At 41.6% G+C, this 72,089-nt stretch overlaps 1 protein-coding gene across 1 annotated transcript; it reads left to right on the top strand.

The window, feature by feature from the left end:
• The first annotated feature begins 21,613 nt into the window (after positions 1-21,613).
• Positions 21,614-68,349, top strand: LOC114568071 (hippocalcin-like protein 1). Its single transcript, XM_028597439.1, has 5 exons — positions 21,614-22,114; positions 56,897-57,048; positions 59,728-60,009; positions 66,252-66,357; positions 68,252-68,349. Exons 2-5 carry the CDS (start codon positions 56,953-56,955, stop codon positions 68,347-68,349), a joined length of 582 nt encoding a protein of 193 aa, XP_028453240.1. The 5' UTR covers positions 21,614-22,114; positions 56,897-56,952.
• The last annotated feature ends 3,740 nt before the right edge of the window (positions 68,350-72,089 follow it).

The following is a 72,089-nucleotide window of genomic DNA, read 5'->3' as shown; positions in this document are numbered from 1 at the left end:
CGTGCGGAGCTCAGCGCCTCCCAAGACGATTGTGATTGGTTTGAAGAAATGTCAATAAACCAGAGCACGTCTTTCTCCCATCCCAGAATGTTGTGTGGACTCGCCAGACCCTCCTTCGCAGCGCTGTGGAGGAAGGTCTGGCAATGCGAGACTGTATTTAATGTAATGGCAGCCGTTTAACACAAATACTTAGTTGGGGTTAGAATATCATCAGAGATTGACTTAAAATAAGTCATGTGAAATGAAGACACAACTGTGTCACAAACTAAGGTCCGTAAAAGTCGGTTAATTTCAAAAGTGACCGTTGACTGTTACTGGGTCTCCTGAGTGAAAGTCCAGTTGTTTGACCCATCCACCACTGCAACCCCCCTCCTGTACTTCATCTGATGAAGTAGCTCTGTTAAAGTATTTCCTCATTTCTATTGAGTCCTCCACATTTAAAATGAATAATGGAGAAATTGGAAAGTAAAGAACTGAGCCAAGTGTTGTCATGTACAGAATGAGGAAAGTGCTTTTAAAGCCAAAATGCCAGAAAGACATTCTCAGTGAAAGGCCTCATTATAGCTGGAAACTTTCATAATGGTCGGGGCGATGGTAGATGCGCTCGCAAATTAACACTCTTGAATCCTATTTGCAGCTTTATGCATGGGCACTCGCCTTCATCTATAAGATGACACTCTTCATCTCTGCACCAAAGACTCTGCTTCATTAGCGGAAAGGTCAACAGCATTTTTTCACCTTGGTCCAGAAGACCTTGGACCATCTGTCAAATTCATGATAAGGGTTATGATTAGGGATGGGCGTATCGATCCTGTGGTATCGATAGATCGATATACTCACACTACTCATTTGGCATTGATTTCCTTAAAAAAATATCGATATAAACTAAAAAATAATAAATGGGGGTGTATGCATCACTTTCAGCTGTTTTAGATTACTTACTTATATTACTATGTGCCGTGACACCCCTGTACCTGGCGGCGTATTGAGCTGGCCCATGACAGGAGACGAGCAAATGAGCGTCAATGTGCGACACAGCCAAGTTCATTTTCTCAGGGAACAACCGTCTTTCTTATGCAGGTTTATAGGATGAGGAAATCCTAGTTTATTCTGATCTTTATGACCTCTTGTTTTTGCTTCAGTGAAGTGTTAAATGTTTACTTCTACAAAGAGGTTCGAAACATAACATTGTTATGATGTATTAGTTTGTTTTTTTTCCTTTTAGCTTTTTCTGCCAAGATTGGTCTTTTTTCTTTTTTTGAGAAATAAGAAAAGTGAAAATGTGTATGTTTTTGTTCATATTTAATTTATTTCATTCATATTTGTTATTTATTTTAATTTTAATTTTATTATGTATTGACCATAATACATTTTGTATAAATGGTCTGTATTTGTCTTGTGATTTGTCTTAAATGTAATAATATTTTTACTGACAAAAATTGGCAATAAGAAATTAACGGTATCGATATCGATGAAAATGGAAGAAAAACTATCGGTATCGTATCAAATCCTAAAAATGTGGTATCGCCCATCCCTAGTTATGATGCACAGACTGCTGTGGGCGTGGAAAGCATGCTTGTATAGAGTGGCTTTGTCATGGTGGGGTTTGTTTTTGATGTTTTGGTTTTTGTGTTTAACGGGTTTCTCCCCCCCCACCTTTCCCTTACTGTTTCTCTCCTTGGCAGTGTACTGTAGGTGTAGTTGGGTATCTCTAACAAGGCACACCTGGAATTCATCTCATTATCACTCAAACCAATAAAAGTCTGCTCAAGACTCCACGCCTGTGCCAGATTGTCCCATACACCTTTTTTCACAGCAGACATGTTGACATGTCATAGTAGGAAAAGCACAGGTTTCTTCAAACCCATTAATGATGGCTGCATCCACTTAGGAGAGGCCCTGGTATTGTGCATGCTGACTCACTGAAATAGCTTCCTGGGACACTTGATGGAATTGAGCCATCGTTAAGGTTATCAATTTCAGCTGTGCTTTTCCTACTGTGACTAGTCAAAATGTCTGCTGTGAAAAAGGTCCATTGCAGTCGCTAGTGTTTAGCATCTCTTTGCTCATATGTTTGTCTAGTTACCTGAGTTTTTCTAGTTTTTTTTTTTTCCATGTGCACAGTTTCCCGTGTGCCACCAGTCTAGTGGTCGAAAATAACAAAGTTACTCAAGTAATGTACTTAAGTACAAATTTAAGGTACTTTTACTTGAGTCTTTTCTGTTAATGCCACTTTCTACTTCTACTCTGCTACATTTCAAAGAAAAATATTGTACTTTTTTCTCCACTACAGTTATCTGACACGTTTAGTTACTAGATACTTTACAAATTTGGATCTTTGCTCACAAAACGTGTAGTTTATAACATAAGAGATTTAATTTCAAATTAAACTACCCAGCAGTATATAGGCCAACACTGGCTGAATGATCAGACGATTAATCCCTTAGTTTATTGACAGATCTGTTTGGATCGTTTCCAGTTTCTAAAGTGTGAGGTATGTTTACTTTTAATACTTTTAAGTACATTTTCCTGATGATACTTACATATTTTTACTTAGGTAACATTTTCAATGCAAGACTTTTACTTGTAACTGAGTATTTTTGCAGTGTGGTATTAGTAATTTTACTTACGTAAAGGATCACAATACTTCTTCAGTCACTGCAGCAGTCAAAGCCAGCCCACAGTCTCCAGTGTACTAGTCTCTATTTCGACGGCGTTTTATTAACAGGCTTGTCCCGGTGCCGCCGGAAGTTCCGTCGGATGTCCCTCATTTTCGGCTGGATGTCCGTTACCTTCCACTTTCTTTGTGTTGGCATTTTAAACTCTGGTTGATTTCTGAGGACTATGGTTAACTGCTCCTCAGATCTCTGCAGGGTAAATCCAGAAAGCTAGCTAGACTGATCTGTCCAATCCTGTGAGTCTCCTCTTGCACGACAACTTTTGAATGAGAAAAAGTTCCTTCCCAAGGCTATTTTGCGGCTCCGTGCGGCGCTTAGCACAGCCCAAGACGATTGTGATTGGTTCAAAGAAATGCCAATAAAGTTACATTGTAATTTCCCCTTGCAGGATTAATAAAGTATGCATTAATTAAGTATACATTATTAAACCAGAGCACGTTTTTCTCCCATCCAAGAATGCTGTGTGGACTAGCCGGACTGGCAATGCGAGACTACCAATTTTCCAGCGTTCTGCAGCTCTCAGCTCAAGTGATTCTTCTGGTCAGCCTACCAACTTCACCTGCTACACAACCCAGCCATCAACTGCCTCCACCTGCCTCCAGCCAGTTCTTCAGAGACTTTTAGATTTTCTTTATAAACAACCTTCAAACCATCTATGTCGCTGGCTGCATCTTGGGTACAAACGCAAAAACTCAAACTTCACAGGCTTCTTATTATGTAACTCCCCTGAGGAGCGAAAGAGGCTTGAAGAACATGTACAGTTCTATTTAGCACACTGCATATTGAGTGTAAAACGTCACTTGGAGATCCACAATATGTTTTTTTCATCTGCAAGAATTCTACTTTCTTGAGGTCAAATATTTCAAGATGGTTTATTAGAAGCAGAGTTATCTCATCCACCTCAACTGTTTATGAACATTTTCTTTTATATCTGTGTAGCTGAGGAGCTTAGGAAGGTCATCATCAGTTCAGTCACAGCTCCATGGCATCTCTTACACATTTGTTAAGTCCTCCTGTGTTGATCTTACAGGTGGGAACATCCTCTCCTCACAGCCAAAGGAGATTAAGTGGAGGCATTACCGTGTGCAGTCAAAGCATTAGTGAGAGTTGCTAGGTGCATTAAAACTAGCCGTCGCAGTCTGGCCGGAGTGCTAAAGTCTGTGAAATCGAGCTCACGACAGATTGTGGCTTATTCCAGTGGCCATTATGCATTCACCGCTAATTGGTTTAAACGTTACGACTGGGATCTATGTTTTATAGCAGTATCGTGTTTCACGCTGTCACGACTCGCTGCAGGAAGTGCTTCCATATTTAGAACAAGTTGGTGAAACGGCCTCCAGGGATGATTTTCACTGGGATTACAAAAAAGAAAGTCCCTCATAATCCCTCTATCTGCACACAGGTGATATTATCTGCTGCAGGATTAACTGTCACACGGTGGGCAGGGGTTGAGGGAAACCTGGATTCCTCCTTGTCAGTGAATTTTCAAATCCACATTGTCATTACTAAATCACCCTTTGTTCAAAATTCCAAACACACGTTACTTAGACATTACGCGACATAATTCCACATTACTTTATCTTAGTTTCCACGTATTCAAATTATTGTAACTGCCTTAGAAATGTAGCATTTTATACCCTTACAAATGTATTGTGTATATATGGAGATCAAGTTATTATTAACATGCATTTTTGAATATATTTGCAAGTTATTGTGCAACAAATTGAAAGTATTGTAAGTGTGTTTATCTGCTCGAACGTAGACTGCAAACGTTAGCATGTCTGGCTAACAAGCTTACTACCTACTTCCAAGGCCTCAGTCTTTTATCATGATGTCATGTATATGTAGGCATCGGGTGTATTAATAGGCTTGTTCGAGACTATGGAGTATATATTTATTCATAATTCAAACTGAAAGTTCAAAGTGAGAACCAAAAGAGATTAAAAATATAATTTTTTGACTACACTACTAACAATAATCGTGCCATGGTTCAATTTGAGAAAGAACATATACTTGAGAAAGTATATGTAAGGAGATAACATAGGCGCAGGCTAATTATTGCCAACTAAAGTGCTAGTTTACATTAGTAATTAAACTAAAACAGCTAATGTAAGTCAAAACTGCCTGCGAGCTTCTCCTGTACTATATGGTAATTCATCTACTATGTGACACAATCGTTAGCCTATTTTTACAAAAATGCCTGCTACGGAGCCATAACGTTAGATACAAGGTAATGGAGCCTTTTATACATTGTTGTTTCTTTAGAAATAAACAATGGACAATTAGTCTTTAAATGCTTCAGATGTAAAGTTATTCGCTGTAAAAGTGGCGCCAAAATGAATGGCGGTCAATGGGAAGCTAACGGCGGGTGATGGCTTATTAGCATCAAAATGGCTCCGTAGTAGCTACGCTTTGTGGAGGCTCGCTAACCCCCTTGCAGCCAGCCAGTTGACCACCTGGCGTCACGTGACCAGCCGGCGGTCTCCTAATTTTGTAGCATATCTTACGTTTTGGTGTGCATACATTTTCGTACAATATCATACCGACCCGTTCATAAGAATGCATTGATTGCATTAATACGTTAGTTGAATGTGCGATTAGGAGATAATTTGTGACCCAAAAGAGATAAACATAAGGGCTGCACAATTAATCACAATTTTAACAAAATCGCAATATGGACTAGTGCAATATCCAAATCGCAAGGGGGTGGCGCCACATTTGTTAAAGGCAAAATATGTGTCAAACTCTGAAATTCTGAATTTTGTACGTCGTGGTGTTGCAGAGAAGTTCCGGCCTACAAATCATAGCCTACTGATTAATTGATTTTTTGGTACAGATCCTCGAATGAATCACACTATAATCTTTGGAATTTTTAAAATTGTATTATTTTTCAATGAAAATGCAAACAACGATTTATGCTGCATTCCCTACACTATCGTGAATTATATCGCAATCGCAATATCAGTCAAAATAATCGCAATTAGATATTTTGCAGCCCTAATAAACATGCAAGGATACATGTGCAAATGTGCCTGAGTTAGTTGTATTTTGTAACATAATTGTTCCAGTGTGTGTTAGGGTTGATGTTCAGGGCAGGTGGTACGGTGATACCACATTCAGAGACATAGTAATATGGCTATTTGTGAACAACAACTCTGTTTGAATGATATCTGGTCTTTATTGAAAGCTCAAGTCTCAAGTATCTTTGCTGGAGATGCAGGTGAGGTGCGGGCCAACGCTGCTGCCATTGTATTTTCTGAAAAGACAAATATCCAGTTACATGTCCAGCTCATTCATGGATTTTCCACATGTCATAGAGCTTGGGTCAAATGAAGCAGTGGAAAACGCTCTGACGGGTATCATTCATGATTTATTTTTTTTGTTAACTATCCCCACCTGGCATGAGAGAGTAGTTCATTCAGCTGAATAATTTGTACCATGAAATAAAATTAGATTGGTGTAAGCGGTTTCCGTGTTTATCAGGATCAATAGCTGGCAGGAATAAGCATGAACGTAAGCTGTATCCTGGCAACACAATTGCAGTGACGTAATCTATCTTTGAAAGCACCATAGATGTGTTTGTTTGGCGATTGATTTTGGCTTATTGCTGGCTGCCGGAGCGCACTGGGCTGCGGAAAGCAGACCGAGAGCACTTCAGCTCGGTATTAAAGTTTTTCTCTGGTAGTGATGCCTGCGGGAAGAAAATACTGAAGAACCGTGCGGTAATTCACAGGAGATAGCTCTCCTGTGAATTACCGTAAAGGTTCTTCAGTATAAAATATATCTCTCCGAGAGATATATTTTTTGATAATATGCAGAACTCATCTAGACACGCTTGAGGTGTTCTGATGTGCAGAGAGAGAGCAGGGAGTGGTAGAAAGCAGAATTTAGTTCTGTTGTCCGGTGGGGGAAAAAAACATCCTTTGGCAAGTTTTGAATTGGCACAGTGAGTGGAATGCAGCTCATATTGTTTTTAAAGGCGCAAGACATTAGTGTTGGCTAAAACTCACCTGAGGGGTCCAATAAAGAATTGGATTTATTTTGAATGTTGTTAACCAAAAATATCAAAAACGAAAAAATCCAACTGAAACTTGAAACACACTTTGCAATGTTAGTCATTTCTTGCTATTTTATTGCTCACTTTACCTATTTATAGGGACTCTGGGGCACAATGAGCAGCTCATTTGCAATGTATTTTTTTTTTTGTAGTCAAATTGTATTTCTTGTACTACATTCTCTAAGCATACACACGGGAATGGCACTAATTCTGTTCAAGCTATAATTCAAACTCCTGGCAGGGCAGTAACAGGCTCATTTCTCTGAAGTACACTTTCTTTTGTTAATAAAAAAGAAAAGGTATTTTGTCTTTCTTTTCTTTTACTTGAAAAGTAGGGACAACTTTGATTTATGGTAAAGAGAGCTATTTGTATTCCATGCGAGATAGCTATTTGCAATTCATGCAAGTGTCATACGAGTTCAATGTGTCGTATCTTAAAAGTATCCTACTTTTTAAATTGAAATATATATTATTTTTGAAATAGTTTTGAAATTTGAAATTTTTTCAAATGTACGTTGATGATTCTCTTCGATAGACATCGACATAGGCTATATGACGAAATATTAGACCTTATGAAGTTTGAGCCTTAGCTGGAAAGACATTTTAGTATCTTGAACTCTTTGAATTTGATTGAATACACCTGGTCTACAGAATAAGCATCTTGGGTACTCCGTCATTATGCTGGCATGAATGGTAAATTCAGGCTGTAATTCCTGTTATGAACTTTATATGTTTTCTTTCTTTCAGTAAGTATGTATAGAGAATAAGGTCTATCAAAGCCAGGTTTGTTCTTGTATAGGAGCAAGAAAAAAAAAGTCCACAAAGTGAATGTTGTTATGTTATGTATTATTGATAACTAAAAAGCATTTCATTGACATTCTTGTAGGCTATATTTGTCAGACAGGGCTGTTTTTATTGCCATCCTGTGAATTCCTGTATTTAAACACCTGTGTGTCCCTCAGTGGTGAATGACATTGAGAACGGCAGAAAGCCAAAACACCCCCATCAATAAATAATGAAATAAACTGATTGTGGCTCCTGTCGTTTAAGAGTGTGAGCCTTTCTCTGAAGCAGGTCCCGAAGCTTTATCCTACTTCAATAAAGGTCAAACAGGTCTGATGACGCTCTCCTTCGGGGCGTCAAGCTCCACATACAGTGCAGGATGTCTTTCTAGAATACTGAAATGAAGGTCAGTTTTCTGGGCCGCTGTTTCCCACAGTGACCATCCCGCCTGGGGAAGAGGAGATGGAGGATACGTCGAAACGCGACCGCTGCACGGTTACGCAAGACCAGGGAAAAGAGAGGGAACGAGAGGAGGAGGGGGTAATTCAATCACATCATCGTCCTCATTCACAGGACAGAGAGAGACAGAGTTATGAACAACTAATGAAATAAGCAAAAGCTGAGTCAGATATCTGTCCCCGTCTCACTCTCGGTGAAACAACAGAGAGGTGAGACAAGTAGAGGCCTGAAGGTGCAGGCAGAGAGAACACCAGGGACGTAGCAGGACAGGCTAACACAGAGCTAGCTTCTTTGCTACAGTAACTCCTCCCCTCCTGCAGGTTCTAATCTGCGCCATGAAATGACCAACTTCTTCTCTGGGCACTACCAACGCTAAACTTCACAACCGCACGCCTGCTCTCCCTCTGACAGATCAGAGAGGGCACGTGTCAAACTCAAGGCCCGGGGGCCAAATCCAGCCCCTCGCAGGTTTTGATCCGGCCCGCATTTCAATGTTCACAATAAATTTAGGCCCACCTAGTTTGTTTTGTTTTTTTACATTTTTGTTGCTTTTTCCGGCGGTTTATGCATTTTCTTTCAATGCTTTAGGCCAGTGGTTCCCAACCTTTTTTCCTTGGCGCACCCCCCTATTCATGTCTAAGAAAAGCTGAGCCCCCCCCCGAAACCAAAGTTGAGGTAACTCTCGAGATAGAGCCTTACTTTCTTTTTTGATACAGAGCAGTTTTCAGCACTGTTATGTTTCTCCGCCATGTTTCATTCATAAAATAGTGATGCCGTGACGGCATGAAAGACGAGGATACAACAAAATATATAGTTTTCATACAGACTTTTGTATACATTATATATTCTAGTGTATTATCATAATTTGTTTAACATGTGCAAATATTATTTTTTTACCTCAAACCAGGTAAAGACTTGCGCCCCCCCTGTGATCTTTGCCGCCCCCCTGGGGGTGCCCGGACCCCAGGTTGGGAACCAATGCTTTAGGCACTTTGTTTTAACGTTTTTGACGCTTTACTCAATGTTCTGCCACTTTGATGGAATTTTTTTGCGCTTTCTGGTGTTTTTGTCACTTTTTCAGACAACTTGGATGCTTTTTTCAACTTTTTTGGCGCTTTTTTCAACGTATTTGTCACTGGCTGAGGAACTTTTTTGCCAAACTTTTTTGGGGCTTTATTTAAGTGAGAAGATTACAGTATATGAGACATGAAATAATACAGTCAAAATATTTAGCAGTGCAGGGCGTAGCAGGACGAAGCTTAAATAAAAGCATGTCAAAAATCTACATGTCTGGCCCTGGATGTGATTCTCATTTTCCAGTGTGGCCCTCTGGGAAACGGAGTTTGACACCTCTGAGATAGGGACTCAGCCAAAGGCGGGAGTCTGGCACAACCTCCTCCGATTGGCCAAAACTACGTTTCTGTTAACCCTTTCCTTGACGGGGTTAGAGGTGCATAGCATCGGCGACAGACACACAGGACATTAAAAGGCAATCAAGCCCTTTGAACCTGTAATTTTTTTGTCCTTTGTTACTAACATACAAGTTTGGAAACTCTCAATTGAAGCACTAACTTTTTTTTTGGGGGGCTGAGATTAAATTTAAAATAAAAAAAAGGGTCTAAAATCGCACATGAGTATGAACAATATTTAAAAAAAACTCTCCAGTGCAACTTCCCATCCACCCTTATCCCTATGAGCTGAGAAGTTCATGCATGATCTCACTCTATCAGGCCTTGAACACACAACTCTCAAATCCTCAACTTCCAGGCGGTGCTATCATTCACACTTCCATGATCATTCCCCCCCAAGTTAGATGTGCCCCTTGGTTTTACTATGTGTATTCTAAGCAAGGTTATTATAGTTATATATATATTAGTTTTTATTTCTATTTCGTTTTGACTTTTTGTTTTCATAATCAGTTTAGTTTTAATTTCTTTTTTAAAGCGGGTTTGCTAGTTTAGTTTAGTTTTTATTTTTTGAAAATGCTTAGTTTTAGTTTAGTTTTTATTAGCTTTAGTCTGTTTTTTGTAATATGGGTTATTTGTCAGGGGCAAGATTCAAAAAGGTCAGAAAAAGTATTGTGTAATAATAACAAAAACATCATACGATTTTAGAAATATTTAGGCTCTTCACAATGTATTCAATAATAACACCCATAAGTATCATAAAATGTACATATGATGAGCACAAATATGTAAACAGTCTACACAAGACGCCGCAGTAAGTGTGCCAGGAAAAAACCTAAATAGCCAACGGACTAAAGAAGACAGACATGAACAGGTGTTTTGAACTTTGGTTTGAGTAAAGTGGCGTAAACTTTTTGAAGTCAGTCGACTCCCACAATTGTGTAGACGTCCCAGTATTAATACACAACGTTTTCTCCCGCTTGTGGTGTTGCTCCGTATTTACTAACCAGCAGCTATCGGGTCGCCGGTGAAAGCACGCCTGTATTGTTCTCTGTCCTACGGTTGTCTCTGTCATGCTGCCTGCTTCTGTTTCGGGGAAAGTGGGCTTTGCTTTCTCCTTTACCTTGTTAAGGTAAGCTAGGTAAGCCTCCTTGTGCACGCTTCTCAAATGTACTTTCAAATTCGTGAGATTTTTCCCTGTAAAAAATTGTCTACATATTTTACCAACTGCCACTGCAAGACACTTGACTTTATCTGACACATTCATAATCAAATAGGACTCTGCCCTTGCCGCCATGAAGCCAGGCAAGGGGCATGGACTATGTTGTGTTCAATTTGACATGGAATGTCGGAATTTCTGGGTTCCCAGTGGAAACTATGTATATCTATGGCATAGGCTGTATAAAACAGGTCTATGGTCGGAAATGTCAACTCTGAAAGATATAACGTTATATGCTCTGTGAAAGACATTGATGAAAGACGAAAACTAAGGACATTTACTCGATAATTTTAGTTAGTTTTGCAAACAGACATTACAGTTTTAATTAGTTATCGTTTTTTTTTTGTAATGCCTCATTTTTTATTTTTATTTCAGTTAACGACATTGGGCCTCATTCACCAACCGTTCTTATGAAGAAATGTGTTCTTAAACCCTTCTTACGAACTTTTTACAAAGATTCTGGCATTCACTAATGTTTTCTTAACTTGGATTTGTTCTTAGCTAAGAACAAAATCTACGAACACTGAAAATCAATCAACAATCAACATTTATTTATATAGCACTTTAGAGTCACCAACAGGTATCCAAAGTGCTTCACATCAGAAACCAAGACTAAAACACACATCATATAACATATCATATGAAAAAGAATGACATATAGAAACAATAAAATCAGAAAAGGTTACATAGAAAATAGGAGAGGGAAATAGTCACACCACTACTATGTATTAAAAGCCTTTCTAAACAGATAAGTTTTAAGTCTAGACCTAAAAAGTGCTACATCTGTAGTCGTCCGAATTTCAGGGGGTAACTTGTTCCAGAGTCTCGGGGCAGCAACTGCAAAAGCCTGATCACCCCACCGTTTATACTTTGACCTTGGGACTTCTAAAACCAGCTGATTTGAGGACCGCAAGGACCGGTTGTGCTCACACAGTGTTAAGATATCGGACAAATACTCCGGGGCCAGGCCGTTTAAGGCCTTAAAAACAATAAAATCTTGAAATCGATTCTAAAACGCACAGGGAGCCAATGTAGGGTATAGAGAACAGGAGTGATGTGTGCGCGTCTAGACGTATTTGTTAAAAAGTGAGCAGCAGCATTCTGTACAAGTTGGAGTCGTGAGATGGTGGTCTGATTCAGACCAACATAAAGAGCATTACAGTAATCCAACCTTGAACTAATAAAGGCATGAATCGCCTTTTCTAGATCATGCCTGTTAAGGAAGGGCATAACTTTAGCCAGGAGACGAAGCTGGAAAAAACTAATTCTAACATTGCTGATTTGATTATCAAATTTCATGTTGCAATCAAAAGTAACCCCCAAAGTTTTGACAGCAGGCTTAACGTATGAAGCCAGGGCTCCCAAACTCAAAGCTGGACCGTCTGGCATATCTGAAGTACTGAAGATGATACACTCAGTTTTAGCTTCATTCAAATGAAGAAAGTTTTGTGAAAGTCACAACTTAATATCATTAATACAGCTAAGCAGGGAGTCTAGTGCAACACTGTCATTCGGTTTCATAGGCAAATAAATTTGTAAATCATCTGCATAACAATGAAAAGACAGGTTGTGTTTTCTTATAATAGCCCCTAAAGGCAACATATATAAGGAAAACAGGATGGGGCTAAGAATAGAACCCTGGGGTACCCCACAGGAGAGAGGAGCAGTTGACGAGGATAAGTCAACAATCATGACAGAGAAGCTTCTATTTGCCAAATAGGATCTAAACCATGTAAGTACAGAGCCTCGGATGCCTACACCAGGCTCAAGGCGAGAGAGGAGGACTGCATGATCCACTGTATCAAATGCCGCCGTGAGGTCCAAAAGCACCAAAACAGCAGGATTTCCAGCATCTACAGATAAGGCGATATCATTGTGCACTTTAAGTAGTGCAGACTCAGTGCTATGACGTGATCTGAAACCAGATTGAAATTTTTCAAAAACAAAGTTCTGTTGCAAAAAGGCTTGTAACTGTATAAAAACAACTTTTTCCAAAACCTTTGACAGAAAAGACAGATGAGAGACTGGTCTGAAATTGGACCACACTGTAGGGTCAAGATTAGGCTTCTTAAGTAGGGGCCTGACCACAGCATGTTTAAAGGCAGCTGGGACAGAACCTAAAGTAAGACTGGAATTAAAAAAAGTAAGAAGACTTAACCCAATGGTGCTGTTAAAAACCTCCTTCACTATCCTGGCAGGAACAATGTCTAAAGGACAGTTGGTCGGTTTCATGTGTTGCACTACCTCGGTTAGCAATGTCAGAGAAACTGGCTTAAATTCCCCAAACACAGCAGAGTGCACAGGAGCAGCAGGCCTAGATACATTGAAGTTAGCACTGGCGTTTTGCCTGACAGATGCAACTTTGTCAGTAAAATAACAGAGACATTTCTCACACGTACTGTTTGAAACATCTGTCGGAGCAGAGGTGCATGGATTTACAACAGAGTTTATCACATTAAATAACACTCTGGGTTCATGGCAACTGTTAGCTATGACGGATGAGAGATGCTGCATCTTCGCCATCTTCACAGCCTTCTGGTATGCTGCTAGACTGTCCCTTAATGAACCCAGAGATACATGCAAATTGTCCTTCTTCCACCTACGTTCAGCTTTTCTGCAGTGTTGCCTAAGGGCCATTGTGGTGTCATTTAGCCAAGAGTCCGCCTTAGGTTTAATAGTTTTAGTCCGAGCAGGGGCAATAGAGTCTAAGATTTCAGTGCATGTGGAGTGAAACACAGAGAGAATGTTATCTGAGATACCAGACCATTCTCTGCATAAAACTCTGAGCCCACAAAAGCAGAAGCAAACTCTCCAGCTGAAGAGGAGGTGATGCAGCGGCGCCTAGAAGCTGAGGATATAGGCCTACTAGCAGGTGGTGGAACACTAATCTCAAACCTGATGGAGAAGTAATCTGAAATACCAGTTTCTGTTATTTCACTGAGTGAAACAGAAAGCCCATATGAGATGAGATCCAGGGTGTGGCCAAGATGATGTGTCGGCCCTTCCACACATTGATTAAGACCAAATGAGTTTAAAAGAGTTTTAAAATCATGAGCAAGTGGGTTTGAGGGACAACACACATGGATATTGAAGTCCCCACAAACCAGGAGCTTATCGTATTTAGGAACAACATGAGCTAAAAACTCAGAAAACTCACATATAAAATCCTTGTTGAGTTTTGGTGGGCGATAAATAACTGCACACAACACAGGAGAGTCCAGATCAGCCACAAACAGCTGAAGTTCGAAACTGTTATAACAGAATGCAGGTAATAATCTGCATCTGTACACCTCTTTGAAGAAAGTGGCCAGCCCACCACCTCGACCTGAGGTCGAAGAAAAGCACTCTTACGCACATTTGAGTGATGACAATTTGCTCCAAATGATTGCTTACTGCATTTTATTTAATTCTACAGTCGTTTACAATGATAGTATTGTACTGTAATGTATTTCTGATCATTTGTTGAAAAAAATATCATAGTATGCAAAAAAAAACACTAACACTGCAATTTACATCAGCAATTAAACTGATTAAATCCTGCGTTATTTGGTGATTGATCGCTATTTATAGGGCCAAAATGCAGAATGTAACAAAGTACAAATTCGTCCTAACTGTACTTAAGTAAATTTTTCACGTATCTGTACTTTACTTAAGTAGACTAAATAGTGCATAGCCTACTTTTGACTTTTACTTTGTTACATTTTGCAGCAATTATCTATACTTTCTACTCCACTACATTTCTACAATGTTCCGTTACATTTTCTGATCAGTTTCCCCCTGCCAAAACGTCTTCCTGACCGTCACATGTTTGTCTCACCAGTGAAGTTTGGTTGCCGTAGATACTGTATATATGGAGCACCGCTGATCCAAGCTGGCTCCGGTGCTGCAGAGCCCGGGCACAGCACCGCTGACCCTCGGTAATACAACCTCCGGTAAAAGTGAAAATGAAAACGTTTGTTTTTATTATTCCCGTTTTTAAATCAAAGTTGCTATATCTATTTCTCTCCATCGTTTACTCCTCTGCCAGGCTGCGTAAGACGCGTTCATATCTTATTTATTTGGCTGGACCTCTTCACATCTCCCCATGTCCGCTGCTTCACACACTTTATTTGCTTACTTGCATGGTTAATCAAAATAAACCCCATCCATGAATAAAACCAACCGCATTCCGATTCTAACAACACATTTCCGTTTTATGCTGGTTAGGATAGGAACTTTTTTTAAAAGCCAGGCATTGTTTTGTGGTAGTGAGAGGTAGGTAGAACACAGGGGCGAGCAAATCTGCTGTTTAAGAACACGTCATGAATCCGGCGTAGACTTTTCTTTTATTTAAGAGAAAACTTAGGAAGATATTGGTGAATGAGGCCCAATGTTTTTTACTATGTGCGGGACTATAGATCCCCCACATTCCTTAAATTGGTATTACATTGATCCTAAGCAAGAGCCAAATAAGACGATAAGATAAAGTAAAATACATTTGTTTAATCAGTCAGGCATCAGTTTCAATATCACAAAGCACGCAGAGACTAAGTTTCCCTAGCAACAGACAAAAAGTCAGAGCCGGTCCACGTATCTCTAGACTGTCAGACTTTGTGAGCCCCGTTCTATCCTTTCCCTAAACTTTTATACCCCCCTCGCTCTGGGGCGTTGTCTTCTTGTCCCGCACCGGTACTGTTATCTTCACACAACACAACACCTTTCCCTGTTGTTTTTCTACTAAACCCAATCTCCGCGTTTTGTTTCCCCATCTACGGCGTGTGTTTCCCGGCTTTTGAGGCGTCCTTTCCCTGTTGTTTTTCTACTAAACCCAATCGCCGTGTTTTGTTTCCCCATCTACGGCGTGTGTTTCCCGGCTTTTGAGGCGTCCTTTCCCCGTTGTTTTTCTCCTAAACCCAACCTCCTCGATTCCGTTATTGTCGCACTTCACCCGCGGCCGGTTCCCGGCTTTTGAGGCATCCTTTCCCCTTGCAATAGTGGCGACCAAGCACAGCACGTTTACATGAGACGCTAAAGGAGACTTTTAACGTCAATAAGAACGAAAAAGGCTCCTGACCGAACGTCCTTATTTTACGAGTTGGGTGTGAGAATGTGTTGATTCTGCACATCATACTTTCTTTTTTGTTGCTTTTCGACTGTTAAACTCTTTATAGATAACACCTATGGTTATGTTATAGGGCTATGTTATAGAGTCTTAGCAATTTGTGTTAGTACAAGTGTCAATGATATTTTGAAGGAAGGTTTTTGCCTTCTGGAACAGAACCTGGAAGCTCAGCTTTCACTTTGGCTCTCAATGTTGAACCTTTAAGATTTCTCTTAAGATTCAAATACTTACTATTCACATCAGTGATCAGCTAGAAGAGAGAGAGAGACTTTCGCTGTCTTTCATTCATACTTGCATCTGTGTCCCTTCACTGGACCTCCCTGGAACCATAAGTACAACATTCCCACCCAAAACATCTACTTTGACCTAGAGATGTTCCGATACCGACGCTGGTATCGTTATCAGGAAGTACTGGAGTTTATACACCGATCCGATACCACGTAATAAAGCCCTAAAGAAAATCTACATTAAAGTAGTTTATTTATGTTCTTTTTCCGTTATAACTGACTGTCAAACTGGAGAATAAAAGAAAGTTCTGGGGCATTCATTGTTTGTATTTGTTAATGTTTCACAAAGAGTTTAACCTGAGCCAGACCGACAACAAAGATAGAAATCATATCACATCCATACAGGGATAGTAGTATACAGCTGTTAAAACATAATAAAATATATGACACTGGTATCGGATTGGTACTCGGTATCGGCCGATACGCAAGTTCAGGTATCGGAATCGGTATCGGGAAGCAAAAAAGTGGTATCGGGCCATCTCTACTTTGAACACAGTAGACTACTATGCCTCCCCTTCCAGTATGATATGAAACCTGTTCTGTGAATGGAAATTGTAATTCCCCTGTTGCCATTCTCCCATTGCATCTCATTGTGCATTTAATTTGTCCAACCTCGCTGTGACTGCTTCTCCTCTCTTTCATTTATATGCCCCTGTATGATATCTTGGCAATAACATTTTTCTTTAAATAATTCCTTTTAATCAGGCACACAACTTTCAGCTTTGCATTTGCAGCAGCCTCCACCTTGTGTTCACTAATCATTTCTGCACTCTTTGGAAATCGACTGCGATGTTCTGATCACCTTGTGAAAAAGTAGGCATAACATATTAATCTGGAGCTTTAGCGTAAGGAGGATACAAATGTGGTGAGCAGAGAGCACACACTGGCCACGTCAATAGAATACGTGATGCCTAAATAACTAAGGGCTGATGAGACACGATCATCACATGCCACAGTGGCTGATTAAGAAGCTAACCATCCTTGAAACCTCTCTGTCTCACATTTCTCATCTAAAATCCATCATTGGATAGATTGTCTCAGGAAATTGTTTCCACTCCGAGTGCTTACATGCTCCCTTTAGGATTGTGTCATTTTTGATTTTCCTGTTCGGGGAGCGCTGGTTACGCAGGCCAGCTGTCCCTTCAATGAGCAACCAAACTTAGTCCAGTGAGACCACCGACTGTGAGTCATCCCCAACCTCTGGACTTAATCAAAAACATCCCACAGCTCTCTCGAGTTTGGTAAGGTGTGACGAAGTATGGCTGATGTCTGGCTGAGATGGGAGACCTCAGATTGTCAGATTGTGTGTGTGTGTGTGTGTGTGTGTGTGTGTGTGTGTGTGTGTGTGTGTGTGTGTGCGTGCGTGCGTGCGTGCGTGCGTGCGTGCGTGCGTGCGTGCGTGCGTGTGTGTGTGTGTGAGACAGAGGTCTGGTACTGGGCTCAGTCCATCAACTTTAATATGCACAGATTGTCCAATCGATGTCAGGTCAGAAGCCTCTTTTTTGAATGCATGTGTGTTTGTGTGTGCTTCCACATGAAATACAGAAAGGTTGCCCTGTAAAATTTAAGAGCATAACATGCATTTGCATTTACCTGTTCATGCCCATTCAAATTGTGCATGAAAAATCTGGAGTGAAAACGCCCAAAATTTTAAAAATAGTCGAAATATTGCAAAGAGGTTTTTATGCTTAGCTGAGGTGGAATAGTTGGCATATCGAGGAAAACAAAATATGACAAACTGCTGCGGAATAGAAGCAGATGAAAACATTAGATCTTTGTGGAGCAATGAGACTGTAACCTTCCTCAAATTAATACTGTACACGGAACCGACATAAATGCCATATTTCCATTGCTTTTTACCATTGCTGTATTAAGGAGAAGTGGGTACCATGTTTCCCAGTCATTCTTATGAAAGTTATTAAGTCTCCACGGGCCGCATTTTTACTAAGCTGGCTGACTTCATATAAGCTCCCAGCACACATTAAGTTTAAGTTTATTTCATTTATAAAGCACTAAAAATAATAATAATAATAATAAATTGAATTTATATAGCGCTTTTCATGGACTCAAAGTCGCTTTACAGGGCAGGGTAGATTATAAAAACATAACAAAACATAACAAAACAAAATGAACAAAACAAAACAAGTAGAACAAAACAAGATTCAGATGAAAAAGGGAGGGGGGGCTATGGGTAGGCAGAGTTGAAGAGATGGGTCTTGAGGCGGGACTGGAAGATGGTGAGGGACTCAGAGGTGCGGATCTCTTGGGGGAGGGAGTTCCAGAGCCTGGGAGCTGCTCTGGAGAAGGCTCTGTCCCCAAAACTGCGGAGTTTGGACTTTTGGATGGAGAAGAGACCGGCTGAGGTGGATCTGAGGGACCATGAGGGTTGGTAGGGGGAGAGGAGGTCAGTGAGGTATGAGGGGGCCAGATGGTGGAGGGCTTTGTAGGTGAGGACCAGGATTTTGTAGGTGATCCGGTGGGAGATAGGAAGCCAGTGGAGTTGTTTTAGGACTGGAGTGATGTGGTGCCAGGATTTGGAGCAGGTAATGAGGCGGGCAGCGGAGTTCTGGACCAGTTGGAGTCGGTTGATGTTGGTAGAGCTGATGCCAAGGAGAAGTGAGTTGCAGTAGTCCAGTTGGGATGAGATGAAGGCGTGAATGAGTCTTTCAGCAGCGGGGGGTGTGAGAGAGGGTCTGATTTTGGCGATGTTGCGGAGGTGAAAGAAGGAGGTTTTAATGACTTGACGGATTTGAGGCTCAAGGGAGAGGGTGGAATCAAAGATAACGCCAAGGTTGCGGGCCTGGGGAGATGGGGAGACAATGGTGCCGTCGATGGTGAGAGTGGGGTTATTGGTTTTGCTAAGTGTGGATTTGGAGCCGATCAGAAGGAATTCTGTTTTGTCGCTGTTGAGTTTGAGGAAGTTGTGTTGCATCCAGGTTTTAATAGCTGACAGACAGGAGTTGATGTGGGAGAGGGGAGGATTGTGGGGGGATTTGGTGCTGAGGTAGATCTGGGTGTCATCAGCATAGCAGTGGAAGTCCAGGTTGAAGTGGCGGAGTATCTGACCAAGAGGGAGGATGTAGATGATGAAGAGGAGGGGGCCAAGTACGGAGCCTTGGGGAACACCTTGAGTGACTGTGGCTGTGGCAGAGGTGTGGTTGTGGAGAGAGATGAAATGGGATCTGTTGGCTAGGTAGGAGTGGAGCCAGCTGAGTGCAGTACCTTCGATACCGAGGTCTTTGAGTCTGGTGAGCAGGATGTTATGGCTCACAGTATCAAAGGCTGCACTCAGGTCGAGGTGGATGAGGATGTTGAGGGAACCGGCGTCAGCAGAGGTGAGGAGGTCGTTGAGGACTTTGAGGAGAGCGGTTTCTGTGCTGTGGAGGGGGCGAAAACCAGATTGGAGAGGTTCGAATAGGTTATTGGCATGAAGATGGGTTTGTAGATGTGAGGCGACTATGTTTTCCAGGGTTTTAGACAGAAAGGGGAGGTTGGATATTGGGCGGTAGTTGTTGAGAGAGGAGGGATGCAGACCAGGTTTTTTAAGGATTGGGGTGACAGCAGCAGTTTTGAAAGCAGAGGGGACAGTTCCAAGGGACAGTGAGGAGTTGAAGAGGTTAGTGAGGTAGGGGCATAGGACTGGGAGGCAGGACTTCAGGAGTGGAGTAGGGAGGGGGTCAAGGGAGCAGGTAGTGGGTTTGGAAGAGCTGATGAGTTTGGAGATTTCAGGAGGAGTGACTGGGTCAAACTGGGAGAGGAGGCAGTGTGGAGGAGGGGTCGGGAGATCTGGAGGGATGGGGAGAGGAGGGTCCAAGGTAGGTGCTGGAGTAGATCCTGGGAGGTCAGATACAGGGGATAGAGATTTGTAAATGAGATTAATTTTGTCAGTGAAAAAGTGGAGGAATGAGTTGCAGAGATCCGGAGTAGAGGTAGGGAAGCTGTTGGTCCGATGTTAAAAACATTAATGGGACAAACATTTTTATAATTGTGCGGCTCTTCTATACTTTCAAAATATTTGGATCAAATTAATCAAATTCTGGTAATACAAAGAGTAATTTCAGGCATTTGTGTTGCTGGAAGTAAAAACATTATTCACTGTTTTACAGCTGCTGTGAGAAATTGCAACACTAAGTGTAGCCACTATGCCAACATCGTGCCTGTAAAAAGGAAGTATTTCCACGCCAAATGCTTTCTCTTGGGGAATTGTTGGGTCTTTGTAAATTATAGAGTGTGGTCTAGACCTACTCTATCTGTAAAGTGTAATCTGTAAACTCCTGTTGTGATTTGACACTATAAATAAAATTGAATTGAAAATTGAATTGAATCGTTTGGAAGCAGCGTTATTCACATTGATGTCCATCATTTGAGACTTGACTTAGGCTACATTACGTCTGTGCACTCTCTTCTTCTGCCATTGTTTAATAGCACACAACTGGAGAATTGGCTCGTCAAACTCATAGTATTTGCATACTAGTAGTGTATGGATTAATTTGCATTTTTTTCCGCCTAATTTCTGGAAATGTTAAAATTTGTGCTACAGTAGGATGGAAACTTGGCCAGAAACTATTTTTGTTTACATTACATGTCAACAAAACACAGACTGATATGTCTTACCAAACATAACCCTATATTATTCCGCTTATGTGCCATTCTATAGGAGCAGAACATGATGAAGATAATACAAATCATTTTCACACTATCTTTCATAAAGACCACCAGTCTTATAAATTAGGATGCTTTATCACAGCATAACCAAAATGATAGGCTATTATAAAGATATAAGAGGCAATACTGTACAGAAAGCACAGCAATTTCTCCACTGGGTCAATAGTCCCATAGGAACATTAACAGGGATATTTGATATGCTATTGTTTGTCTATGTGCTAATGTATGACCTCTCTTCATCAGTGGTGATTTTTGACTCTTTTTAGGGGGGCTCAAGCCTAACCCTAATCCTAAATTAATCTCAGCCCCCCTACAAATTATAATAATGTTTTTTTTTTTTATTAATCAATTTTAGTGCTTCAAGTTAGAGTTTGTGAGCTTGTCTGTTAGTGACAGAGGCCAAACAATTACAGGTTCAAAGAAACAGGTTTAATATCCTGTGTCGCTGTCGCAAATGCTATGCACCTGTAACCCAGTCATGGAAAGTTTTTATTTATTTATTTGTTAATTGTTTACACCTCATTATCATTTCATTAGATTCTTGTAGTCCACAAAGGGACTTTCGTAGTTCTTTAAGATGTTCAATACTTTGCATGTATCCTCTGTTATAATAATAAATACATATATTCATTGTTATCCAGTGAAATTACTGATTTAGCGGGGGTTTAACACTTTCGCAAGGCACTGTCACATTCTCATTAGGGGCTGAGCCCCCCCTGAAGGTATGATCCTAGAATCGCCCCTGCTCATCATCTTGCTCAAGAACCAAAATGTGGCGCAGTAAATTATACACACAGCATGGTGCGCCATAATTCTACAGTAGCCTATGTTGTGTGACACACACACACACACACACACACACACACACACACACGTCCTGGCTATCCGTTTTACTGAGAGAGAGAGAGAGGGGGGAAGAGAAGAGTGGGAGAGAGGAGAGTATAGGAGGAAGGCTTTGTGAAACGTCGCTGCCAATAGGCGCAGCGCTTTCTAAACAAACCCTTAGCACGTAATCCCATCGAAACCATCCCCCCCGTTTATATCCACTCCTCTCGCGCTCGCCTCTTAAAACACACCGTCCTCCCGCTGCAAGCCCGTCCCGTCCCGTCCCGGCCCCTGGAGGAGAGGAAGCGTCAGCAGCACCAGCTCCGCACCGCGGCGCCCATCACCGCTGCCTAGATCTCGCCTGCACGGTAACATGGTCTGCAGGGCTCGGCTGCTGTAGCCAAGGGCCACATAGTCACACAGCCAGCAGTGAGCAGCAGAAGCAGCAGCAGCAGTAGTAAGCAGACGGAGATCAACACTAGGCTAAATACATCAGAGGCACCGGAGGAGGAAGGCGTCCAGAGCAAAGCCGAGCATCCCTGCATCTCTACGCAGCTGTCCTGCACACCGGCCCCGCTGAACCGGAGCAGGGACGCACTCCTCCCCACCACAGACACTACCTCGGCTTTATCGGGTAAGGAGGAGGGTCGACATTCGTAGTCCTACACATCGCAGATTATTAGCCTAGTTTAATCTTTTTTTTTTTTTTTTTTTTTTCTGTAACGCTATTGCTGGTAGGCTATGATGAATTCGGCGTCTGGAAAAGCGACGCAGATCACTTTTGTTTACCCGCGTGACACGGCGGATATTTCGGCTGTGCTGTGACAGTAAAGCGACCTAAAATAGCATAAGGCTACCGGTATGTGACCTGAAAACATTCCCGTACACCCCTGCAGTTTGTTTGATTACGTTGGCCTAAAACAGATGTGTTTTTTTGTGTGCATTCAACTCAAGTTGATCTTCGGAGTGCTTCCATCGAGTTAATCATTAAAATAAAAAGGACGAAAAAACTCGTTTGTACAGCCAATAGGATGAGAGAGGTATCGGCTTGCCATTTTTTTTTTTTTTTTTTTGAATGATCTTGACAATAGGCAAGGATATATGCGCATGGTGGTGCTCTGGATCTTCCAGCTCTCCTCCTCTGTTTTACAGCCCTGAGGTGCATATTCCTCTCCCTGAAAGAGAGAATTAGAAAGAGATTGAATTGCATCCTCTGCCTTGCATTTGCTGCCTTATTTCTACTATACTGATCATTGAATAGCTGTAATATTCCTGTTGAGACTGCAGAGTAGGCTATGTGTGTAATGAAATACACAGACTATACTGTATATCACAGGACAAAACTGTTTCCTCATAAAGCAAGGTTTTATATTAAGGTATTATATAATGTCTTATATAGCCGTATTCCCAATAGGCTGTTGAATTGTGAATTTTGTATTTCAGTAGGACATAAAGATTTCAAGTAAATATCTTCCTTTTATTTTATAGTGCGCCGCATATGCCACCCTGGCTGTTTCCTAACCTATAGAATAGGATAAATATCAGTTATATATATATAGTTATTGTCTCTGCTGTGATTCTCAGGTTGGGGACCTTAAATCTCACTGCTGTGTAATAGATTGATAACAGCAGTACTTACCAACAAGTGGAGTTATAACGCAGATTGTGGTCGGCTCAGTCAGCCCACGTCCTCGTATGGCTGCAATCTCATGTACAGTATCATGTAAAACACATGATTTAGCATTTCATCCATATTGGAAATCTCTGGCTGATTGACAGTAGTGTTGTGTGGACTAAATCAATCAAGAAAGAGGCAGGGGCCCAGTTGCCCGCGGTGCATATAACATGCCATCTTTAATAATCGTCTGTCACTTAGGTGTTTAGGACCTCTGCTCTCCCTTTCCTTGAGATAGCGAGCGAGTTCGTGGCTGGTTCAGGCCCTGCTATGCTACACTTTGATATGATACATTTTCCTCTACGTGCACACCCAGTTGCTGAATAACCCCTTCAGATTGGACTGGTTCCTTAAAACTTGTGCCACCTGACCCATCCGCTCAGGGAATATTCAGATGAGTCACAAGAGTGGCAGTTGTTGGGTCGAGAGGCACTGTGGTCACTCGGTAATTTTCATTTAGGGCGGCTAATAACCAAAAGAATGATGAGAGGTCCGATAATGCGGCCGTCATCAAGCCTTTAACCCCGGGGGTTAATGAGAAGGTGGTGCGCAGTGGAGGAGCAGCCCTAACTAAATTAATTGTGTATTTGGGGATCGCGTTTTTAAGGGAAACACGCTCAACTCAATTTTGCTCGGGATGTGAGAAGGGCCGGAAAACCTGCTGCTGATGTTTTGGGTTGGGTAGGGGCAGCGTTGAGCCTGCATGTGTTAATGCTAGTCTAGTTGTTACATAAGAAGATAAATGTGTGCTGGAGCACTACTCTCTCGCGCCTGCGCGCACACACACACACACACACGCACACAACTTCTGAGCAATTTTGACCCTGAGGTGTTAGGCACTGAGCAAATGATAGATGTTGTAGTTAAGGTGTGTTTCAATGAGGCAGGTGGTTTGCAGTGCAGAAGGAAAGGGAAATGGTTTCATTATCATCTATTTAAAAAAAAAAATCTTTATTAAACATTGTGAACCGACAGACATTCTGCAGGTCATGGACATTCTTATCCTACAATTACAGTATTTTCCCTAGGTTTGTGGAGGACGTAGGTGCACGTATTTGGTGGGGGTTTTAAAGGGGTCCTCCCTCAGGAAATGGTACGTTTTTCAGTAAAAATGCAATTTCACGTAGTTTGTCTAAAATGTTGGAAAAGCTATACAAAACGTAAAGACAAAACTTGCTGAAGAAGTCCACTGGGAACCAACTACAATCATCACAACTGAGTCATTTAATCAAGTCATTTACTTTTAGGTCTTATTTGTAGTAGGTCTTAGTCGACTAAGATTTCTTTAGTCATTTAGTCATTTTTTTTCAGTTAGCTTTGATGCTCACATTGATTTTACATTCATTCTGCTTAAGTGCTGCTCAAAACACTGGACTGGTTTTCAGGGAAACCCCTGAAACAAAGAGTCCAGTGTGTTTTAAAAATTTAAAATAAATAAAAGTAAATGAATGCATTTGTTTCTACTGTGTACACTGTACAGTACCTCTTTCTGTATTGCTGCAGGCTTTCACAAGTACATGCTAGTGTTGCTCATATAGGTGACCTTGCTCTCATGCTACGCTGCTAGAAATTCTTGCCCCAGACCACATGTATGCATGGAATTCATAAGTACACGGCCTGAAAGTCACTTTGAATTAAGGGTTCTGTCTTGCCTCGTGAACCCAGGTCAGTGGTGGATCATGGGATAAAGAAACACACAGGCTCAGCCTCTTGGAGCTCTTTCTTTCTTCCAGAGAGACAAGTAAAACCTTTGAAAGCTATGAGACCTCGGTGGAGCCGGAGCATCCTCCGGGCATTGAGTCGGGTTAACTTCCCCCCCGCCGCAGAGGCCTGCTGTGTATACTTCTTGTGGCACCATGATGGATGTGGAATTTTCTCGGAGGACAACTCTTAAGGCCTTTATGGAAAAAAAGAGATCATAATCATTAAGAGAATAGCTAAGAGATGGACATAAAGGCTCAGTGCAAAATGGCTTTGCGGTAATGGGGAGGAAATGGTTTTTTTTAGCCTTTATGAGAGTCATGTAACATGTTGCATTTAGTAATCTGTTCAATTCAATTTCAATTCAATTCAATTTTATTTATATAGCACGTTTAAAAACAACCTCAGTTGACCAAAGTGCTTAACATGCTCCAAAAGCAACGAAAAAATAAACACAAACAAGGCACAATATACTATAACTGACAGTAGAAAAAGAATAAGGTCAATAATGTCAAGATATCAAAGTTCAACTTGAATTGAAAGCCTATGAATAATAGTGGGTCTTAAGCATGGACTTGAACGTTTCAGTGGTCCGAGCTGTTCTTACATGACTAGGTAAACTATTCCAGAGGTTTGGAGCAGCCACTGAAAAGGCTCGGTCACCTTTGGTTTTTAACCTGGATCTGGGCACATCGAGGAGCATCTGATTGGACAACCTCAGTGCTCTGACAGGCGTGTGGACATGTAAGAGCTCTGATAAGTAAGAAGGCGAGAACCCATTTAAGATCTTAAAAACAATGAATACAATTTTAAATTCAATCCTGAAACAAACAGGAAGCCAGTGGAGCGTGGCCAAAACCGGTGTAATATGGTCACGCTTTTTAGTCCCGGTTAAAAGTCGAGCTGCTGCGTTCTGGACTAACTGTAACCGACGAAGGGATGAATGATCCAATCCAACATACAGTGAGTTACAGTAGTCTAAATGGGACATAATAAATGCATGCATGACTCTTTCAAAGTCTTTACGTAGCAGGTAAGGCTTTACCTTAGCCAAAAGTCTCAGCTGGAAGAAGCTAGTTTTAACAACAGAACTAATCTGTTCGTCAAATTTGTTTGTTTGTTTGTTGTTATTAGCAATTATCAAATACCACTTTCCCATTATCACCATGATGATATGCTATGAGGTAGTGAACACAAGACACTGGCTTTACCAGTTAGAATGTATAGAACAACAATGCTTGCTATTTTTACTGACATGCAACTTCTTTTAGTCATGCCAAACATGGAAGAAGCACGACGTTGTTATACTGCTGCAGGTGTGACTTTGACAGAAGAGACTGTGGTTTGTATGCCATGTTCTACCAAATTTGACATATTTAACAGAAGAATTAGCACCAAAACAAGTTTGTAAAAACCAAAAAACAATCTCAGTTATTTATTGAAAGTTTAAGACCTAAAAACTCAGTCTTTATGTTAGGACCGTGCGGGTATGGCTGGATCAGATGTTTAATTGTGACTTCACATTATTCCAGATGAGCCTTGGCTACATCAAACCAGTGAGAAAAGCATCTTCAAAAAAAATAAAAACATCTCCAAAACTCATGGCAGGAAGGAATCTGATTGAGAAAAATAGGTTTTAAGAGTCTTTAACCATGTTCACGATATTTCCCTAACCTTAACCAGGTTGTTTTAGTTGCTTAAACGTATTAACCAATATAGGTGGCAGATCAAAAAAATTACCAACAATGTTGTTCAGGTGTGAAGACTTTTTGTAGTGCAAGCAGGAATAGGGCCTGTGCCTTCTTGATTTACAATAATGTATGTGCAGAATGCACTCATTTCACTGTTTTCTATATAATTACTTTACCATGAAATTCCACCAGGCGCGGATGTGCCGCATTCCAGTTCTGTTCCGTCATCCGTCACGCAGCATACCACACCAGGAGCATCTTTCCTACCAGACTCGCAGATTTTGTTGTCTTGGAGGCCGTCCAAAATAGACCTGGCGTGTATTTTTAGCGGAGCTGAGAGATGCGTCTGGCACAGACTGCGTCGCGGAATCTAGGGGTTAGTCCCTAGTAGGGATCGGCTGATACTGTTTTTTCAAGGCTGATGCTGATTGATAGTAGTTAATGAAACCGATAACCGGTATTTGGAACCGATATGCGTTTACAGTGAAAATGAAAATCTTTAAGTCAAAATTAAAATGTTATGTTACATAAACCAACACAAAACTTTGTTTAAATGCTTTAAGCAATTATTTAATAAAATTCGTGAGCTTAGAATTATAAGGTTCTATGTCCACTTTTGGCCGAAATTAAGTTTTTGACATAATCTGATCCCTTAGGTGTTTATTAATGCCTGTGTGGTGTTATTATTGTAAAAAAAATATTTTCTTAGTTAGTTATTAATAAAATAAAAAGGTTCCATCTCACAAAATAGCTGGGATGTAAAAACTTTGATGCTCAATATCTCAGAACTACCCTAAACGGAGATAGAACCTTATAATTCTAAGCTCATGTTTCGAAACTTTCCACATAATACCCAGTAACAGAGAGTCAGATAGTGTTATGGGGGGGAACGTTAAGTCAGACTCAGTGGTGAGTGAAACCGAAGCAGAGGGAGAGACACAGAGCTGTAGCGGACCCAAAGTAGTGCACCTTTTTAATTAATTCACTTTATTGGTTATCAGGCAAATAAAACGAAATGAAAGTAGGGAGAATCAGAGACTGAAAGAGCCACTCTGAAAGGAAGAGCCATATGTCCATGCATCGTAAGCCTTCTCTCCAATGTGGCTTTGTGTTTTCATATGTCACGAGGCCTGTGTTTCCCTTGCACGCTGCCGGCCCCATAACCTGCCCTGATCCTGCTGGAAGAGGGGCGTCTCCTGCCCATCACATCCAATCTGATAAAGTCTGTGATAAGGCTGAGAGAGCAGCTGCTCTGCTGGAGGTGGACAGGGCCTGGACCAAAGATGCTACCAATCAATCTCAATGTGACGCTCCATGTCGCTTAGAGCACAGCCGGTGATGAGTTGATTCATCCTTATCCTTGTATCAATCAACCTGGAGGATGACGGTTGTTGCTGCTCCCCCCTTTTTGTTAATGGACTGCAGTTGCTTGCTTTTAAACGAGTATGAAGAAATCAGATATGGAGCTTTAGCAACATGATTGTTTTTAAATCCCTTGTTGGAGGGAGGTCTAGCTTCACTGTCTCCAGTGAATCCAATCAAAAGACACTGGTCTGGAATAATGTGACAGAACGGGTATGTGATTCCTCCTTATGTCTTCCAACAAAAACAACTAATTAAATAGGAACGGGAAAGCACCGGAAAAAGAGCAGCGGGTTAAAACAATTAACGAACAAAGGATAAAAGAAATTGCATGGAAGCAAATAAAAATACGTTTTGAGTGGAGATTTCGAATAGATGACAGTAATTCTGCAAGTTCACCTCTTGTTCCCGCCTCTCCTCTTGCCATTAAGAGGGTGAAAGGGCAGCCAATTACTCCCAGAGCCCGGCATGTGGTTAAGCTAATGAAGTCAGGGGGGAGAAAATTGCGTGTGAATGTGTGTACCTTGGCAGAAAAGGGTCAACAGCTCTCAACTGATAAGGCGTGGTGGAGAGCACGCGCTCGCCGCACACTCCACCGATACCTCTGTTGAGATCATATCGCTTCTTAACATCAGTTTTCTCAGCATCTCTCCCACCCCATTATAATCTCCTGCTGCCCTCTTCAATTTGCCTTTAATCTTCTTTCATTACATTGTTTAGTTAATCTTGTCTCTCTCTGTCCATTTCAAAAGACTAAAGTCTAAATAGTTTAATTAGTCCCTTATGAAGAATAGATTCTGTTCTCCTGGCTCTTCTCAATGGTTTCTCTCTTGATTTAGATGGCTCCCTTACGCCTTAGGGCGACCCGCGGCAGCAGTCCCCTTTGTTTGTTATGTTTTGTTAGTCATGGTACTATCATGTGGTTAACAAGTTTCTTTTTTGTGATATTGGTCTTTTTTATAGCCCTGTTTGGCCTGCAGCAGGATGACCAGATACCCCTGCTCTGCCAAATAAAAACAAATGGTCATAACCATTGGGCATGGATAGTCTATATCCACCACGATTCATTCAGGGGATTGCTCCGGTGCTCTGGGTTGGCATTCTAACCTCCGGTTGATTTCTGAGGACTATGGTTAACTGCTCCTCAGATCTCTGTGGGGTAAAGAGTGTTTTGTTGCATGATTAAGACAACTTTGAACGAGCACATGTTCCACCAAAACAAGTTCCTTCCCGAGGCTATTTTGCAGAGGCGCCGTTGTTTTGCGTCCGGCGCTTAGCGTCGCCCGAGACGATTGTGATTGGTTTAAAGAAATGCCAATAAACCAGAGCACGTTTTTCTCCTTTACGGGAATGTTGTGTGGACTAGCCAGACCCTCCTCCGCAGCGCTGTGGAGGAAGGTCTGGCAATGCGAGACTAGGGAACGTGATCATTAGGACATCATGTTTCGATACCGTGACTTCGATACCGGTTTCCGAACAAAACTTTTTTTATACCAATTTTCTAAAGTCTATTTTAACAAAAAGGAATTACAACATTAAAATTTACAGTACTAATCCTTTTTGTCAGCTATGTGACTCACAATGTAGTCAAGTCTTTCAAAATACAACACACACATGAGCCCTGTCTCTGTACGCAACGTAGAGTTTTTCCTGCATGCCTCTACGACGTGTAGACAGCCAATCCCCAGCATTATCAGATCCTGGTTAGAGCTATACAGTTTCTGTCGCCCCCATGAGGAATTCTAAGTAATGACAACACCACTGTTGTTCCATCCACATGACCCCCACCCCTCCTCCGCGCAGTTATTTGTAGCCAAGGAGGACACGGAGGATTAAAAAAACATGATGGACTCTTCAGAAGATGTCATTATCTTCCCTCGAGTTTCTGCGTCGAAAGGATGACACCATGTTCTGAACACAGCCATACTGAGAGATACAGAGAGAGTTGTCTGAAGCTGATAGTCTTAATTAGCTTTTCATCCACTCATTTGGCAATGGCTTGAATGAAACAGACTTTCATTAATATCTAAAGTTACGGACTTATGCTTTGAAGCATGCTGCATGCTTATTAGCTTTGAAATTTGGCATTGAATGACAAGGTTTTTTTTTTTTTAATACCCCTGAAGGCAATTCGATCGGTGCCTGAATGTATCGAAGTTCCGTACCCAGCCCTTATAAACATACACATTAATCAGAGAAAGTACACACTGTTTCTAACGCACTGTTGATTACATGCTAATAATTCATAAAGTGAATTGTAGAAGGGGCTCTGATGCTTTCCACTTCCTCTTTGAATTAAGTCCCTTCAGATAATTGGGCGAGTGATTTATCATTGGCTGCCATACATTTGTGTAGCTGCTGTCATTTCCTTTTATTTTTTAATCTTTCCATGGGAATTACTGTGGTTTGTTCATACCATTGCGTTACCGATGGGAGTTTTTCTTGGATCCAATTAAATATATTTAGCAACTTAGATCTTTGAGAATCAAAGGGTTTAGGACCCCTGCTTTGGATGGCAGTCCCAATATACAGTACAGGCCAAAAGTTTGGACACACCTTCTCATTCAATGTGTTTCTTTATTTTCATGACTATTTACATTGTAGATTCTCACTGAAGGCCTCAAAACTATGAATGAACACATATGGAATTATGTACTTAACAAAAAAGTGTGAAATAACTGAAAACATGTCTTATATTTTAGATTCTTCAAAGTAACCACCCTTTGCTTTTTTTAATAACTCAATGAGCTTCATGAGGTAGTCCCCTGAAATGGTTTTCACTTCACAGGTGTGCTTTGTTAGGGTTAATTAGTGGAATTTTTTCCCTTATTAATAAAAAAAAGCAAAGGGTGGCTACTTTGAAGAATCTAAAATATAAGACATGTTTTCAGTTATGTCACACTTTTTTGTTAAGTACATGATTCCATATGTGTTCCTTCATAGTTTTGATGCCTTCAGTGAGAATCTACAATGTAAATAGTCATAAAAATAAATAAAAAAAAGCATTGAATGAGAAGGTGTGTCCAAACTTTTGGCCTGTACTGTATATGGCCCAGGATCATTACAGACATTACATTTTAAAATTGTACTTCATACATCTTTGCTATACATGACCAGATCTTAGCGATTTTAGACCAGAAACTGGCACATTTTCAAAGAAGCCTGCGCAGGTGTAGATAATAAACTCACTGCATCATGCTACATTTACCTTTGTGAAAATATGATAAATCCTCATAAAACATGTACAATCTTTTCAAATAATAAGCCTTTGATTAGTAAATCCTTTAAATAACTATTGAATCGGAAGAAAACATTACCAGGGGGACAGCGCTCGAAAAAGACAAGTGTGTGAAGATGATCTAAAGTATAATGACAACATTGCGGGTGAACTGAGAAATGGTAGGCTATACAGGTGGAGCCTGGAGTGGCAGGAAATCAATGGGTGGAATGCAGACTTAAAAGAGGAGGTTGATATGTTCTGATATGTTTGACACTGACTTGGCAGAGGAGTTTTATTTAAGGTTCGATGTGCATGATTTTATTTATGAACTCTCTGACAACCGAGACAGAGTACTGGGCTGATTGATGAAGGTGGGTACATCTTTCATTCTTCTTCATCAAGAAGAGGAAAACGCCTAGGGGGGGAAGAGGGGGTAAACTACTGACAAGCTAGTCCCGCGTTGCCAGGCCTTCCTCCACAGCGCTGCAAAGGAGGGTCTGGCGAGTCCACACAGCATTCTGGGATGGGAGAAAAACGTGCTCTGGTTTATTGGCATTTCAATCGTCTTGGGCACAGGGAGCAACGGTACCGCTGCAAAATAGCCTCTGGAAGGAACTTGTTTTGGTGGAACGTGTGTACGTTCAAAGGTTGTTTTAGTTGTGCAACAGAAAACTCGGATGGGACAGATCTGAGAGAGATCTGAGGAACAGTTAACCATAGTCCTCATAAATCCACGGAGTTTAAAATGCCAACACGAAGAAAACGGAAGGAAACGGACATTCAACAAAATGAAAGACATTTCTGGTGGCACCTGAACAATCCCGGAAGCGGAACATCGTGGATATAGACTACTGACAAGCTAATAACTGTCATTTCATATATCATTGCAACAGGTCCCTAGACTTTGAAAGGAGCTTACAGTATTTCCAGTAGCTAAAGTCACATCACCAAAGTAATTAAATGATAACCTCGCTTTGAAATGCCATTTTTTTTAAACAAATTGTTAAAAACAAGATTTAAGACACAGGACAGACTGAACCGCCTCCAGTTTGCTTATGAGGCAGTGAGGAAGGATAAAGTTGCATAGCAATAGAAACCCTGTTAAATCTTCTTTTGAGGCATCTGGAAGGAAGCAAAAAACACGATGGCTCTTCATTGAATGATTGTGAATTTTATTTTCGTTCGACAGGGACGATGCAATTCATGTTCAGTTCCAGTATTTCAATATTTCACTTCCAATACGGAGCGAGAACCCTGTTGTACTGCACAGAGAGTTTATTAACTTATTTTAACTCTTGTTCCTAGTTGGGCTTTTACACGTACAGTGTAGGCTACTTAAAATATAAAAAAAATGGATTCATCATAAAACCACAATTACAACACGCTTCAAATATGGAGATACAATAAAATACACATCCCACAATATGCAATATGAACTGTATTCAGCCACATAGTCGTTTTTTGACAGAGTTTGAATAAATGGCTCTCTATCTAGTACACTCTCATCTTCCTCTTCAGGGCTGCGTCCTTTCCCCACTCGTATTTATCTTGTAAACATCTTGCTTCCATCAGGGCGGAGGTTTTGCCTCCCTAGAGGTGACATTATTAGATACATGAGGTTTTTTATTCCATCAGCATTTCTTTTTTTTTTTTTTTTCAACAAAATATGATTTGGCCTGTTAGCTGTGGATGTGATGCGGTGCCTCCTGGTTTCTGGCTGTCTTCCTTTTGCTGCTTTTTCTGATGGTTTTGCTGACAAGAATTCAACGGTATTTCATTTCCAGGATAATTGGCGGATGTCCCTCACCTTCGGTTCTCTGCGTGTTGCCGTTCTCAAACTCTTTCCCTTCGGGAAACGACAGCAAACTTCGAGCAAGCAAGCTACACATTGAAATTGTCAAGTTTTGAAGAAGATTTAGATCGTGTGACAAGGTCTGCTTGGTTGTTTCGAGGAACGATTGTAAAGATTTACAAAGAATACGTTTGTGGCATTTACTCTCTAACTGGGACGTTTTGGGACTGATTGGCGGGGATTGCTGTGGACGAAATACACACGGAGATACGCCAGCTAATGTAAATAGCTCAAGTTACTGTATTGTGTGAGCAGTTACCTTCATTTAATTAATTCTCAATTAAATGTTATTCTTTTGGGTGCAAATGTTCCACCAAAACAAGTTCCTTCCTGAGTGTATTTTGCAGAGCTACTGTCTCTGCCTTTGGTGTTTAGCGCTGCCTAACCCCTATTTTCCACCGCTGCGTTTGGGGCGCGTCGCGACCAAGGTTATTATAGTTTTGCATTTCTCATTAGTTTTTATTTTTATTTCGTTTTGACTTTTTGTTTTCAAATTCTGTTTAGTTGTGAGACTAGGTGGCAAAGACAACAGGGACGTTGGCGTACTTGTATATACTGTATGTTTATGTGCATGGATTGTATTGATCGGCGTTTTTATTTACTAGTGTATTCTTTTTGTATTTATTATTATTATTTCTTATTATTGACTGCTGTCTGCAAGCCAAATTGCCCCTGTGGGACATAAAAGCTTTACTCTAGCAGAGTGTGTGGAATTTTATGGAAGACTGACCAGCAGCTGTGTCTCTACCTCGAATCACACAAATATAAACAGAGTAGTAGCTGTTTTGCCTGTGTTTTATTTTATTTTTTTATTATCATATGAGAGTAGAGAGGTATTGTCACAGTGAGGGGAGCGAGAGAAAATGTTCCAGGGGGGAAAATTATCGTTTCATACCATGACAGCATCAATTAAGCTCAGCGTTTTCTTCTGCCAGCCTCTCATAGGGCTCTCCGGGCAATAACAGAGGGCCATTCAAGAATAGAAAAATCGATGTGGCGCCGGCTGGCTTGGATGCATTTACAAGCAGCCGTAATGACTGGAGACTCATTTCTCCAGCTGCTGGTGCAATCACATTGCAACCTTTTTTTTCTGTGGAGCTGTGAGCAAAAGGAGCAGTGTTATTCTGTAGAGTCAATTAAACGTGCTGCGGTCTGCCTCTCTGGGCACAGAATGATTACTATATGATGTGAGCTGCCGCGATGCTGACACTTTTTGCTTTTTGCTTTTGACAACGACAGTTGTTTTACCTTTTATACTAGTCTTGCATTGCCAGAGCTTCCTCCACAGCGCTGCGGAGGAGGGTCTGGCTAGTCCACACAGCATTCCGGGATGGGAGAAAAACGTGTTCTCTGGTTTATTGGCATTTCTTTGAACCAATCACAATCGTCTTGGGTGGTGCTAAGCGCCGGACGGAGCCACGCGGCCTCTGCAAAATAGCCTCGGCAAGGAACTTGTTTTGGTGGAACAATACGTTCTAAGGTTGTTTTAGTCGTCCAACAGAAAACGCTGATTGGACAGATAGTCTAGCTAGCTGTCTGGATTTACCCTGCAGAGATCTGAAGAGCAGTTAACCAGAGTCCTCAGAAATCCACCGGAGTTTAAAATGCCGACACAAAGAAAGAGGAAGGTAAACAGACATCAGAAATCACAAACAGAAATCAGGGACATCCAGCAGAATTTCCAGTTGCACCGGAACAATCCTAGAAATGAAACATAGTCGATATAGACCACCTTCTTACTGATCAGGAACTTGCACCTGATCTCCAAACAAGCCTCGCTAGTGATTATTGTTAGTGTTGCTGCTTCTTACCTGTAACCCCACAACATGCCAGATATTATAGATGTGTACTGTTTTCAGGGCACCCTCTTTTTCGTTTTCAGCAGCTGACTCATTGTGCTCAACTGGACAATAAATTGACACATTTCATTCAAGCACATTTCCAATGCATTAGGGTTTCATCCTGGGAAAACACATAAACTATTTCCCATTTCCTGAGAAATATAACAACAGGAAACACTAGTTAGGTTCTAGGCGTAAACCAAATAGACTGATACGTAGGCTACAGAATATAGGTACGTAAGACCTTTACAGCCACCCGCATGGATGCAATTCTCAGAGTCAGCAGGAATGCAAAATTCAGCAGCACAAGGGTAACTTCCATTTGTTCACCAAATGCATCTGTTATAGGCTGTACAATCTAAATTAGGCTAGCACAACACAATGTCTGCCACCAGCTTTGCGTTGAAATTCTTTAAAAGATTGAACAATGGAGATGCAGATTGTGTGCTCTGAACGCGAACAGAGTATGGAAATCGATTTTAGTAGAATGACTTTGAAAATGCCAGTTTTAAAAGTTGTCAAATATCACTTCCGTGAGGCTGTTCTCGGCAGACAGATTGCAGGCTATGGACTTGGCATTTTGGGTTAAAGTTAAGTTCTTTCTAATGTTTATTCACATATTACGTTCTTGTGCTTTAATAATTATAAAAAAAAAAAACACCCAATAATACACCAAAGTGGTCAAGTTGGGAACCCATTGGTTCAAGCATATTTCTCCTCGTTGCATTTAGTGTTGCTTGAAATAGGACCAATACGTTTTGACTGTAGCTGCAGTTCTACCTTAGAAACAAGTCGTTTTCCCAGGTTACCAGGGATAGTGTGCTTCTGAAAATGTCTTATTTTCGGGGAAAGTAATGAATCCCCTCGCTGCATGTGACAGTTGACTGAAAATCATGCTGAATCTCTTCTGTCAGGACAGTTACACTCTGCAGAGCAGGATTCTGAGTGGGTGGTGCGACACAGCTAATTTATTATGTTGCCCTTAGCAAGCAAATCCACTTTTCACTGTGATTCCATTGACGTGCATTGATTTTGGTCCAAAGTTTTGCTGTTATAAATGCTGGTGTACTTGGTTAGATTTGCTGTGTTCCAGTTCAGCCCTAATAGTCTGTTTTATTTCAGTTTTTTTTTTTATTCTATTGACTAATATGTTAATTGAAAAGTATGTTACGCGTGGTCCTGGTATCTGTGTAACCACGATTAAATGAATAATAATACTCACTGTTATAGTGTAGCAGCTCCAGAAGTAAACTACTCACAAGTACTGACAGGCGCTGAATCACTTTTGCATTCGTGATGCTTTGCTCTGATCTTTACAGAACTGTCAAAAGAAAATATCTTCCAATTATTTTTTTTAATCATCCACATTGGTAGAAAAATACAGTATTTCATGATTAAACACAGTTCAGTTCTATTATCCTACCAGACGTGGGAGGACCTTGTTTACATGTGTCAGAATCCTGCCTTCGTCACGACAACACAAACACCTTTTTTTTCTCCATGTTTCTTACAGCCCAGGATAAACAGGTTGCTTGTCAGCCTCTGTCCTTTACATATGGCAGATCTGTAGCAGAACTGTCAGTATATCACAATAATGTAAATGTGCTCTCAATGGACGCCGTGACTGCATTGAAGCTTCCAAGGCAGTGTGCTGTGAAGCTGTTACTCTCCACGTTAAGGTTTTAGTTGTGTCAGTGTGTTGGCTTACACATAAATCGGGTAGAGGGGGTAGGGGGGGCTCGGCTGTGAGCCCCAAGGATACGATAAGGGAGGAGCATAGGAGAGTCTGCAAGCAAAGACGAGAAGTTGTCTAAACGTGTGATCTTTCCACCACGAGCCAAGAGCGAGCCCTTCCCCCCCATGCCAGGACAGTACTGTACGAGTCGCGCCACTGCATTGTGGGATATCTCTATCACGCAGCTCGTGGGCCTCTGACGGTGCGACATGATCGCTTGTGAAGGGGAAATTCTGGCTGAGTTGGCCGTTTCTCTTCCTGACAAAAAGGCGCGGCTTGCTGGTATTTTTAGACTCGTTCTCTCTTTTGTTCCATCACCAGCACAGTACATATGAAAGTGAGACAGATATAATGTGGCCAGGCGGTACGGCGTACTTGTCCCCCCTTCCATGCAGCCTGATATTTAAGTTGTTTCTCAAGCTTTCTCCACCTTGCATCTGCATATCATATGCTGCATGCCTCTGCCTTATTTGGGAATCGGGGGGCCCTCACATATGTATGTTCAAGACGTTGTGTTTCCTTTGAAACAATCTTCACGGGATAGAGAAAAGTTTGAGTTAGATTAGGGTTGTGTGAATCCGAAGTGGAGGCTAAATACTCTTTATGTAAGTATAATATAGAGCAAGCCTTTGTCTTTGAATACTGTGATGACTTTTAGGCTTATCTGCCTTTACTTGATAGGACAGCTGTAGACAGGAAACGAGGTGGGGGGGGGGACGACATGCAGCAAAGCACTGCGGGTTGGAATCGAACCCGGGCCACTGCGGCAAGGACTGTGCCCCGCTGCATGGCTGCAACCGGGCGAGCCACCAGGGCGCCCCCCCCCTCTTCCCATTTTCTTTTTAACCGCACACTACTTCTACTATAGTGAAGTCAGGTGTAACACCACGGGGTTTGTTGCGTTGCTTCCTGACAACTTTGCATTATAACAGGATTCAAAATAAGGACGGCGAAAGATCAACAAAAGGCATGCCGTGAAAAGGAAATATATTTATTCAACATTCATAATTCTGTGCCTGTGTGAGGATGAAGAAATTTGGCAAACGCACAGCCACAGTTCACCTACACATACACGAAAAACATGCCACACGCTGCCAAAAATGGAGTTATTTTTATCGATTCATTTAATACGATTGTTATATGAGTCACACATTTCGGAGGATGTGTGATCACCATGGGTTGGAAGAGAGGTAAAACGTCAGCCAAGGACTAAATGTGTGGGGGGGGGATCAACAACCGCCTGTGCTGTTGTTTCTCAGTTCACCAGATGTCTGCAGGAGTAAGGCGAAGGGAGGCAAAAGTGAAAGCCGAAATACGCAGTATGTGATAATGTTAGAAATGAATATCGCGATAACAATATTACTTGCGATAAATGAGCAGATATTAAAGTGTACTCAGTTCTACATTTCTGCTGCTTTCAGTATTCTGCTAAAAAACAACAACTTGTTTGTTGAAAGACAAATGAAAGGGAATCATTTGCACCATTCTTTTATTGAACAAACGGAACATTGAATTGAATATAAAAGTCTTTAAAAACTAATCTTTTTTTTTCCTAAACCTAAATTGTTAGTAACACGTAACTTTAACTCATTACATGCCACCAACACCACATAATGGGGGGGGGGTTAAGAGATTGTGGTCAATACACATATTTCTTTAAAGATTATTTTTCGGGCTTTTGCCTTTATGTGATAGTACAGCTATAGATTGCCAGGACAGAGGCGGTGGGGGGACATGCAGCATAGAACCATGGATTGTAAAGGTCTACATGTATCAGGGCGCACGCTCCACCAGGTCAACTACTGGGACGCCCCTATTTCACATATTTCTATGAGGTCAGGTTTCTATGGGTTGTGTGTGTGTGTTTATGTATGTGTGTGTGTGTGTGTGTGTGTGTGTGTGTGTGTGTGTGTGTGTGTGTGTGTAAAATAGCAGGGAGTAAAATAACGTAATCCCCCCCCTCCAGGGATTAATAAAGTAATAAAGTAATTCTCACATGCCACATCTTGCTAAAACCCTCGTGATGTAGCTGTCTGTTACCCCTCTTCTCTCATCACAGAATCATCCTTGACCTGAATAAGTGAATAATTGCCTCCGGCAACAAAGAAAGGAAGTTGATGCTCCATGGGAGAATAATTACCATCTTCATCCTGCAGTGTGTGTGTGTGTGTGTGTGTGTGTGTGTGTGTGGTTTTATGACTGCAGAAGAGTGAGTGCAATTCCCGCACGTGGCCGTTAGAGTGTCTTTGGGGCTCTTGCTGCTGTGCCGGTGCAACGTGCTGCTCTGGGACACAAGCTAAAATACACTTCGGTGCCTCGAAAGCCCTTCACCCTGGAGGCCTCTCTCAGTAAGGGATGTCCCCTTTTAGAGAGCCCTTGGAGAGCTTAAAAAGCAGTACAATAACCCTTTAAGCACTTCCATGCATGTGGGACAATTCACCTCTCAGGTAACGTGATACTGTTGGCAGGTTGAAAGGAAAGAGGTTTGATTAAGTGTCCTATTTAACTTGCCTTACAATATAATTTACACCGGAGCTACAACTAAACCTGAGTGCAAGCTTTTCAAACTGTCCAAAGCCGCTGAACGGACGTTGGAACAATACAAATTCCTTTCCTGATGCATGCAGGTTTGTACTTAATATCAACCTTTTGAATGATTGTGTCGTAGTTGAGTGATTCCCCACCAGGGGTACTTGTACCCCGTGGGGGTACTTCTGCTGTTGCCAGGGGGTACGTGGAAAGATTGTGGAGCAGCTCAACTAATTTGAAAAAAAATTGAAAGTATGATTTGATTAAAGGAATATATCGTCTGAAAGACCTGAACACTATATGTTGCAGTTATGTAAGAGTGCATTGAAAACTAGTTAGCGTTTAAATGGGTAGTTAGCTAAAAGAAATGGCTAAACAATTGAAATAGCCAGCTATAAAAAAACATTTGCATAAGCAGCTGAAAGGGTTAGCTCAAAGTAGGCCCAAAGTAGGAACAGTTCAAACAATTACAAATAATAATTATCCCATTAGGAATGGATAAATGGTTGAACCATTCAGCAATCTAAGTATGAAAACATGAACAGTATTCACTTTTATACAATGTATGGTGTTCTACATTTGGAACATACATCTGGAATTGATGAAGGGGTACGTGAGTTCATCTGTCACAGGTCTGTTGGGGGTACCTTAGACCAACAAGGTTGGGAACCACTGTCGTAGTTCATGGGTGTGCATGCTAGAACTTTATGTGCAACGGTTGGAGACTGACTGCTGTCCGGGCAACTAAACCAGGACACGGCGACAGCACTCATGAATCCCAGCGCAGCATGAAGCTTCTGAACCCACTTTTGGGTAGTTTAGTAACAAGGAGAAAAGGCCAGAGGGCCAGGTTCTAGCGGCCCTGTTGCCAGTTTGCGTTGGCAGGAGCAGGACAGAAAGATCTAGAGCAGCAACACCAAGGGAGCTCACGCAGCAGCAAAGCTAGGCCCTAGGCATTTAGCGAAGATCAAGGGCTGTTAGCAAACGACAAACTGAAATTGGAGACATTCTTGATGGGGAGGGGAAATGGATGGAGGAGGGAGGAAAAGAAAAGGGAGTGAATAGGGAAGACGGGTGTTGTATGTCAGCAGGTCGATTGCAGCTAAGGATAGAAGTATATCAGGATTCTCCTTCACATCAGCAGCAGGAATAGAACTTGTGAGGCCCTGAGGGGAATCTGTGGTTGCTATAGATTTGTGTAGGGGTCAGCTTGGCAGGCACAATGTCACTTAAATCATAATTTGGAATCTTGGAATCTCATTTTGGTCCAAGAATAGACTAAATGCTCATTTCTCAAACCAACCAGTGTACCCATTGACTTCTTGTCAAAGCAGAAAGCATTGTAGGGCTAATGTGGAGATTTACAAGTGTAAAAATGTGGGTTCAAATTGTAATCACAACTCAAACTCAAACAATGCTTAAACAGGCCTTGTTTTTTACTGAACCGAAGCAACAAGTAAACTGAAGTTACGGACAGGTACAAACACAATGTACAAAAGGTTGTTTATGGTGATGACACGATATGAGCAATATGGTCAGTGATTGTGAATCTTTGAACTGAATGGCCCTGTTCCAATATTGATTCATAATTTCCACCTCTACGTCATGTACAGTATGTGCTTGTGAATACCATGTTGTTGGTGAGAACTGCTCCAATTATCTGCTGATAATCCTTAGTTCATCCACAGGATTACCCTGATAACTGTATGGTTGCTATACTTAGCATGTACATCAGAACGAGAATACGTCATCCAGTGGAGGCTCTCATCACCACGTCTCTATCTGGTGGAATATAATCCAGCGTTCCTCATAGATGGCAACAGCAAAAACAGAAGAAAAGGAACATGTCTCCAAACTTACTTTAAACAAACCGTTTTGTATTAATAAGGCTATGCTGAAGATTTGCTGTGTAGTTGGTTGCATCAACAATACACCCAAACTTCCCTTGCGATATCCTAAAAAAGATCCTGATAGATGGGCTTTGGCTCCAAGCTATAGACCAGACCGGCATCACAGAAGCTCCCTTTTTGGGGAAAAAAATTCAGTTAAGAAACAGGAAAATGCTGAAAAGCTGTCTGGTAGTGGGTTTATCAAGATTCAACACTAATTTTGCGATTTTTGAGATTAGAGACTTATAAGATACTTAAATATTCACAATCGGTGTGGTAAATCGCTAAAGGATGCTAGTGACGGTTACTACTGATGGATAGGGTAGCTAACGTTGGCTTAAGTGGGAGGCTGTCGGAGGCTGTCGAACAAACAGTGGGCTAGTAATAACAGGTTGATTATTTACAGACAACACTTAGCCTAACAATAGTGACTCAATCAAATATGTGTGTCCAGATAAGCAATATCTGGCCTGATTGGGTCATCCATCCACTTAGACAGGGGAAGACTGAGGGGATATGACAACGATCAACATTAATTAATTAAGGTACGGTGAACGCTCAAATAAATATTAGACATGTCTATTAAGCAAATGTTTGTTTGACAAGAAATAAATGCATACACATTTGTCAAAATTATGATCCAAACACATGTCAAATTGAATTGACATCAACAGGATCTTCTGTCTGTTGACATTTTGCGAAGTGCTCATATATGCGTGTGTGTGATGGACATATGTTACAGTAGCACGGGACTAATAGGTTCCGATTATGGCTTGGGTTGAGTTAAGAACTGGTGTGTGCTAAGCCTGATGAGTAATTATTGGACATGTTTGGTTACCATACCATGGAAAAGTCATTACTTTGTTGAATGAAAGCCATTTTGTTAAAACAAATTAAAACATTTTATTTTTACGTGTTCTTTTAAAAAAAAAAAAAAAAAAAAAGACAGTACAGTCCATGATGAGGACAAGTCTAAGGTAAGGAAAGGTTTCAGCACTTGTTGGTTTCGGTTTTGGTCTTAAAAGGCCTCGTTATTTTTTGAATGCATGGATTTGAACGTTAGTTGCATCAGAACATGGCTATCTGTCATAGCTTCCTAACAATGGGCTGGATTATCTTAGAGGAGAGAACAGGGCTGGTGGCTTAAAGTGCGTTTAAAAATATAATTGTGCTCTTGAAGAGCTGGAACCTGCTGGCTTCTGAACTGTGGCTGGCTCGGCTACCGAGGTCAAGTTGTCTCCAGGAGGGAGACAGGCTGACGTGTGGCTGCATCTCGCCCATCGGAGGGAGGCTGCTGCTGCTGATATAATAATAGGCTGTCTGGGTGGAGGACCACGATTGGGGCAGTCAGCAGCCGAGCCTCCTGCCTTCGGTTTGCTCAGTGCGCGACAGACACTATGGATTTTCATATATTGTTATGCTCAGGCCCCCGTGCTAGAATTACGCACTCGCTAAAGGTCATAGCACTGCACGGAGCAGGTACTGACACCAAAACAGAGGGAGGGAGGGAGGAGGAAGAGAAAAAATTGGCATTAGTTATCCATTAGTGTTCCTCTTGTTTTCTTTAATCTTTTTTTTCTTTAATCTTGCTCTCTTCTCTTTCTTTTCCTTCTCTTGGTCCATTGAAATGCAGCCTAACCTAAACAAACATTTCCCTCCCCCTCTTAGACTCGCATATTGTGTGGTCAACAAATGTTTTAGCTTGACTCGCTTTGATGCATCGACCGTTCAGACACTCGGCTCGTCGTCTCCTCTAACCTGGCACCTCCCACGCAAACACATGGTGCGCTACAGTGGGGAAGCTAGCTCGAGCGCCCCCTCCCCTGCTGTGAAGGCAGGGACAGATGCCGTGCTGACCTGAGCCGTATGCTGCTGAAAGCAAGCTTTGAGCAACAGCTTTGAGTGCTCACAGCTCTGGACTAAAACAATTAATTTATTGCCTCCATCAAGGGCGGACCAAAATGTTGTAAACATTCAGGGCTCAGCCCAAACCTAGGGGGGGGGGCATGCTCCCTCAAGCTATTTGATAATAGAATGTCTAAAAATCTGGAAACCATTTGTGGACAACATGATAGTTGCCAAGGCAAAAGTACATGGGATTATCATCAAGTGAGCATGTCTGTAAAGGGCAGACTCGTGGGTACCCATAGAACCCATTTTCATTTAGACATCTGGAGGTGAGAAGTCAAGGGACCCCTTTGAAAAATGGCCATGGCAGTTTTTCCCTCGACAAAATATAGCCTAACTTTGGAGCGTTATTTAGTTTCACATGATACCAATATCTAGCTTTACTCTAGCTTTAAAACGGAACCCACTACAGCCTCTGAAAGAGCGTAAAGTCAGCCTCAAAGATTCAGGGCTTTTGAGAAAACATTTGGGGCTGGAGCCCCAGAAGCAACCTGTCCCCCCCTCCCCTCAACCGCTCCGTCCCTGGACTCATTCAAAAGTGTTGTAACCTATAAAGCCGTGGTGTCTTAGCCATTAGCCGAAACAAACAAAAAAAAACGAAGAGATAATAGCCACCTGCACTTTTCCCTTGGTGGTCGTCATCATGCTCTATTACTGTGCACTTTATTCATTTGCATTCTTTCAATTGCTGGTGTAAACAGAGGAAAGTGCACTTAAAGGATTGCTAAAGGACTGTTTTGTGGGCACAAAATTAAAATTGTGTAGTTACAGAACAGTCTGGAATGCATATTGCGTTTGTCTTTCACTCAGCAGGACAAATGGCATCCACATCCGAGTTTCACGGTACACTTTTACTACACTATTATTACATGTAAATGTCAAGAATAATTTAGCATTCATATGCAATGATGTCTCATCTGTGTAGAGAGGGAACAGCGAAGCAGCTGCCGGGCAGAACTGGTTAATAAATGTGCGCTGCCTACACCCTTAATTATGACTTACCTACCGTCTGTGAAGATGAGCTTCCCAGTGTAAATATTTCATAAGGACGCTTCCCACAAGTCTTGAAAAATATTATATAAATCAGCTGGCTTATATCTCTACCATGCAACCATGCAAGGAAACAGGAAATAATATGCGTATGCATTCCTGTATGCTGACATGTTTGTGCATTAAAAATTAAACAGCTAGAGAGGATTTTGTGGTCCAGGACATCATCAGACACCCGGAATACAATTGTATGCTTTGGATGATTGGAAAGCAGTGATACGGTGTTCCTGTATATTCACAAGCTACAGATTGAGTAAAAAAAAGAAACATGGCTTTTTATGAAACGGGAACACGAACGAGGGTGTCAATGACTATGTTAACATGCACATAATATTCTGGTTTTTGTCCTTATTCCGAATAAGACAATATTCCGACTAAACTGTTTACATGGCTAATGAAAGTGAATATTCCACTAATATTCCCGTTTATATGCAGCCGTGCCAAATAGGATTTTTTCAAAGTTCTCCAGCGGTGGTGGACTGAGGTAAAAACCCCGATTGAGACGCATATTCCGAGTGCGCTGTAGACATGTCCAAAGAATGCCTCTTAAACCCGATTAATACCGGAATATCCCACGTCTTAATCGGAAGATGCTATATTTGGAAAAAGGCCTTATTCGGAATATCCAACCAGAATATGCTGTTTACATGACCCGTATCAAATTCACAATATTGTCATATTCAGAATAATAGTGGAATATTGGTGTGCATGTAAACATTCTCAATGTTTGGGGAATATGAGATCCCTGTCCACTACCAAGAAAGCCATTATCACAAATCACCTTATTCTCTATTGTTGAGTTGTGGGAAGAGGTTTACCTGCATGCCATAAGGGCCCGTAAATAGTCCCAGATTTCATAGCAGAGGATTGATCTGTGTTTGCTTGCTTGGAACCCAAGTAATGGATACGTGGAGGCACTCAGGTTGCTCGAAGTTTTCAATCCAGTAAACCAGATTGTTACTTCTAAATGGAGGACATTATTTCTTCTTCGTGACCCAGATGGAAATAGCAATACCCTCCAATGGTCGTGTTATAAATGAGGTCAGCCTCCTCCCAGATAGAGGTCTGCTCCGGTTGTCCAGTGAAGTGTGTGTGTGTTAAAGCTCAATCAGACAGTCTGGCTTGCCGGAAAGTACCATTGAGTGGCACATTACACAATGTTACAAAAAGTCACTCTCTTAGTAATTTATATGGCGTTAAAAAGCCCCCTTCACATTTGTCATTGGAAGTGCACCCAGCAGATGGCGTAAGTTGACTCCCAGTGTCACCTGTCATATAAGGTGAGTTTGAGAAGCTAAATATCTGGCTGGTGGGTGGAAGTAGTGAAGACTTCCAGCCAATGTCAACGAGTCCAATGTTCTTGACACTGAGTGCTTGCTGCTGCATTGGTCCTTATTCTTTACTCCATAAGGTTTCTGCCATAAGATTAAGACATACTTTATTGATCCTGCAAGTGGAAATAACTGTTAGTTATTACACCCAAATACAGGCCCGAAAATACACACACATGCCCAGGCAGGTCCGATACACGTACTGATGGAGAGATGTCAGAGTGAGGAGGCTGCCCACGACAGGCGCCGAGAGAAGTTGGGTGCCTTGCTCAAGGAACTTGGCAGTGCCCAGGAGGTGAACTGGCACGTCTCCAGCTACCAGTCTACACTCCGTACTTGGTCTGCACGGGGACTTAAACCGGCGACCCTGTCTGGTTCCCAAGCCAAGTCCCTACGGACTGAGCTAGCACCAAACATCAGATCATTTTATTTAAACACATGAAATATCTATACAATCTTAGGCAGTGGGATTGGGATTCTCTTCCTATTTGTGGCCACATTTTGTTATTAAGCACCATTATATATTATATTTTTAATTTTATTTATTTAGAAGATGAAATAATTATTGCTAGCTTTGTATCACGAGGTCTTACATTTACAAAGTATGCAAATTGAGTGGGATAGTTCCACTAGATTCCAAATCAAATTAACTACATTATTAATCAAGTGCCATTTTTGTTTTATGATAGTAAGTTAATAGTGAAGCGATTTTAATTCATCTTACTCTGCACTTGTGGTTATATACTGGTCACTTATTTTGAGAAATATGTAAATAATGTACATTAGAGCTGCAAGGATTAGTCAATTAGTTGATCGAAAGAACTTGCAGCAATTTTGATAATTGAATAATTTTTCAAAGTCATTTTTTTAGGCAATTTATCAATATTATCAGATAGAACATGACATTTAATGACACCAATCTGGGCTCTATGATATTGTGATGGTTCACTGTTGAAACTGATGTTTTATAGATGTAAAAATGAATCGATTATTCGAAAAAATAACCAGCAGATTAACTATTTTCATCCAGTGTGCACTCAGAATAAATGGGTATCAGATATTCAACATGAGTGGAGAATGCAAATTCAAGCAAAAAGGGTTCTCTGAATTTGATTGTAATAATCTCTGGACTACATGATTTCTTTCCTGTAGTTATAACTGTAAGTAGTTATTTCACCATGGGTTCCATCAAAGAAAGTCATCCCTGATCTACCCCAACTGTCCGCTCTATCTGTCTGTCTGTCTGTCTGTCTGTATGTCTGTCATCCTCTCCCTCTGAAGACAGTACAACATAAGCCTTTAAAAGCCTTTGCCTTTTGCGCTTATGCAACCTTAAATGATACTTCATCACATTCTCATCTCCTCTTCTCGCTTTCAGTCCTTGACAAATCATCAGCGGCTGCACGGTTCTTACTTAGTCATTTTAAATGAAAGAAGGACAATCACGGAGTACTATGAGGTGTGTGCAAGTGTGTGAATACACGTGTGTGTGTGGGCTCCCTCTTTGACGGAGACTTATTATCGGGATTTAGACATGCTCTGAAAACTGAGTGCAGCAGGAGAGAGATGGCTCCACACTGAGGACCAGTCCTCATTCTTATTTTTAACCACTCCATTAATGTCTTTTCCCTCAATAACTCTCTGTATCTTCATCAATCCTTCCTCTCTTCTCCCTCTTCTTTTCTTTTTTTTCCCACTGTGTCTTATACGTAGTGTGTGGGATTAAGGGAGAGCTATATTGGCAGAAATGGAATATTATATTAATTACTATGTTTTTACTAGTGTATGATCACCTGAAAATAGGAATCGTGTTTCCGTTAATTTAGAATGAACTGTTTATATCTATGGAGTCTGCCATGTTTCTACAGTAGCCCAGCACTGGCTCTAAGATTGGATCATTCACGTTTTTCGCATCGGCCATCGTAGTTTTCCCACAGGCTTGCAACACATGAGACCTTTCAGTTAGTTGCAATCTGCAACCTCACCGCTAGATGCCACGAAATCTTACACATAGAATCTTTAAAATGGAAAGACATGAATTTTGAAGCTACACTTACATTGCTACGTTTTGGTTTAAAAACAATCTCAAAACTAATATGTTTTGCTACGTTTACATCTCGCTTTCACACTGCTCTGGCATTTCAGAGCCCCTGAACCGGAGTCATTTGAAAACACTTCTGACCCGTTTCGGTTTGGAATCTGCAGGGTTGTGTTGCAGTCTCAGCAGCCGCACACGGAGACCTTTGGCAACACCAACATGGACACCGGCGACATTGTTTCGCCGCCTGATTGGGTCATGGCGTCTCGTTCTTTGAGTTAAACTACAAACGTCTAGGGCTGTGTTGATATAGTTTTTTTCTTACCGGGTTGAAGAAGCAACGTATCGTGGTATGGCGGTTAACAGCAACCCCATTAAGAGAGTAGCGTAAGTTAGAGCGAGAATGGCAGGGTGCCTTCAGTGAGTGACGTCGGTGCCCGTGTGGTTGTGCAAGGAGAGCGAGCGGTAACGGAGAGAGGAGAAAGAGATAGCAAAGATGATTTAAAGTGAGTTAAAAGTGAACAATAAAACGACAATCTTCAGCTTCTCAAGACACGGTGGCTTCATCTGTGGTCAATAACAACATACGTTGCAGCACAGTGTTTCCATTTCAGCTCAATGTGAGTCTTTAGTGGGTTTAGGGATGAAAGAATTAGAGTAGCAGTTAGTTTTAAAAGCAGGTCAAATATAACAACATCCCGATGGCAACAGAGAAAATTCACTCTGAAGAACATGATCTGAAGAAGACAAAATGCTCGTTGCTTTGCACTAGATTTGTTGATTACAAAGAGAATTTAACATTTTAGAGCAGGTTTTTGACTATATTGTGCAGGCGGTTTCTGTCTTTTTTTAATACCTCAAATGGTGTCTGTTTGTTGTCATAGCCTCCTCTGATGTATTTTATCGCCCAAAGGATTAATTGGGAAATTGATAAAATTATCAGCAGATGAATTGATAATGCAAAAAATTGTTGGTTGCAGCCTTAATTGTCTTGCATCTGTGATTTGAACTTGGTGATGCAGTTGGTCAGGGTGGAGCGAGGTACGGTGAACAGGGATTTAGTGGAGATGTAGAGCTGGTCATCATCAGCGTAGCAGTTGAACGGGAGACCATGACAACGGATCATGTTACAGAAGGGGAACATGTAGAGGATGAACAGCAGAGGATTTAACAATGAGCCCTTGAGAAATGACTTTTGAATCAATAAAGGTATTGCTTCCTGCTTGACTCTGAATGCGCCAACAAAAAACATTTTTCAAAACCACCACTTCTCGGAACATCACACACCACATTCTTTTCTACAGCTCTAACTGCATCTTAAACATGAGTCATCAGTGACAAGAAAGAGGAAAGAAATAAGAATACAAATCTTCGGCGAGGACCATCTGAATGCAGACAGTGCATGGCTCCCCGGTGTGACAGAGAAAAACCACAGGTTATGATTATGATGTGTTGTACAACGGGCAGTGTACAATTTTGTTGGCTAGTGGCAGTTTCTGCATGCAACATGAGCTAGTCCATGCAGAGTTATGCAACAGTCTTTGTCTGTGTACTTCATGTATGTATGTGTGTGTATGTATGTATGTATGTATGTATGTATGTATGTATGTATGCATTAAGTTGTGTTGGATTCTTTAAACAGCAGATATATACTTTGTTTGTGCAAGACAAATTTCCTTCGGGACAATAAAATCTATCTCATCTTATCTTAAGTTCCAGGAGAAGAAGAAGCGAATTGTTGAGCATAAATCATGGGAAATTGTAGGGAGAGATAAAAACATGAAGAGATGGAGGGGGAGAAAAAAATATATGGATGAAAGGTAGGCAATAGGCGGCTCGGCATCTCAGGTGGCCTTTCAGATTGCTTCTCTTTGAAAAGACGCAACGGGAGGCTGAAACCACTCAAGTGAGGCAAAAGAAATCAATGGTGCTTGTCTTTTTTTTCTTTTTTTTATCTGTTGCTTTTTTCACATGTCTGCTTTATTCCAGTGCCGCATACCACTTCAACCCCTCCCTTGGTTGTCTATTTACCCTTCAGTCCTCTCACTTTCTTTCCCCTCCCTCTCTCCATCCATCTTCCTCCCTAATGACTGAGCTGTTGGCAGGCGATACGAAGGCTGCATTTTCTTGTCTTATACTGTGAGCACATTAGACAGTGGAGAAAAAGGCTCTCTAAAATGTTAAATTAGACTTTGGACTTATCTCTTCTCTAACTCTCTCTGACTTTCTCTTTTTCATATTCTTCCTGCCCATTTTTTATTCTCTCCATCTGAGTCTGTTCTCTGCTTTCTTTCTCCTTCAATTTATTGCAGCTGAAGTTAGGCTGGCTCACCATAACAAGGCTTTTACTAAAAACCTGATATCTGCCAGCCAGTGTCAACAGAGTCATCTACTGCTGATGATGAAGGTATCTTCCTGTCAATATGCCTTTAATATTGTGTATTTCACATGGCTGCCCAAAGAAATTACTCCAGACCAATGTGGGAGGATTTCACTCAACAGTCAAATCTGCAGTGAAACCTGCTTCAATCCTCTTAATTAAATTACTTTGTGTCCACTGGTTTCAGGGCAAAAAAATTGACTTATAAAAAATTGCAATTATAATGTTGGCACAAAATATTGGCAGCTTAAATGAAAAATAACTTCAGAATCAACCCTCAAAGGTTTAATTTTAAAGTTTTCACCATTTAGATTCCTAGCCTCAGTTTGTGTCCTCACATATTGTCATTAAAAAAAAGTTTACTTTATGAGTTTTTTTAACATTAATATGAGTTCCCCCAGCCTGCCTATGGTCCCCCAGTGGCTAGAAATGGTGATAGATGTAAACCGATCCCTGGGTAGGCTGCTCTGCCTTTGAGAAAATGAAAGCTCAATCTTCTCTTTATGAGGTCATAAGGAGCCAGGTTACCTCCCCTTTCTCTGCTTTGCCCGCCCAGAGAATTTGGCCCACCCATGAGAGAGAGAGAGACATCCTGGCTTTCAAACGAGCAAAGTGGCAGTTGGTCAAGGCCACACCCCCACCCTCCACGTTGCCCCCCCCCCCCCCTCTCTCCTCCTCAACAGCTACAGACACAGAAATGGCACATATTAAGGAAAGCTCATTGTGGGACTGGCTCTATTGGCTGTAATGCTGCACCAAGGCTGAAACAGTATTATGGGACCACTAATGTCTATATAAAAGAGACTTCAGATACAGTATTAGGGGACCACTAAGGTCTATATAAAAGAGACTTCAGATACAGTATTAGGGGACCACTAAGGTCTATATAAAAGAGACTTCAGATACAGTATTATGGGACCACTAAGGTCTATATAAAAGAGACTTCAGATACAGTATTAGGGGACCACTAAGGTCTATATAAAAGAGACTTCAGATACAGTATTAGGGGACCACTAAGGTCTATATAAAAGAGACTTCAGATACAGTATTAGGGGACCACTAAGGTCTATATAAAAGAGACTTCAGATACAGTATTAGGGGACCACTAAGGTCTATATAAAAGAGACTTCAGATACAGTATTATGGGACCACTAAGGTCTATATAAAAGAGACTTCAGATACAGTATTAGGGGACCACTAAGGTCTATATAAAAGAGACTTCAGATACAGTATTAGGGGACCACTAAGGTCTATATAAAAGAGACTTCAGATACAGTATTAGGGGGACCAATAAGGTCTATATAAAAGAGACTTCAGATACAGTATTAGGGGACCACTAAGGTCTATATAAAAGAGACTTCAGATACAGTATTAGGGGACCACTAAGGTCTATATAAAAGCATCCAAAGAGCACCAGGTTATGGGACCTTTAACTCAGCACTTTTACTGACATTTACTGAGATATGTACAAATCGTCGATCCAGACTACAAACAGGCTAACTGCCAAGTTCTGAATTTCAAATTGTAATTTCCCCTACTAATCTCCACTACTTGTTAACCATTAACATACAGCCCAGCACTGTTTAAAGCCATCTTTTGTTTTTTAATCAGTCAAATAGATTCTTTTTTTTAACATCAACACTCCGTATGGTAAGTGTTGTGAAATGACCTAATGGGTTTTTGAAAGATTTCCAACAATTTATCTTCTATAAAAAGGGTTTCTTAGATGCTCTGCGACTCAAATGTGATGATGACGACACATGAGAGACTCAAATACTGTATCCCTCATGTAAGAATTTAAGTGAAAGACTTTCTACCACCAAATAACACTCCTTGTCTCGGGAAGCACCTCTCAATCTTGGTATGATCTTTGTTGTTACATCATTTGCCGGCATGTTTTTGTCTCTGTCTGTCCTCTCTGACTTTCCCTCATTTCTCCTCTGTGCAGCACAGAGGTTGCTGACCCGCTCAGTAGTTCTGGAACAGATGTTCAAGGGGCAAAGTCTGCATATGTGTGTTCACTCAGGGTGTGTGTGTGTGTGTGTGTGTGTGTGTGTGTGTGTGTGTGTGTGTGTGTGTGGGACTTATGATGGGGGTTGAACAACAACAACTTACAAGCACTGGGCATTTAGACTGAAGAGATGGATTAGTGATTTGTGCCTAAGGATAGAGGGATTGACGATAGACAGACAGTGCGAAGGAATTGGGAGTAGGGTTTGTGTTTTGGAGGCCACAGTGGGATTTAAACAGTGAGGACAGAGTCATTTTTACTATTCTGGGATTCTCAGACCTACAGGGAGGCGTTTTGGTGAGCTTTCCCACGTCATAGCTAGGTTAAAGAAAAACCATACTAGTGGGAGGGGAGGGGAGGGAGGGAGGGAGAGAGAGTGGTGAGTGCAGTGAAAAGGTCAGCGCGTATGGGATTGTTGTGCGGTTGTGGCTTGTAGAGAGTACTGGCAGCCCGGCCGTCAGGTCACACTCTGTCACTTTCTGTGATTTGGTCTCCGAGGGCTTTGTCGAACCCTGTCAGATGATTCAACACCTCCTCTTGCAGCCATGTTGACGGTCCCATAGAAGCTGATTGTGTAATCAACCTTGCAACAACACTTAACAGGCATGGTTCATGTCTGTAATCATTTTTAGAGTTTTATTTCACAGAATGTTTGGGTCAATTGTCTCATGTTAGCTATTAGTCTATATCCACGACGTTCCAATTCCGGGATTGCTGCGTTGCTGCCCGAAATTCCGCCCTATGTCTCTCTTTTCGGCCAGGATGTTGTCACCATCCTCTTTCTTTGTGTTTGAATTTTAAACTCCGGTGGATTTCTGAGGACTATGGTTACCTGCTCCTCAGATCTCTGCAGGGTAAATCACGACAGCTAGCTAGACTATCTGTCCAATCTGAGTTTTCTGTTGCACGACTGAAACAACTTTTGAACGTACACGTGTTCCACCAAAACAAGTTCCTTCCCGAGGCGCCGTGGCTCCATCCAGCGCTTAGCACCGCCCAAGACAAGTGTGATTGGTTTAAAGAAATGCCAATAAACCAGAGCGTGTTTTTCTCCTTTAGAGGAATGCTGTGTGGATTAGCCAGACCCTCCTCCGTGGCGCTGTGGAAGAAGGTCCGGTAATGCGAGACTATGTACGTAGCTATAGACCAAGGCCGTGGTTATACAAGCCCCCCCCCCCAATTTTGCACCCAATGGATGCATGTTACCTAATTAAAATACCTGCAAATAGCAAAGGAGAACTGAGACACTATATGCTCGGTAGCGCTGTTACGGTTGCATTTCACCCTTTGTGGGTGCTTTGGGAATTACACAAGTTTTTTTGGGGGGTCTTATTTGTGGATGAAACACTTTCTACTTTCTTTTACTTTCAGCTTTGTTTCTTCTTCATTACTTTCTTTATTCACTTTTGCAACAAGCCAATTAGGCTGAGGGTTTGCGGCGTGTCGGTGTGTCATCAGGAAGCATTCACTCATTTAATTAGCGAACCTTTATCTCTCCAATTAAATCTTATCCTCTCTTCCAAGCTTTTCTTCTTATTCACCCCTAACCCACACATACACACACACACACACACACACACACACACACACACACACACACACACACACACACACACACACACACACACACACACACAGAGGCACACAGAGAGGTGCAGACTGTTCTAGCTGTGTTCTCCAAATGAAAATTGGACAGCGTGGGCGGCTATTATTAATCTTTACAGGTACTAAAAAGTGTGTGCGTCAATGTGTGTATGACAGGTGTGTGTTTTCCAAACGCTGATCTGAGACACAGTGGTGCACTCGGTCTGTTTTCTGCCTGCTCGACTAAAACACACACATCACTGTTTTACAGCGAGACGTACTGCTTTCACATATAGCTCTCAGCGCTTCAGACGCCACTCAATTACTCCTCGAGAAATTAATTTGGGCCTGCCTTTGTCCTGAGATCGTGTTTGGGCCCAAAGACTGACTGAGCAATGCTGGGTGGCATACTGCGTAATTCTGCAGCATTGGCAGAAAATGTAAGGCACGTTTTCGCACATAGACACTGGAAAAAAAGTAAAAGACATCTACCAAACATGATTGTAAAATAACTCTTAAAGCAAATGAAATGTAAGTGGGGAGGGATTGGGGCGACAGAAACTAGGCTCTATAGCTTTAAGAGGACAGAAACATGATTATAGGAACCAACATTTTCTTGTGTTTTTGTAAAAACAAAAAGACATTTGAGCAGTTTTTTTTAAAGGTCCCATGACATGGTGCTCTTTGGATACTTTTATATAGACCTTAGTGGTCCCCTAATACTGTATCTGAAGTCTCTTTTATATAGACCTTAGTGGTCCCCTAATACTGTATCTGAAGTGTCTTTTATATAGACCTTAGTGGTCCCCTAATACTGTATCTGAAGTCTCTTTATATAGACCTTAGTGGTACCCTAATACTGTATCTGAAGTCTCTTTTATATAGACCTTAGTGGTCCCCTAATACTGTATCTGAAGTGTCTTTTATATAGACCTTAGTGGTCCCCTAATACTGTATCTGAAGTCTCTTTTATATAGACCTTAGTGGTCCCCTAATACTGTATCTGAAGTCTCTTTTATATAGACCTTAGTGGTCCCCTAATACTGTATCTGAAGTCTCTTTTATATAGAACTTAGTGGTCCCCTAATACTGTATCTGAAGTCTCTTTTATATAGGCCTTAGTGGTCCCCTAATACTGTATCTGAAGTCTCTTTTATATAGACCTTAGTGGTCCCCTAATACTGTATCTGAAGTCTCTTTTATATAGGCCTTAGTGGTCCCCTAATACTGTATCTGAAGTCTCTTTTATATAGACCTTAGTAGTCCCCTAATACTGTATCTGAAGTCTCTTTTATATAGGCCTGAGTGGTCCCCTAATACTGTATCTAAAGTCTCTTTCCCGAAATTCAGCCTTGGTGCAGAACTACAGCCACTAGAGCCAGTCCCACAATGAGCTTTCCTTAGGATGTGCCATTTCTGTGTCTGTAGCTGTTGAGGAGGGTGGGCCAAATTCTCTGGGCGGGCAAAGCAGAGAGAGGGGAGGTAACCTTGCTCCTTATGACCTCATAAGGAGAAGATTCCAGATCGGCCCATCTGAGCTTTCATTTTCTCAAAGGCAGAGCAGGATACCCAGGGCTCGGTTTACACCTATCACCATTTCTAGCCACTGGGGGACCATAGGCAGGCTGGGGGAACGCATATTCATGTTAAAAAATGTTCATGCCATGGGACCTTTTAATGGCCATACCTAGACACAGTCTAGATATAAGCTGCATTGTTATGCCACAAGGCAAAGGGCCATTGTATTGTTTCCTTAAATCAGACTCAGAGTGTGCAGCATTCACCCGTCGTCAAACACAAATGAGGAAATCATAATTGATGGCTACAGTTCTCCCGTCAGTAGCCTGGAAATTGGCTACACGCGTTACTGTCAGCAAACAAGCATTTGGTCTAACGCCTTCAGGATAAGGGACTTAATAAGAGTCTAATTTGATTAACTAGAGCAAGAGACGATCTGGCGTGTGGGTTTTGTTTTGGCGAACGCAAAGCTCTCGCCAGGCAGCGATAAAGACCTCCGACACCCACACCATGCACCTCATATGCCGCATGCATACTATTTGACTTTTGACTTGTTCTTACTTTCTCTCACAAACAGACACGCACTCGCACACACACACACACACACACACACACACACACACACAGACACGCACAGAAGCAATTGCTTTGATGTCACAGATCACAACCTAATTAACTGCCTACAGGAGAACAAAGTTAAGCACACGTTTGTTGCTCTTTGTCTCTACATGCACTGTGATCCCCTAAAATACTATTATTGCTAATAATATTAATCCTTAATTCACACCTGAAAACACCTTAATTGTTTACATGAAGTTCCCAAAGGCTTTAGGGGAAAACTAATGACATTTTACAAATTTTACATTCAGGTATTAACACCTTTGATAAGGATTATATGCATGTGGCTTAAGGTGAGATATTGTTACTTTTGAAAAACAAGTCACACATTCTCTCTTACAAGGTGAAACATTGAATTCATAGGCAATAAAACGCACCTTACGTCTTCATGCTTCAGCCATATTTGGTCTGGTGTGACCAGTTAGCTCAGGCTGGCTAATGTTAGCTAATGTTAGCAAACTTAAGCTAGATGTACTGATGTAGCTAATGTGACTGAATCACGTTGATGACTTCTGCGTGTGCGCTAATTACTTTGTTAATTAGCATTTTCACTACATTTTGTCATGTCACAGATAAACATTCCAGTGGTTTGAGCTTTAAAGTAACATATTTGCCATTGCCTTGTAATTGCCCTTTGTGGCCACAGTGTTAAATGAGTTTAATTAAGGGGACTTAAGATGTAAAACTCTTCAAAATTGACAAAAAATCGTGAAAACCATGCCTGCTTTTTCACCTTAAGCGAAGAATTGAGGCCATTTTAGGGTATAAATCAAGGGATTGTTTTCATGATTTTCAATTTTGAGGCATTTATATCCCTTAACAACCCCTTAAACCATACATATAATTGATTAAAAATACATTAATATATTGCAATTGTCCCATTAAAATTCCATCAAAACTACCTTAATGACATTGTTATTAATGGGTAAATTAATGGAATTTTAAGGTAATAGTAGGGTCATAGTGATGTTGTCATTATGTAGTTGCATCTCTGGAATCGTGTTTTGCCAGGCAGGGAGCTCAGAGCTGAGATGTAGATTAGGAGATCTGGGCATGCACACACACCACACACACACACACACACACACACACACACACACACACCCCACACAGCTGATTTGACACATAAACACACAGCTGGCCAGATAAACCCACAAATGTGATCAGTGGTCCAGCGCTTGACGTCACAGGGGTGCGTTTGGGATTATTTAATGTTTTGTGAATGTGATGCAGCAGGTTAAAGACTTTTGGCCTTGCATAACAACTCGTGGCAAGGGGATTTGGACACAATACTGTGACAAGGCTCGCTTTGATTTCATTACAAAAATCGGAATTGTGTAAGTCTTGTAGGGAACTGCCCTATGGTATTTTTCGGTTGTTTCCTTGGTGATTTAATTTGCACAACTGCATTCGTCACAAGAGGTCATCCTCCTTTCTGGTTAATTGTTGCTGACCTTCTGTGTCTTTGTCTCAAATTTGACAGGTGGGAAAAGCCGCCTGGCCAGTGATCAAGGAAACCAAGAGTCCTGTCCCGTTGCCATGGGGAAACAGAACAGCAAGCTGCGGCCAGAGATGCTGCAGGACCTCCGGGAGAATACCGAGTTCTCCGACCACGAGCTGCAGGAGTGGTACAAGGTACGCGGATCCACTAAACACAGAGTCTGGACACTATCGGCTCATAGTACAGCTACTACTGCTACTGCTGCAAAGTTAGCAGTGGAACGGAACTAATTATGTTTGCTCACATACATAAGTACTTGTACTTTATACTTCTGTAGCACTACAATATTGTACTCTTTTTGCTACATTTATTCAGCAGCAATACCTAATTAATTAATATTTACAGATTTAAAGTTAGCATACAAAGTATATGATCATCTTATAAAATATGTAGCATTGTTATAGATTTAACTACCCTACGTTTATTGAAGTAGTGGAAAATTAGCCCCAGCTTGACCTTGCTTTCACATTATTGCATCGGTTATACCGCATACATTCAACATACAACTAACTTTGTCTGTTAGCTGTTCGGTGTTGGACATATATGATACAGTGAGTTTGTCAGAGCTTATTTGATGTAAACAGCTCTAAAACATTAAAGTTGCTAGCCGTAAAACCAAAACCATTAGCCAAATTAGGCAAAAATGCTTTGCAGAGCTGAGGGTAAGTGCAACCTCTAAAGGGATGCGTCCAGGAGGCATCCCGATCAGATGCCCGACCCACTTCAACTGGCCCCGCGACGGAGCAGCTACTCGGAGCGTCCTCTGGATATCAGAGCTCCTACAGTAACCCTATCTCTAAGGCCGAGCCCAGCCACCCTACAGAGAAAACTCATTTCAGCTGCTTCGTTCTGGGATCTCATTCTTTCAGTCACTATCCAAAGCTCATGACCATAGGTGAGGGTCGACTGTGGGCTCTGTCTGTATCATATGAAACTAGAAGACCTAAGGAATCCATTGGTAGCAACTATGCCAACTATGCTAGCTTGTTGGGACAAAAGATTACATAGGCTACATTTTGGCAAGGGAAAAACTGGCATGGCCATTTTAAAAGGGGTCCTTTGGACTCCCACTTTAAGGTATCTGAATGAAATGTCACTTAATACGAACTGACTGTAGAGTTATTGTGTTGACTGCTGTAGTGTACATGGCGGGCCCGGGTTCGACTCCGACCTGCGGCCCTTTGCTGCATGTCACTCCCCCTCTCTCTCCCCTTTCATGTCTTCAACTGTCCTGTCAAATAAAGGCCTAAAAATGCCCCCAAATATAATCTTTAAAAAAAATAAAAGTACATGTAACTGCTTTGGGGTCAATACTTAATGTAAACATGAATACCTTTCAATAATGCACCAGGTAAAAGGGAACCTTGTACAATTGAAGAATATCTTTCATATCCAAGCCAAATTGGTTTTGTAACTGAAATATCCCAAATTGGCATTCAACTGAAAATCAAATCAAATCGGGACCTTGTGAATTGGAATCGATTCGAGAAATCAGTGGCGATACCCAGCCCTAGTTGACTGGTAAAGAAATCAGTGGCGATACCTAGCCCTAGTCAACTGGTAATTCGAGAGCATTACCTTACGGTTCTTCTCCCTCTTCGCTACAGCGGTCCGGTACAATGCACGCATCACTGCCGTCCATCTCTCACTCCATCTTACCCCTCACTCGTAAAACCAGATCGCGAGAAACTTGAGCACCTTCTCTTGAGGCAACAACTCACTCCCAATCCCACTCACTATTGGGCTGCAGTGATCATTCCCAGGACAGGGGAACAATTTTATTGTGACCTTTGTTGGTCTGTACAGTCATGTTTCAACAGTAATCTGTAACACTGACACCAGCCTTGAATGTGACAATGTGTACTCTCAGTACAAGGTAGAGCATCCCCAGTCTGTTAAGCCTTGGCATGATGAGGTACCACAGTGACCTGACTGCAAGAGTTATCTCATCTTGTCTGACAGATAGTGTGTTTGTGTGATGGCTACATGGCCTTATGGATGGATTAAACCTATGGAACAGCTGTGTGAGCTGTCCTGAATAAGAGCTGGACATTTTAAGCTGACCTGACCCTGACCTGTGACTTAAGCCTCACTGACTCTCTTCCCACTGACAGTGGTCATGATGGTGCTCGCTCTCAGCAGATTAACAGCTCCAGGATGCCCGAGATGTCGTAAAAACTGCAAAGTGTATTCCGCAGGACGTCGAGGTGCCTGAGGTCTCTTGAGAAGTTATTCAGCTTGTCTTTTATTTCGGAGAATTATATTGGCAATATATCCGAGAAAGGTTGTGACGCTCTCTCGGAAAATGTCGAAGACAATGGCAATGAATGAAAAGTTTCATTAGAAACAGAACCATGTTGACTTTCCACCTTCACTCTGAGAATGAGAATATTAAAAGTAATTCCAGCTTTCAACATCGGGACAATGACTTTGTCACCTCTCTGGATCCATCTTAAAGGCCTTTGTGGAAAAAAAGAGCTTAATTTCTGCTGAACAAAGACCGAGATTGACATGACTTTTACTTCCCTTTTCTTCTCGGGCACAGTGCTGCTTTATCAAATGTGACTCCTTGAAAAGAAGATAGAAACTGCTTTCAGCTATCCATGAATAAGCCCCTTTTCAAAAGGTACTTTGTCAGTCTGTTCAGAATGAAGCGTTACATGAAACATTTCCTGGCCGATGTTACAGAAACTTTTTTTGGGGGGTGGGAGTTGGGGGGGGGGGGGGTGTTAAAACTTGTATAATAGAGCTGTATTGTATTGTCCTGGAGCAACCTATTTTCACTGTCTTGCCTCATGTCGTCTTCTCTTCAGGGTTTCTTGAAGGATTGTCCAAGTGGAACCCTGAATGTGGAGGAGTTCAAGAAAATCTACGCCAATTTCTTCCCCTACGGTGACGCTTCCAAGTTCGCTGAGCACGTCTTCCGAACGTTTGACACCAACGGCGACGGGACGATAGACTTCCGGGAGTTCATCATCGCCCTGAGCGTGACGTCACGGGGCAAGCTGGAGCAGAAGCTGAAATGGGCCTTCAGCATGTATGACCTGGACGGAAACGGGTACATCAGCCGCGACGAGATGCTGGAGATTGTACAGGTGAGCAAGGGGACTCTGGGTATTGATGTTTGGTTGGCGGCAAAGGGCGAGCGGAAATGGATGTTGGGTATTATTTTTTTTTTTCATTTTTGAAAAGGTTAGTTTGTAGAAGCAGGTAATCCTCTGGCCTCAGGTGCTAAACGTACATTTGTCACATGTGTGACTTCTAAACAGTAGGGCAATGTTGGTGCTGTAACAATAAGTCTCTAGTAGTCACATTTAAAAATATTTATTGATTTATTTTTTTTAAACAAATTAAACCCACCAGCTAGTTAAGCTTTAGCTCAACAGTCCGACCAATAATCACTTATATAATTACAATATGGCATATCTAAACAAAACCAACAACTACCAGTCATACGACTCAAGGCCTTAGCCAATGTAGCAATTCATTGTTAAACAAAGAAACCGTGATTATGTAAAAAAAAAGGCAATTATTTAATAATTGTTACAGACCTAGTGGTGCCATTAATACATACATATTTACATAGTGTCCAAGCCCAAGCCGAGCTCTTTGTCCCTGTCTGTATATACAGTGCTAAGCATAAATTAATACCCCCTAAAGTGCTAAAGTTGACTAATAAGAGGAATAAAAAATCATCTTTTGGAAATTGATCTTAATGCCTTAATTTAAAAAATGAGGAAAAATCCAAACTTTAAGGACACCAACTTTCTTTGTGAATGGATAGTGTATCGTAAATAAATAAATCTTCTTCCTTAAAATACAGGGGGCATAAGAGATTGGCATGGGGTACTTTCCAAAAGAGCCTTCACCATACCTAGAGATTGGCATGGTTTTATTTCAGTTAGCCTAATAGCTGGTTTGATTTGCAGTGAGAGATGATTTTATGGAAAGTACCCCATGCCAATCTCTAGGTATGGTGAAGGGTATGTGATGATGTGGGGCTATTTTAATTCCAAAGGCATAGGGGACGTTATCAGGATGCATAGTATCCTGGATCCATGAAATAACTGGCCTTTAAAAATAAAAATCTGCCTGCCTCTATGGGAATTTAACATAAGTACTTACTTATGCCCCTTGTATTTTAAGGAAGAAGATTTATTTATTTACGATACATTATTCATTCACAAAGAAAATTGGTGTCCTTAAAGATTGGATTTTTTCCCATTTTTGTAATTAAGGCATTAAGATCAATTTCCAAAAGATGATTTTTTTCCTCCTCTTTTTAGTCAACTTTAACATAAGGGTAGTCACTTATGCTTAACACTGTAATAGAGGTGTGTTTTGTATATTTGTTTTATTCTATTTCTATCTACTATGTATTGTCCTTATTCTGTTGTGTTTGAATTTTGTGAGCTGCAGTGACAAGGGAATTTCCCCAGTGTGGGATCAGTAAAGTCAATCTTATCTTACCTTATTTACCCAGACCTTAGAGTCCTCCAGAGTCACAGCGGCCTTGTTGACACTTTGTTTTAAAATGCAAAAACGCCAAGTGGACAGCCGAGACACATCGCTGTTAACAGCCGTGTCTGTAATGCATCTCCAGTTGTGTTCAACTTCCGACACCGCCTACGTCACTACCGCACAATGATCACATCTACGCTCTCGCCATTTGTGTTAGCGGTTGTGTCGGTACAGCTGGAGAAATCTCCTTCTATAGGGCAAAATGACTGGCCGTCAGGCAACTCTTCGTCCGATTCGCCGTAAAATGGACCATTTATAGAGCGTCTGCACCAAAACAACCACCACGTCCTGCACTGATGAAGTATTTTCCTGTAAGGTCCGTGTCGGGGACACATCAGGACGCATTGATGTACAGAACAGAAGACGTGGTCAAATGCGTCCCAGACCACATCGGCAAGCGGTTTTAGTGAATGCGTCTTGGCGGTTGTTTACACTTGTATTTAGCACTTTCCGCTAGTGATCCGATCACCGTAGACGCATTATAAAACCAAACAGGGTCAGAGGGAATTTCCCTATGCTGAGCCATACTCCTCATTAAACATAAACTGAACTTTATGTGTAAAACAGTGTAGTTCCCCTTCAAAGACAAATAGAATTTCCCTAAAAGGTGCCCTGCCACACGTATTTCATTACTTTGTGGTAATGTCTCAAGTTCTACCATGGACTCTGTAAAAAAAAATGTGTGGAAAAAATGCCATGATTACCTTGTTTCAAGCCATTCTAGCATGGTATAGAAAGCCTACAGGAAGACTCACCTCGATTTGTGCCAGTTCTCATTATTATTCAACAAGCTAAGCTGTTTGAATCTGATTGGCTAACAGCTAGCCAATGAGAGCCTGGCTGTCAGAATCCTTTACCCAAGCCAACTGGGCGAGCTCATGAATAGTAATGAGCTCAGGCAATATGATGTCAGACTGACCAGCTTTTGTAATTGGCCTGATTTCTCTGCTTATTTCTTTTCAGTGGCTAGAGCTCACATTCACAACATAACACAAACACATATGGACCTAACATATTTCAAAAAATGCCAGTAAAAACGGTTTTGTATGGCAGTGCACCTTTAAGATCAATAAATAAGGACTATTTTATGTGTTGTTACACTCTTAAACCAAAAACTCAATAAATACAGTAATAAATACCATCCCGAATATTAGTCACGTGGGGATTTTTAACAGGACACGTGTGGTGACAGAAGACCCCAAAATAATCTCTTTGTCACTAAATTTAGCTTTCCTTTTAGTAAACAGAAACAATCCTATGCTAAACTGTAGAAGTTTGCATCGACAGGAATAGACAGAGAGCATCTATGCTAAATGCTCACTTTAGTGATGTGAGTTAATACATGTGCAAAGAGGCTCAGAAAAAAAACGCATACTTATTAATAATGTGCTGACTAAAATATTGGCACAGGCCACAGTTTGCATGAAAGCTGTTAAGTACGGTACTACATTAGCGCTGTACAGTATGTAGACTCATATGTCGAGATACTGGACAGAGACTGTGTGTGTAAGTGTGTCTGTGTGTGTGTGTGTGTGCGCGCTTCTGGGTTATCATAGATTAGCAGAGTTTATCCCTGAGTGTGCAGAATACCGCGATTATCCTCAAACCCATTGAGGTTACGTACCGTTGGGCGAGAGAGGAGGGACCCATTGTGTCATTATACAACGCGAGAGAGAGAGATTGTCCTGTTAGAGGAAGTCAGATTTGTTTTAAACCACACATTATCCAATAACAGACCATATCCCCACCCCACACACCGCCGGATCAAAAGAGATATCCAACAAAATGTAGACACTTTTTTCCCCTAATTTGTAGATTTTTGAAATTGATTGAATATGGCATAGGGAGAAGGAGATGTATGCCACAATTCAAATAATGTATCAAATCATTCTGTCAAAATTGGCAATTTAGAAAGAAATATTTTCCCCAAAAACAGAGGCAGTTGAAGTAACACTCCAATGTTGTTTAAAGATCCCATGACATGCTGCTTTTTGGATGCTTTTATATATACCTTAGTGGTCCCCTAATACTGTATCTGAAGTCTCTTTTATATAGACCTTAGTGGTCCCCTAATACTGTATCTGAAGTCTCTTTTATATAGACCTTAGTGGTCCCCTAATACTGTATCTGAAGTCTCTTTTATATAGACCTTAGTGGTCCCCTAATACTGTTCTGAAGTATAGGCCTTAGTGGTCCCCTAATACTGTATCTGAAGTCTCTTTTATATAGACCATAGTGGTCCCCTAATACTGTATCTGAAGTCTCTTTTATATAGACCTTAGTGGTCCCCTAATACTGTATCTGAAGTCTCTTTTATATAGACCATAGTGGTCCCCTAATACTGTATCTGAAGTCTCTTTTATATAGGCCTTAGTGGTCCCCTAATACTGTATCTGAAGTCTCTTTTATATAGACCTTAGTGGTCCCCTAATACTGTATCTGAAGTCTCTTCTATATAGACCATAGTGGTCCCCTAATACTGTATCTGAAGTCTCTTTTATATAGACATTAGTGGTCCCCTAATACTCTTTCCCAAAATTCAGCCTTGGTGCAGAATTATAGCCACTAGAGCCAGTCCCACAATGAGCTTTCTTTAGGATGTGCCATTTCTGTGTCTGTAGCTGTTGAAGAGGAGAGAGGGGGGGGGGCCTCGTTGTGTTTTAGTATAACGTTTCTTGATTTTTTGCGAGATACGCTATTCAACTTTTGTCGGAGGAAGAGATATGAACTCTCCTTTTACAGTCAAAGAGATTTCCTTTTACAGCTGGTATGGCTTACCGAAAAGCACAGAGGGCTTATTTTGTGCAAGCCACCTTCCCTTCTAAGGGTGCTGCTGTGACACTGATCTAGAGTCAGTTTTACACACTGTGCTCCCAATGGAGAAGATTTGATAGGCTCGTAAGCTGATAGTAGATCGCCATCTGAGGCCGGCTGATACTCTGAGCTTCTCCGCGCTCACTTGCAGAGGTTAATTTAATGCTACCAGGGGGACGGGAGGCGCACGTATGGGTCAACAGATAAAGGAGAATCAGATCAATGCAGCAAGCTCTGCTTGTAAGTCATCCCCTTACCCTGCTGGCATGTGGCAGGCATCTGTGTCGCTGTGTTAGAATGGCGTAGTTTTTATAGCCCCGCACGGACGCTTGCGTGGGTATTTGTGGATAAGCTGGCCAGGGAAGGCGCTCTTAGCATCAGAAGTACCAACTGCCAGTGAATCATGTGGACGTTAGAAATGGAGCCCGACCGGTGGCCGGGTTGGATCAGTGGGTAGAGCAGGCGCACATATACATGGTGGTTTATGCCTCGACGCAGAGGTCCAGGGTTCGAGTTCGATCTGTGACGATTACCTGCATGTCTTCCCCCCCCTCTCTGTTCCCTTTCTCACCTAGCTGTCCTGTCAATTAAAGGCGAAAAAAGCCCAAAAAGATCATCTTTAAAAAAAAAAAAATTAGAGCACGACTGATAAAGCATTTTTGAGGCCGATATCGATACAAATATTTGGTGATTTAAAAATGCAATATTCCAATATAACGGCCGATATATATAAAAAAAAAAAATCCAGAAACACATAACAAATCAAACAGATTTCCCTAACATTAGCTACTTGTAGTCATTTGTGAGTCCTCACTAAAAATAATATGATAATGCAGTTTCAAAATAAACTTGTTTGTTTCATTGTCAGTAAGAGAACAGAGGAACATTAAAACATATTAAATTTCTGATAAATAAAATTTATAAAAATACAAACTTAAGATATGGAACTTGAAGTCCTTTGAACAAAAACATAACAACAAATAAAATCAAAGAATGTTGCCAACAGGGACGTTGTAGAGCGCCCTCTGGTGGACAAACTATTCAACGCCAACACTCAGAACGTGGTTGAAGGGTCTTTCGTACGTTATTTTGCCGATACCAATAGTTTGGAAAATGCCTAATATCGATATATCGGTCGGGCTCTAGAGCGTGTGTTTGTGGAGGGCTCCTGGGAAGCATTTTGCTGGGGAGAGACGTGTTTGATGGGTTTATGGTGTTGTCATTTATACATACAGTATGTTTAATTGGTCTATTGTTTAATGTCTGTTTTCTTATTATTTTTTTTGTATTGTCTTGAATATTGTAGTTACTGTGTCATCTTTTCTTGATTTTTGTGTGGGGGTGTGGTGATGACGTGCGGGGTGATGGAGGGGGAGGTTAATTCCCCTCCATCGTAGTCTAGCTAGCTGTAAATCCAGACAGCTAGCTAGACTATCTGTCCAATCTGACAACTACTTTTAAACGAGCACACGTTCCGCCAAAACCAGTTCCTTCCCGAGGCTATTTTGCAGAGGCACCGTGGCTCCGCCCGGTGCTTAGGGTTAGGGTTTAAAGAAATGCCAATAAACCAGAGCACGTGTCTCTCCCATCCCAGAGTGCTGTGTCGACTAGCCAGACCATCCTCCGCAGCGCTGTGGAGGAAGGTCTGGCAATATGAGACTAGGACGCGCTCAACTCACGTAGACCCTTAAAGCTTTGAAGGCTGGGTGCTGGGTGCTGGATCCTGAAATTGATAGCCCTTCCTCAGCGTGTGCATGTTGTGTTAAAAATACATACAAATGTTGTTCATTTAAAAAATAAAATTAAAAAGTGTGTGTATGCGCATCTTGAAAGCTACAGTGACTTTATTTTTCATATTCAGTTGTGTTTCCTTCCTGCTGAGTGGCCTTAGTGGTTCCCTGCTGGCTTGAATTCAATTAATCTCCCCCTCTAAACCCTGTCTCTCTCTCTCTCTCTCTCTCTCTCTCTCTCTCTCTCTTCTTTCTCTGGCTCCATCTATCAGGCCATCTACAAGATGGTGTCATCTGTGATGAAGATGCCCGAGGATGAATCCACGCCGGAGAAGAGGACGGATAAGATCTTCAGACAAATGGACCTCAATAATGATGGTGAGAGGAGGAAATGGCAACAGGGAGGGGGAGAGGGGAGTAGAACAATGAGGGGATGAATGGGAGAGTTCATTGAAAGATAATCTTTGAAATTAGGGCTGCACAGTTAATCGCAACTTTAACGCACTATAGACTAGTGCAGTATCCAGATCCGAATGAAGTATTGTGGTGCTGCAGAGGCCCAGCCTACAAATCAGATCCTACAGAAAGAAAAGAAAGCCAATTATTTGCGATATCAGTCAAAAATAATCACAATTAGATACAGTATGTTCCTCATATCGTGCAGCCTTGTTTGAAATGTGTTCATTTTACTGAAAACAAGAGATTTTTTGGAGTGGCTCATAATACAATATAGCACACAACCCTCCAGTAACATATATATATATATATATATATATATATATATATATATATATATATATAAAATAAAAAAAGTCCCCAGTTACAACATTATATATTATTCTATATACTTTCACATGACATTTTGTGAAAAAACTCTAATAGCTTGTACACTGAATGGCAAAAGAATATGAATCTACAAGCCAAAAGGTTACGCTAACAAAAGGGCTTTTTCTCATCTCTCTTCTCCAAGTAAGTGGCTAATTTCAGTGTTTCCCATGGGAACAGCACACTCAGTCTGTGTGTTTGTCTATGCAAACAGAAAGAAATCAATTTCTCTTTTTATCTTACTAAATGAAATAACGTGTAGTTCCCAGTAAGGACAGTGGGAAACTGAAAATGGAACTCATTTTGCAGACAAAAGCCCTATTCACAAGGGACTAGTATTACCTGAGGACCGTCTGTGACGATAAGCCTGCGCAAATCGGCCCTGTCCCAAATTTGACACGTAAAAATTCCACCGCGAATGCCCCGTTATATTCGGCCAAACACAGAGTTCATGTACACAGCTGAAGTTGATAACCTTAACGATGGCTCAGTTCCATCAAGTGTCCCAGGAAGCTATTTCAGTGAGTCAGCATGCACAATACCAGGGCCTCTCCTAAGTGGAATGCAGCCATCATTAATGGCTTTGAATACACGTGGGCTTTTCCTACTATGACATGTCAACATGTCTGCCGTGAAAAAGGTCTATTGGCTGCGTTGGCAATTATAAATAAAAGTTTTGACAGAGCCGTGACATCATATTTTGTCACTTGACAAATTACAGACATGCAGGTTCGCATGGGATTAAGATCACAGATGACCCTCTACTAATCCAGTGCGACTAGGGCTAATGATAAAATGAAAGACCAAAAACAGTAAGATAACCCCGTGGCTGGCTTCTCCAGGCAGCAGACGAGGCACGGCTGCTTCCACTCGCCTCATCAACCTGCTCCGTACAAAAGCCAGGTGCTCACACGCCACTGCTTTCCCCCCCCTACCCCCCCCCTTCCTCTGTGGATAATGTCCAGCCGACCTGCTCCTTGCCAACAACTGCTCCCACTCCACGCTCTTTTTCTTAATGAACGTCTTACACGTCTTACACCTATCGATGGGGGTCTAACTTCCGTGTAAAATGCTGAACAGCTGGCCTCTTTGTGCTCGGTGGGAGTGTGAGTGAGTGTGTCGCCCACCTACAATCTAAGAAATAAAATCCGTAAAATAACGGAGAAAGTTCTGGCAGCTCGTTCCCCGGACTTTGTTCCATAATTAAAAAAAATATAAATGAAATTAATGAAATTATGTGTGTACTTTCAGTTAAAATACAGAACATTTGAAAAACGAATTCAAAAATGTTGGAAAAAAAACGACATTGGAAAAAGTGTCAAAGAGGGTCAAAAAAAAGTGTCAAAAGGTCAAAATAGTGACAAAAATGCCCCCTCCCCCCCCTTCCTCTGCCCTTGGACAAAAAATAATTGCCCCTTTTGTTTTCTATTTTCTCTTACCTCTGCAGGTAAATTGTCCCTGGAGGAGTTTATCAAAGGTGCCAAAAGCGACCCGTCCATCGTCCGGCTACTCCAGTGCGACCCCAGCTCGGCCTCCCAGTTCTGAGCCCCAAAAGTGTCTACGCCCCCCCCCCCCTCCCCCCCCCCTGCTGCGACCCGTCCCTCCTCACCCTCTCTGTTGCTATTGAAACAGTCACTCAAATCAATGCATGATGGTTCCCGTTTCTCTTATCATCATCTCTTTTTCTTTTCGTTGCTGTGTGCAAGGGTGGTGGAGGAGGGAAGGAGGATGGAGGATAAGAAAAGCCATCACTTATCATCTCACTTTCATTTATTTTTTTTTATATATATTTGGGAAAACTGAAAGGACATGCATACATTTTAACGATCAGTCGACAGTGGCGTCCGCTAATGTCCCCGCATATCCCTCTTTCTCTCTCTCTCTCTCTCTGTGGATGGACGGGGGAGCTGCTTATGACAAAGCGTGGATTTCTGCAGGGTGGGGATTGCCCTCCAATACACATGTACATCATATATATATATATATATATATATATATATATATATATATATATTGTACGTCTATGTATATCATCAGGTGAAGTCTGTCTTCATGTATGGTGCACACTCTGGCATTGAAAGGCAGTATTATGTAGCGTAGCTTCCTGGTCTGGTCTGAATGGGTGCTCGGGGTGGGGGTGCATGGGTGGGAGTGTTTTTTTTTTTGGAAGGTGGGGGGGGATTACTGCTTTATGATCTTTGGCTGAGAAAATGGCCTAAGATCCCATTAGCTTTTTATTGATATCTACTGGCATTTTGTTGATACAGAAATTTCAAATGTGTTTTTTGGTTATTTTTCATTTGTACATATTGTTGCCCTCCTCCATGTTATATTTATTTGTTCATTTTTTTGTTATTATTGTGCTTTTACTTTGACATGTTGTTAAAGATGACCGTGTTCCAGTTTACAGAGAGAGAGAGAGAGAGAGAGAGAGAGAGAGAGAGAGAGAAATGAGTTAGGATTGATCTCTTTGGGATTTGTGGATTTGTTAAAAGTGTAAGATTATAAAAAAAGGTGAGGTATACCGTAAGGGGATCCCATGATGCGTTTGATTAATGACACCAGTAGCACGTATCGTTTGAGCCGCCACATGTTTATAAAGTATGGCTGCGCATTTGCTCTGAATGTGTGTGTGTGTGTGTGTGTGTGTGTGTGTGTGCATATTTGAATATGCACTGTGTGCTCGAGGCTAACTTTTGCAGTATTATTATCATGTATTATTATCACGTGTTGTTTTCTTAATTTGTAAGTATTTTGAAGTTCTTCAACGACGAGAAGTATACTTAAGATAGCCGTAACCTGTCATTACTGTATACTGTATGATCCTATGAAAAACAGTAAACGCACAGCCATATCATTTTGTAGCTCTGCAGACCCCTCAGCCATTCCCTCCCTCAGCCCCCCCCCTTCCCCTGACAGACAGAGAACTCACTAAGGGCTCGTTCATCACTCTGTAGCTGAGTGCTTTCGTATCCTCCTGGATTGGTCTGCTCACAGAGCAGTTAGATGAACAGTTGTGTCGTGTATAACGGGAGATACTTCTTCAGATTCGAGTTTTCGGGGGTTTCCAGACATATGCAGTAATCTGACCGTTTATTGGCATTTCTTTAAACCCATCACTATCGTCTCGGGCGGAGCTAAGCTCGGGAAGGAACTTGTTTTGGTGGAACATTTGCACCCCGCAAAAGAAAACGCTGCATACAATATTAAATCAACTGTTCACACAATACAGTAATGTGAGCTGTTTAAATATTGCTCAATGGTGTTTTAAGCCCCCAACGTCGACTTGAAGGCAGCGCTGCAACTGTCGACTTCAAGGCACCTAACCCTAACCTTACCCCTAACCCTAACCATTGCCTAATCCAAGTGCCTGGAAGGTGACGTTGAGGGCTTAAAACACCTTTTAATTAGCAATCCAGCAATCCCGGCAAAACGTCCCAGTTAGAGAGTAAATGCCGTATAAAACATATTCTTTGTACATCTTTACAATCATTCCCTGAAAAAAAACCAAGCAGGCATGCCTTGTTGCACCATCCAAATCCTCTTCAGAACTTGGCCATTTTCAGCGTGTAGCTTGCTAGCTCCAAGTTTGATGTTGTTTCGTGAATCGGACAGAGTTTAAGAACGACAACGCACAGAGAGCGGAAAGCGAGGGGCATCCAGCGGGACATCCTGGTCACGCGGGATGTGACGTAATGATTCCGGAAATGTCCCGTCTTCGATCCATACCACAGTATATCAGCACTGATAGGAACCCTTGATTGATTCTATTTGATTTACTTAAAGGTGCTCTAAGCGATGTCACACGTTTTTTTTAGGCTACAACATTTTTCCTCACATACAGCAAACCCTCACTATCCGCAAGCTGCCTGGCGCCTGAACTGAACACTGTACAAAAAAAAACGCGGTCTCTATAGACAGCCCCGGCTCCACAAACGCCAACAAAAAACAAACCGCGCCAACCTACACCACCAAACATAACAAACGGTCTTCCAGCGTTCCAGCCAGAAACCGACAAGAAGGAATTGGGGGGAGGGGGGGTCATGACTGTTTCAGCAAGCACAGGAAGGGAGAGCGTGGGGACGGGATGAGGAGGGAGGGAGGGAGGGAGGGGCGAGCTAGCCTCCGTTTTGTTTGAAAATACTTCGAACGTCGACAAGAAGTGACGTCACCCAACGTCGCTTAGAGCACCTTTTTAACGTTTGGAGCGCCAAGGAAGTGGAACATGTGGAGACATGGCATCACATCAATATTTTCAATCTAGAACTGTTTATTAGCGTTTTCAAAGAGCCTTGATTGACTAAAATGTGCTTCAGAACAAAAGCCTCCATCTGAAATACCGTGCACGTGAAAACATGTAGCCACTGGTTGCAGGAACACCAGCACCACTCCATGTAAAGCCCCCATTGTCAGATCACTATTGCCATCTTCTGTTTGGGAGGTTAAACACAAGACTAAGTCTGTTTGTGAAGAAGTTAAGCGTTGGGCAGACCAGGGGGGGAAAAAAAGTCAAATTACATATTGCAGATACTCATATACTCATATGCATCGTTCTTTTAGGAAGGGACCTTCACGTTCTTTACTTTTATAGGCTGATATGGTACATAAGTGTAAGTATTTGTAAGTGTTTTTGGTATTTAGAAGTGGTGGAATGTAACTAAGTACATTTACTCAATACATCAGTGAGGTACTTTAGTGGAGTATTTTTCATTTTTACGCTACTTTACACTTCTACTCCACTACATATATGGAAATATTGTACCTTTTACTGCACCAGATTTACCTGACAACTGTAGTTACCACTTATCAGATTACATTTATTAAAACATATTGTATTAAACTGCCCCACATGATTCACTTGTTGTGGTTCAGTGTTTATGACATAGCTGTATTATTATGTTCCAAAAGCCTTTTGAAAAGACACTGAAATTCAGACTAACGCAATCATTTCAGGTGAGTTAGCAGCTCCATTAAAGGTGCTGTAGGTAGGATTGGGAAGATCCAGGACTTAGCCAAAGAATTTGAACATCGACAACTTCTCAGTCCCTCCCCCCCTTTTCTGCTAAAGCCCAAAACGGTCTCCTAAGCCCCTCCCCCCGGAAGGGAGAATGAATGTGTGTGCCTGAGCAGTGATTTACACAGTTAGAAACCCCCCCTGGCCCTGATTGGTGCATCTGAACAGGGAGACGTGGGTTTTTGCAAATCACACTACAGGCTGTAGGTGGTGCCAGAGGAGCTGGATTTATTTTCTTTAATGACCTGCTTGTAGTTCTACTCTAACATTC

Source organism: Perca flavescens, chromosome 14, assembly GCF_004354835.1.
Source record: "Perca flavescens isolate YP-PL-M2 chromosome 14, PFLA_1.0, whole genome shotgun sequence".
NCBI classification, from domain to species: domain Eukaryota; kingdom Metazoa; phylum Chordata; class Actinopteri; order Perciformes; family Percidae; genus Perca; species Perca flavescens.
The sequence above is the reverse complement of the archived record's forward strand: the minus strand, read 5'-3'. Positions and strand labels throughout refer to the sequence as shown.

Bases quoted from the DNA above. Each gene is read 5' to 3' on its own strand.
- LOC114568071 (XM_028597439.1), top strand. From the start codon at position 56,953: ATGGGGAAACAGAACAGCAAGCTGCGGCCAGAGATGCTGCAGGACCTC. The intron at 60,010-66,251 runs GTGAGCAAGGGG...TCCATCTATCAG, and splicing joins AGATGCTGGAGATTGTACAG to GCCATCTACAAGATGGTGTC. The intron at 66,358-68,251 runs GTGAGAGGAGGA...TTACCTCTGCAG, and splicing joins AATGGACCTCAATAATGATG to GTAAATTGTCCCTGGAGGAG.